At 47.5% G+C, this 70429-nt stretch overlaps 2 protein-coding genes across 5 annotated transcripts; one reads left to right on the top strand and one right to left on the bottom strand.

Annotated features, from left to right (window-relative positions):
• Positions 1 to 24824: 24824 nt before the first annotated feature.
• EDRF1 (erythroid differentiation regulatory factor 1) lies at positions 24825 to 59821 on the top strand. 4 transcript variants are annotated; one of them, XM_066239922.1, is made up of 25 exons: positions 24825 to 25044; positions 25965 to 26236; positions 27924 to 27990; positions 28642 to 28767; positions 29805 to 29929; positions 30189 to 30342; positions 33355 to 33456; positions 33707 to 33828; positions 34518 to 34629; positions 37070 to 37217; positions 37298 to 37406; positions 37703 to 37814; positions 39143 to 39403; positions 42100 to 42171; positions 42456 to 42606; positions 44561 to 44749; positions 45072 to 45272; positions 47368 to 47586; positions 48431 to 48654; positions 50816 to 50974; positions 51130 to 51279; positions 53821 to 53974; positions 56393 to 56508; positions 58187 to 58338; positions 59090 to 59821. In XM_066239922.1, exons 1-25 carry the CDS (start codon positions 24937 to 24939, stop codon positions 59244 to 59246), a joined length of 3762 nt encoding a protein of 1253 aa, XP_066096019.1. In that variant the 5' UTR covers positions 24825 to 24936; the 3' UTR covers positions 59247 to 59821. The 4 variants fall into 4 exon arrangements, with proteins under 4 accessions (XP_066096019.1, XP_066096020.1, XP_066096021.1 ...); XM_066239923.1 differs by having other exon boundaries at positions 26028 to 26236; XM_066239924.1 differs by lacking the exon at positions 33355 to 33456.
• Positions 59822 to 62110: 2289 nt separating this feature from the next.
• MMP21 (matrix metallopeptidase 21) lies at positions 62111 to 67606 on the bottom strand. The gene is made up of 7 exons (XM_066240396.1): positions 67445 to 67606; positions 66491 to 67049; positions 65365 to 65504; positions 65002 to 65143; positions 63803 to 64060; positions 62655 to 62827; positions 62111 to 62410 (listed from the first exon to the last, which is right to left on the bottom strand). Exons 1-7 carry the CDS (start codon positions 67604 to 67606, stop codon positions 62111 to 62113), a joined length of 1734 nt encoding a protein of 577 aa, XP_066096493.1.
• Between the last annotated feature and the right edge of the window lie 2823 nt (positions 67607 to 70429).

The following is a 70429-nucleotide window of genomic DNA, read 5'->3' on the forward strand; positions in this document are numbered from 1 at the left end:
GCAGTGGTCCAGGACGACCCACCCGTCAAGAGTGCCTGTGCAGGCACTACGGAGCGTACGGCAGGGTTTATTCACTCCCTTGACAAATATTTACTGAACACCCACTATGTGCCCGCACTGTTTCTACACAGGGCTAAAGCAATCCACCAAAACCAGTTCTTCATAAACCGCCCATCTTGAATTTACCAATACATCCAATGACCCACGTGCCAACTTACGGACTAACCAAAAAATTCTTTTCAGTGGACTATCTACAATGTGCACAGCTAATTGCTTTGCCTGGTGTGTTCTTAGACGTGACAGCTGCTGTGCACTTGGGCTTTTAGATCTCTTACTTGTGAAGTGTTAGGATTTTATAAAAGGTGGGTATGTCTCTTCCATGGGTTTTCAGCACAGGGTGCCATTCCTTGTTTTGATGAACAGTTAATTTGCTGCCTTTTGCAGGACAGAAGGTGGTGGAATTATGGGTATCGTGCAGGAATGTTCCCACACACGGCTCTGCACGTGCCCACCTGTGATGCCCCCCACGGAGCCCAGACTCTGCACCCACAGGCATACTTCTGTCAGCCATTCCACCAATTGAAAGCCTCCCCTTCCCATTCACATCCACACATCCTGGACAATTTAATTGCATATAGAGGGCAAGCCAACCAGCCTGCATGTAAAATGCTGGGCATCTGAGACATTCAGGCATCTGAATTATGAAATACATTTTTGTTTCACCCTGCAAGGTAAGCTATCTGGAGTCTTTTTGCAAATAGGGACCCAACCGAGGTGACTCAGTTGCACGTTTTTATTCTGATTCGCAGTGCCTCTAGTGCTGATGGAAATTGTCAGGGATGCACAAAGCAGGCCATCTTAAAAACTATTCAGGCATCTGTGAAGTGAAGCACATTTTTGGTTTTCCTGTTTGTTGCAAACTATCTGCAAAATCAACTGTATCTCTCTCCCTCCCATGCAAGGACACGATTCCTGGGTCAAGACAAGTGAGGCTAACTGAAACCCAAGAAATGTAACTTGACCAACTTGGAAGTTTATACAGTTGAAAGACAGAGGTCCACTGTAATATTTATAAGAACCCTGGACTTGGCTGACATGCACGACACCCGAAATTCAAATGACAAGAGACACTGTCATTGTAATGACTGAATTCGTGATAACCTCGCTGAGATGTAAATTGCTTTAAACATTTCAAACCATTTCCAGGGAAAGCTTTCGGTTCATTGGTCATTGGGAGAACCGGTCACTCAGAGAAGACCCGGGATCTGGCAAACTGTCCCCGGTCCAGTGAGAATGCGCTCCCTACTGTTGCCGCCCGCGCTCCCTACTGTTGCCGCCCCAGGGAAGTTGAGTCTCTTGTGGGAAGGCAGACATCGTCACACAAATAATTGGTTGTAATTGTGGGAGGCACATGCTGCCCTAAGAGTCCAGGACAGAGGCACCTAAATAAATCCAAGAGGTGACCAGGAAGGTGGTGGCAACATGCAGAATGACTTAGGAGCAAGGACGACAGGGAGTGCATATTCTGGGCAGACAGAGAGCCTGTCGGACACCCTGGTGTTGGGAGGAACTTGGCTCACTCAAGACACAGAAAGGAGGCCATCCTTTATGACGACGGATGGACGGATGGCCCTGGGTTGAAGCGGGGGCCGCGAGGAGGAGAGGAAGGCAGTCTGTGAACTCTGGACGGGCACCGTGCCCTCTGTGACCTTGACCACCTGGCCAGTGTCAATAGGCAGAGACATGGGGAACGTGTGGAAACAGCAACAAAAACCCAAGCGAGAGCTTTGGCTCTTTTCAAGAAAAGTGCCTTAGAACAAAGGCCTGCCCTGCAAGGCTGCCTGCACGCTGACTTGACCCTTTTTCTAAACTCTGAAAAGGATGGGTGGGGATATTCCATTCCGAGTCCCATCTCTTCATGTGTTGGGAGTTTCGTTCCTCCCTCCACCTCTGCGTTTCCGTGTTTGTGGAGGCTCACATGAAGACTTCACGCTATGGTTTCCACCCCCTGGAAGGACAGCTGCTTTTGTCCTCTCACAGTTGGAAGGAGGGCAGACCCCCAAAAACACAAGATAAAAGACAGCTGTCATTGCCAGCGTGGTTCAAACAGGAGAGCGCCAAAATGGGAAATGCCAGCCCCCAGAACTGGGGAGCAAAACGGTCAGACAAAGATGTATTTTCCAGCTGAAGAGAGAATGAACGGCGTCCTGGAACGTGCTGGAAAGTTCCCTGCTGCCCCACACAGGGAGAGGGGCGGAGGAAGGAGGGTCCCTGAACAGAGAAGAAAGCAGTAAGCCTTCTAGCGTCTCCCTGACCCTCCGGCTTGTACTTTGAAGCAGAATGGAGAGTTCATCAACTTGGCAGGAGACCGCACTAATAAAAGAGCCCTGTTATGGAGATAATAAGGAGACGAGTCATAAAAGGCAGACTTGGGCTGCGTTCTGGCTGCAGGCCCCACTTTCTCCAGCTCTGCGGGGATCCGAGGTTCATCAGCTCAGTTAATTGTGTGGACGGCCACCAATTTGTCCTTTCTTGCTCTCTCCACATTCCAAGGCACTTGTGCCCACGGGCGTGTCTTGAAAAAGCAAACAGGAAGCACACACAGCATCAAGGTTTACCATGTCGCTCTCGACACACGTGTCACCTGCTCACTGGCGCGGCAAACAACACCCTGATGGAGGAACCAGATAGGACATGGCATTGATGGCAGTCTAGACACATCCTTCGCTGAAGGGAGAACTGGCTTGTTTCCTGTGGCTTCCAGCCCTCCCACCCCCTACCCCTGGCTTCTAACTTACCTGTCTTTTTTACCTACGTCCCCCTACTGTTTGAGCTGGCTAAGAGGTAAGGAAACCAGGGCCTCACCACTCCAAGTGTTGTCCTTGGACCAGAACCCAGGTATCACTTGGGAGTTATTAGAAATGCAAAGTCTCAGGCCCCTGCCCAGACCTGCTGGATCAGAACCTGCACGTGAACAGGACTCCCAGGTGACTCACGTGCATGGGGAGAATCAGGAGGTGTGAGACCCACCTTGGCCATGTTGGTGTGCCATACTTCCTCAGTGCTTCTATGAAAGGACAGTGGATTCAGGGAGCCCTGTGGGCACACTTGACCTTGCACCTGCAGGTAACCACTGCAACCTAATCCTTGGACAATGACCACAGTCCTACTAGACTTTTAAAGATTCAAAGCCAAAGGAGGAGGCTAAGAGTTTAACACCATATTTGCCTGGAAGGTTTTCCCGTAGGAGAGCTCAGAGCAGCATGCCGACAGTCAGCGCTTCTCATGTGGAAGCAGGGATGTTTTCCCCAGAGGATCCAGGGGCTCACGCTGTTTCTCAGTGCTGGTTATGTAAACATGCTGCAGGGAGGGGCGGGGAAGTGTCTCAGTACTGAATTTAGATTGCTGTCCCATTGATTCAACGGTGGCTCCGGAGAGTCAGTGAGTAAGCCAAATTCACGGTCCTGACGGCCCACGGTCCGCCCGTCACTCTGCCAGGAAGAGGATGGCGCATCAGGGCTGTGCGCCTAATTAAAGCAGCATTTAGTCAATCACCCGCTCCCCTGGACAGAGCCATTTGCCTTATCCATTGTGGGAACGAGATCAGGCTGGGCGAGGAATGTGTGTACCAACGCAGGAAGAGCTCATGTGAGGTGAGGGTGCATTGACTGAATCGGTTATTTCAGAGTCGGCGTGAAAGGCGGTGGAGAGCGTGCTCTCCCACCTCGGGTGATCCCAATACCCTTCCCAGAGGCGAGGAGAGGACTGAGTCTTCGCGGACCGTTGAGAGCCAGGGTCCCAGTACAGAGGGCGTATCTCCCCGTGGTGAGGCTCAGCGGTTTGGGGAGAGACGCTGCCATTGGTATTCACACAGCTCACTGCCCTATGATGTCCCTAAATTGTCCCGCCGTGAGATAAGCACTCTCCGTCTGACCTGCAGTCTCAGAACGGCGGACTGACTGCCCTGTCTCAGTGCACAGCACATCACGGCTTTGTTAGGGGCAATGTCCGCGGAGGCACTGAAGGGTGGAAAAACATGAAATTAAATTTCTCCCGTGACAATGGCTTGAAAATGTGATGGGCTCTTGCTTCCCCCGAATGGGGCTGCGGTTCTCTCCAGGCTGACCAGATCAGCTCCTCTACAGCGTGGGCCCGGCCGACCTGCCCAGCAGGGAACATGCTTTAACACGTCCTCTGCTCTTCCTCCTCCCAGAAAGAGGTCCGGATGGGCTCTTCCCCAGGCTTTCCAGCCTCTTCCCCAAGAAATCATTTTCATAACCTCCCAAGCGTCCTTAGACTTCACATTGCATTCTTTCATCCGCCATCTGCCGGGGCGGATGAATCCATAAGACATTTCCCTTCGCTGGGCGTAATTAAAAGACAGAGTCTCTCTCCTTCCGAACATGGTGCTACATTGACATTCAAAGTTATTTTGCTCTCTCTTTGCCCTTGCCCTCAAGGAATTGTGGGAATTCAAGTTAATAGGCTTTTAATGGCTCTGTGATAACTGATTATAAACTGTGCCTCAGATCAGGGAGCGTTGAAGTTCAACTGCGTCTCAAGGCAAACACGCCCCTGTCGCTTTTGATCCTTGGTTGAAATTTGGTTTTCAGCGTTCAGATCACCATCTTTAAAAAAAATTTTTTAAATAAAATAAAAGCAACTCATTTGCTTTACAATTACTTTGATTAACAATTTTAAAGCCCTTAACTGTACATTTTCCTTTGATCTATTAGCACTATTTAAAAAACACACACATCCTGTTGCTAAAAATTAAATTTCAAAGTCTACAATTGTGTTTCCTGCTTCCTTTCGGAGGGGGACAACACTGGGTTTATTTGAAACACATGCAAGACATTGGACACGCACGCAAGCACACACACGCACTCGCACACGTGCACACGCTGCCTTCAACCTTTCCCTGCCAAATATTGAGAAATAACTTTTTGCCGTATTTTCTGAACATATAATTACTGCTTTGAGGCTAGTTAATGAAAATGCACTCTTCTTTGAAGCATGTTGGCTCCACTAAAATGAGCCTTTCCTTGCGAGTCGGTAGATGAATGGATAGCGAGCCTCCTTGGAAACACAGGCATTCTGATCATTGTTGCCAGATGTCTCCAGCAAGCCTGCCAAGCCGAGGCTAGAAACAGGCATATCATAGTGGGCACGGAATGGCACCATCAGCCAATGAGGACCCTCGGAGCAAATTAGTTCTCATTTCCCATTGGCCAGAGCAGCTGTGACTTGGGCGGGGACAGCCCAGGGGCATTCCAAGTGAAGAACCTCCTACTCTGGCCGATTGTTGCTGGCAGTGGAAAAGGCCACAAAGGATGGTCAGCCCACCATTTTAAAAGACTGCCTGGCTGACACACCTCAGCTCCCTTTGCAGGAAAATGACCATGGCCATCCCTGGAGACCAGGGCAAGCTTGAGGCAAATAATCCCTGTGGTTGGAACAGTTCCATGTGGCCAGCCCCTCACTAAAGTTGGCTTCTCAAGAGAAGGTCTTATTCTCGGGTAGGGGAGTCCTTATCCACGAGTCCTTCTTGGGGTGTTCAGTGTGAAGTCCAGGAGGATGGAAGCTCAGTAACGCAGCCACAGACGGCACAGCTCCACCTCCTTGAATAACCAACACCTCATTTTGAGATTGCATTCGCCATCAATTTTAAAAGAGACATTTGAACAAGAAGCTGTGGGGAGCCCTGACCGGATAGCTCAGTTGGTTAGAGCACTGTCCTGTAGCACAGAGGTTGCTGGTTTCCTGGCCAGAACGCATGCAGGAACAGGTTGATGTTTCTCTCTCTATCTCTCCCCCTCCCTCTCCCACTAAAATCAATTTTAAAAAAAGAGGCACTGGGGAGAGAGCATCACACTCTTGAAGACCAGTTCACCTGTAATGAACAAAGGATCATGGTAGTAGGAAGTCTCATCTACAAAGGTCAGCTCTTGGCAGCATATGGCCCACTGGACAGCCAGAAGCACTTTAAACACTATTCAACAGCGTTGCCCGGACTGGTTTCGAGACCAAGGATTACAAAATTACTATTGGCAGCAAAGAGTAATTTGGTAGCAATAGTTCCCAAAAAGCCTTAAAAAATCCATATTTTATGATCCAGTAATTCTACTTCTAAGAATATATCCCAAGAAACTACCCAGATATTTGTACAGAGATTTGTCTCTAAGTATGCTTATACTATTTGTTAGACAAAAAAAGAAAAAAGAAAACATAATATAAATGCAGTTGAACTCAATGCAGTCATGAAAAGCATAGAATGATGCAAAAAAATATTTACATTATATTGTTCAGTAGAAGAGGTAAATACATGTATAGAATAATCTCTATTTTGTAAAAATAAGGACACAGGTTCATGGTAAAATGGAAGGTTACACAAAAAATTTTGAATTTCTTGAGTTTCCTTTTTTTTTTTCATTGGAATTATCCAAATTTCCATGATGAGCATTACTGCTATTGTGGTCAGAAATTAAATTAGAGGTTTTTCTTTTTAAAAGAAGGCATAGCAAAACAAGTAATATATGATCGATATCTTATGACAATTCAGGACCCAGGCAAAGCAAAGAACATGTAAATTAAGGCTATAAAACAAACAGAATCAGCCTGACCAGGAGGTGGCACAGTGGATAGAGCATTGGACTGGGATGCAGAGGACTCAAGTTTGAGACCTCGAGGTTGCCAGCTTGAGCGCGGGCTTATCTGGTTTGAGCAAGGCTCATCAGCTTGGACCCAAGGTCTCTGGCTAGAGCAAGGGATTACTCAGTCTGCTGAAGGCCCACAGTCAAGGCACATATGAGAAAGCAATCAATGAACAACTAAGGTGTCGCAACAAAAAACTGATGATTGATGCTTCTAATGTCTCTCCGTTCCTGTCTGTATCCCTATCTATCCCTCTCTCTGACTCTCTGTCTCTGTAAAAAAAACAAACAAACCAGAATCAGGGCCAGTCTGCTAAGAGCACAGAGGGCTGAACTGGCTATGGTCAAATCATGAATTTCAGAAAAAGTGTTTACTGCCAGTCCTCCACCAGGCAGTAGGTGCTGAAGATAAAACAGTGCGTAATCTAGAGGGTTCACAGACTGACAGAAGAATGTGTCCACATTTCTGCAGAAACCTGACCTCTCCACCCCCGCCTGGGGCAGACAGAGAAGTCCCCTGTCACCTCCAGGAACCCGCTTCCATAAGCCTTGTGTTATACAAAGTGAAATCACACAATGCTCAAAGCCCAGGTAAGCGTGACACTTGGCCTTCACTCAGACTTTGACGACTGAGACCTGGAAGTTGAACAACGAGGAACAACGAAGTTCCGAGTTCTGGCGGGATCCCCGCTGAGATCTGTAGCAGAAAGGTTGGGACCTGCTCAGATGTCTCTGTGGGCTCCTCTGAACACAGTTTGTGAAGCTCAAAGCGGCCATCATCAGGAATTAGACTTCAAAAAAAAAAAGAAAAAAAGTAGATGTGTCAATTTAAGATATATATATATCCTCTGCATCATTGAAATGCTTTCGGCATGACTTCTTTAATATCCAGTGTTCATTTTCATAAAAAATAGACCAGCTGACAGATTCTTCCCTAAAGGGCTTAGAGCACTGGTCAAGTGCTCAAGGTCAGGATTCAGTCCTACCAGATCTTCATGTAAAGGGGTTGTTAGGGGGACTTGGGGACAGGAGGAACAGGGAGTATAGAGGTCACTGGGGCTGGCCTCTCCAGCATCCAGCATTCCTCTTCTTCCAGCAATAACCCGGTTTTCATCTCGACATATTTTGTCAAGATGCCCATGGGAACTCAGTGGAGGCTGAGGGCAGAAGTATGAGAGGCCAGGAAATCAGAGACGGACCGGACCAGAGCCGGGAGCTGCTCTGAGTCTCTGGAAGTCTGGCCTCAGAGCCAGGGCTTTGGAGTGTAAAGGGGTTCCCATGGGAAGATGTCCTAGGTCCCAAGGATGGCTCCTCCAGGACACCCACAGGCCGTGGCCTTGGATTCTGCCTCTTAGGCTCATTCTCTGCTCTTCTCATTCTCTTTTTCACTCAGACATGAGGTCACCCACAGCTGTATCGACATCTGTCCTTCCTATGTCTGCAGGTGGGGGGTGAAGCCGGGAGCATGTGGGAGAGATCAGGGTGGGGCTGAGTGCTGTGCTGGAGGGGACCCTCCAAGCACCAAGTCAGGAGCCTGGAAGGTTCAAAGGCAGCTACGGATTCTGTACAGCTTTGCTAAAGGAAAGCCCTGCTTTAGTTGGAATTCACGTCTGCCAGAGACATCACTGGCCATGACGGGCTCTCCAATATGGGTTCCAGCCACAGGCCAAAGAGTGAGCTTCACTGAACCGGAGTGAGGAAAGGAATGACAGTTAAACATCTTGTTCTGCACACAGACCATAATCTGCTTTCCACAAGGTCATTCCGGAACACCAAGGGCAGTCCGGACCCCTGCAGGCTCTCCTCAGTAACGGAAGGAGGCAATGGTGCAGATCAGCCAAATGGTAGGTAATCCAAAAGCCATTTTCATTTGGCCTTAGAAGAAGTGTCCATGTTCCTTCTGAATGGGGACCTCCATGCCAGATCTGGGGTGCACAGTGGGGTCCGGCTGCATCCTGGGCTCAGGCTGCACTCAGAGAGGGGTCTCCCAGCAGCACTGGCATGGGCTGTGGTGACAGCATAGCACAGACAGTGGTGTGGGCCATTAGGAAGGGATGGGTGCAGGACTTCTCCACGTGTTTGACCCTTTCCCTGGCCCATTCTCCATCCGTCTCAGCCGTGCCCAGGGTGACCCTGCCAGTGGCACCCCCTGAGCTCCTTTGCCCTCTGACCTCCTGGCAGGCTTGAGTGATAGGAGACGGGAGCACAGAAAGAAGAGAGAACCGGGTTACCCTTTCCCTGCTTCCTTCCTGCCCTGGTCTGTCACCGATCGCCTCTGCTTCTCTCCACTGCCTCCCTGGTCCAGCTCTCACTCCTTCATCCTTCCAGTCCCGTGATGGTAACAGCCTTGCTGTCCCATATGGGCCCTTAACCTGCCCACACCCCTAAGGGCAGTGCCTTCATTCAGGCTTCTCCATTACACCACCCTAGAGGATGGGACTGATGTTGGGGCTGGGGGCCTAGAAGGGTTCGACCAGAGACGCAGCTAGAAGCTGGCTCAGAGCACAGCCCCACACTAGACAAGACTAAGCCTGTCACCCTTATTGTGTTTTCCAGGCTGCTTGGCTCTACGGGGGCCAGCCCCTACCCCCATTCCACACAGGTGGCATCAGGTCCATGCCACCTGGGTCTCCATCCAGGGTTGGAGATCCATCTGTCTTCTCCTTGTGGTCACCTGGGATGCTGAGGCCCTCCAGGGATGGTCAGCTTCCCTCTGAAATGAAGATCTTAAGTTTTAAAGCAGCGGTTCTCAACCCGTGGGTCGCGACCCCGGCGGGGGTCCAACGAACAAAACACAGGGGTCGCCTAAAGCCATTGGAAATACATATTTTATTTTTAAATGTATTGTATAATAAATATGTATTTTCCGATGGCTTTAGGCGACCCCCGTGTTTTGGTCATTCAACCCCCGCCGGGGTCGCGACTCACAGGTTGAGAACCGCTGTTTTAAAGGAACCAGCTTACCCAACATCCTTGAATCTTCCTTCTCCCAAGCCCTCTTCTTCTATACTGTCTGCTTGAGACTGGGCTTGGGATTTCATCAGAAGGACCTTTCGTTGATCTTGACGCTGACCTTAATTTCTAGAATCCTCTTGCTCTGTTTGACTTTCTGTTGGCTGTAACCGTGGCGGCTCCAACTTTGCCTCCGTAGTGATATATGGCAGTGGTCCTCAACCTTTTTTGGGCCATGGACCAATTTAATGTCAGAAAATATTTTCACGGACCAGCCTTTAGGGTGGGACGGATAAATGTATCACGTGATCGAGACAAGAATCATGAGTGAGTCTGAAACAGATGTAACAGAGGGAATCTGGTCATTTTTTAAAAATAAAACATCGTTCAGACTTAAATATAAATAAAACTGAAATAATGTAAGTTATTTATTCTTTCTCTATGGACCGGTACGAAATGGCCCACAGACTGGTACCGGTCTGCAGCCCGGGGGTTGGGGACCACTGATATATGGGATTATTCCCCTATAGGTGGGCAATCCAATTGTTTCTGATAGTTCTTAAATTTAGTTATGTTCCAGAGTTTCCTGCCCGGGAATGATACCACCCATCCACCTAGTTCCACATGCCAAAGACGTAGGCGTCATTCTTGCACCTTTCCCTCCTCTTCTCCCCAATTCCAAAGCCATCCCCTCTGCCAGGGGATATGAGTAACATTTGACGTCATGGTGGTAAACTAACAGGAGAAAGAGCCAAGAGCTGGGAGTGCTTGCCCCAGGAAGTACGGGACGTGGGCGGATGTGGCCAGAGACGAAAGCTGCTTCTCATCACAACCCTTTTGGCACTATTTACTTTTAAAAACATAATTAACGTTTATACGATGCTTACCGTGTGCCAAGCATTCTTTAAATACTTTATATGGGTGGTCATTTATTCCTCGTATCACTATGAGGTAGTTGCCTACAATCCATATTTTGCAGCAAAAAAAAAAAAAAAAAAAAGTGGGGGTCGGGGGGTTAGGAGGAGAGAGGTGGGAAGGGCTGCAGCTCAGATGGTCCAGAGCGCCGACCCTCAACCACCCTATGCCGCTGCCTCTCGTGCCCATGCGCTGCTATGAATAAAGTAGAAATTCATTTTAAAAATAGGCTGCAGTGGCCTAACCTGTGGTGGCGCAGTGGATAAAGCGTCAACCTGGAAACTCTGAGGTCGCCAGTTCAAAACCCTGGGCTTGCCTGGTCAAGGCACATAATGGGAGTTGATGCTTCTTGCTCTTCCCCCTTCTCTCTCTCTCTCTCCCCTCTCTATAATGAATAAATAAAATCTTAAAAAAAAAATAGGCTGCAGTGAATATCCACATATATGTATACATACAGGGTGGGGCAAATGTAGGGTAACAGTTGTTTGTATGGGAAAGAATACAATACTAAATACGAATAGACTCCATGTTTTGCGTATTCACAACCGTAAACCTACTTCTTGCCCCGCCCGGTACACATTACGTGTTGCTGTGGCGTCGTCAGAGCCCCAGGAGTGAAACGCTCCCTATCTCCATAAAAGACGCACTGTGGCACTTACTTCATCACGTGAACGTAAAAACTGTTAAAAGAGCGCTGAAGCTGTCCTCACGCTCACTTTATTACGGAATTGAAGCACAGGAGCCAACGACTTTCCTTTGTTTTCGTAATTTTTAACAAGTCTGCCAGTTTTGGTAGAACCGCCCCCGCCCCCAATTTTCCCTCTCACCTCCCCTGTAGCAGCGGCCGCCGTGGTTTGCCGTAATGGTACCCATGGAATAAAATGTCAGGAAAATGAACACAGAGAAAAGAGAGCTTCCTTGAGAAACAGAAGAAAGTCATTTTGCTGTTGAGAAAATATGTTTGAAATACGACTCATACAGTGCAAACAGTGGCATCCCAATTTTAAATTACATCTCCATTTGAAATGGAGTCAATTTGCACCACCTACTGGAATATGCAGCCCTAGATAGTCAGAGGCTTCAAAATTATGAAACCATTTGAAAGAATTTAGAGTTACGTGTCTCATCATCTTCAAAAGAGCAGTCCCTTTGACATGTTGAAAATCCTGAATGCTAGTTTACTTTAGGGACCTGTTTCCTAAAACAGACTCTCTTTAGAAGCCACATTCAATCATCTAGCTAAATCAACAAATTGCACAAAAGTTTATAAAAAAATAAAATGATTAAGCCAAATACATCAACCAAAGAGATAAACATGTAAATTGGAAGCGAAACTGAAATCAATACACATTATCGGTTGCTAACTCACTATTAAAAGACGAAATTCAAGCAAACAACTGGAAAATGACAGGAAACATAAGCAAATAGGATAATAAACAAAACGTAACTCAACATTAATTAAACAGAAAAGAACTCACCCCATGAAAATTTGATCTTGTTTTATACCCAAAGTAATAACCATTGTCATGGTTTAATCACAGCTAACGTCAGCATACATAGTATTCATATTTAAGTTCTTTGACACTTGTAAAGAAATGACAACAAAATTTTTCACTTTTCATGACAAACTACTCCAAGCAATAAATTTCTGAATATATAGTAGCAACATTTATTATTGTGTAATTGACAGATTCAGAAAAAGAATTGCATCCACAATATCTACTATTCTAGATGAAATTGCTTTGGAAAAGATGCCTAAATATATTACATCTTAATTTCTTGAAACCTATTATAGCATTTCACTTATTTTATGGGTGTTTTGCCTGAAAATTGATTTTATTTTTATATGTCAACCAAATTAGATGTCAGCTAAATTAACTGAAGCATAAAATATGCTGGCAAGATATATTTACGAAGACGCACTGCAAAATGGTGTGCAAGTAACAAGAACCTAATTTAAACTCACAAGCACAAAAAGAGCCCGTGCGAGGGTGACCAAACCATCCATAATCCTCTTTGTGGTTGCAGGTGACTTGTGCATGACAAGCCTGTCTTTGCAGTGACAGATGTCGTAGGCCAGGTTGCCGCAAGGCTTTTCATTCTCATTTTGGTTCACTGCCCCTGTGATTTCACTCTTAAGGTTTCTGCCTGCATTGGAAAGCTGAGGTGGTCTCGTTTCTACCAGGTAAGTGAGCAGTCGTTCCCCAGGCATGACACCCATGACTTTTGTTTGGTTTGCCGCCTCTACGGAGGGGACTCTCACACACAGATCTGTAGTCCTGTTGTCTGTTTACAACTTGAGAGGTATCCTGCTGCCTGCAGGCCTCCCTTGTCCACGTCCCAGTGGCATCTCAGACCCAGATATTTCAGAGCCAACTCATGACCTACCCACTCCTCCAGAATCACCCTCTAACCTTTCCTATCTTGTCTGTCCCATTCCTTCAACCAAGAAGCCCTGAGGGTCCCCCTCACCCCTAATCCATCCCATCCCCAAGGCCATGGCCATTTTACTTTCTAAATCTCTCTGGAGCCTGTCTGCCTCTTTCCACCCTCATACTAACCCACTGGTTCGAAGGACCATCATGTCTAGCTTTGGACCAATTCAAAAGCGAAGCCAAGTGTAGCCTCGTGTGCTCTGATCATGTGACCCCTTGCTCACAGAAGTTCACTGAGGACACAAAGAAGTTTCTTAACAAGGCCATGAGGCCATTCCTGGTGGGGTGCCTGCCAGCCTCCCAGCCCTGACTCACTCCTCGAGCTCCAGAGGTTTCTAGAACCTCACTGGCGAATCCCAGCGCCTCACCCTGGCCGTGCTCTCCACGGCCACCAGGACTCTGCCCACCTTGAATTCCTTCCGTTTCCCAATTGGCATCTGGAATCTGGCATTCACGCACACCCTTCTAGACAGTCAGCTCTGTTTTTCCTTATGTAGAAATAAGAACTATCTAGTTATTGACCTAGCAAGAACTTGAGGGTTACTTTGAGAGCCTAACTATCCTTCCCCCGCCATCTCTCACAAGTCCCTTACACCACGTGTTTCAAAAACTGGGTGACTCTGCTGCCCTCTCCTCCCCCCCCATTCCAAGGCTACACCCACTTCCACACTTTGGCGAGTGCTTTTCCTTCACTGTCCCACCCCAGGCCTGACCCTCTACGTCCCTCCACACCCACCTCAGGCTCCACTGGCCCTTCCTGACCCTATGTGTTCATCAGCCCTGGAAAGCCCCACCACACCTGGAATGTTTCCTTTCTCAAGGATCGCCTTCTGCCTTTTACTACGGAGCACTGGTTACAGTTCATGCCTTCTCCCCAGAACCAGACCATAGTTCCTCGAGGTCTGAGTCCTGTTCTGCTGTATCGTTGGCCCAGTACTGTGTCTAGGACTCTCAGTAACTGCATGCTGGAGAAATTGAGTATGCTGCCTGGCCTGACCAGGCAGTAGTACAGTGGATAGAGCATTGGACTGGGACGTAGAGGACCCAGGTTCGAAACCTTGAGGTTACCAGCTTGAGTGTGGGCTCATCCAGCTTGAGCGTGGGCTCACCAGCTTGACTGCGGGGTTGCTGGCTTAAGCATGAGATCATACACATGACCCCATGGTCGCTGACTTGAGCCCAAAGGTCGCTGGCTTGAAGCCCAAAGGTCTCTGGCTTGAGCCCAAGGTCGCTAACTTGAGCAAGGGGTCACTAGCTCTGTTGTAGCGCCCCCCATCAAGACACATAGAAGAAAGAAATCAGTAAATAAGCAATCAACGAACAACTAAGATGCCACAACAGAGAGTTGATGCTTCTCATCTCTCTCCCTTCCTGTCCATCCCTCTCTCTGACTCTCTCTCTGTCTTTGTCAAAAAAAACAAAACAAAACAAAACAAAAAAAACACTGCCTGGTTCATCCTCACATTTCACATTTCTCACAGAATCACTTAGGGTATTCTTGAGAAATGTGTCTTTTTATAGCCAACCCAGCAGACTGACTTAAAACAGTGATTGACAGACAGAAGAAAGTGGCCAGAAAAAATGCAACAGGGGGGACTCAATGAAACATGATTAGGGATGAGCTAACTTTGATAATAACGTAGAAAAGAGGGTAGGTGAAAGCAAACTGGAAAGGGGACTTCATGACTGTTCTAGGTGGATGGTGATGGACAATGGGGTTTGTGTCACTGTTCTCTCTGTTCACCTACGTCTGTATTTGAAATTTACCTGCCGGAGAGATTTGAAGCAGGTGGAGGAGGAGGGGGAGCAGCTGTGGGTTGGCAGACTCAGGCAAGGCCCCAGGTAGAGGTACAAGGGAAGGGGTTGGGATGTGGGTCTCCCTCCTTCTGGGGACCATCCTCCTCTGTGGCAGCACTCCTGCCCTCCCAGAACCTCTCCTCCTGCCTCTATATGCCCCCTCATTCATTGCTATGCCCTCCCCCACCCATGCTCTAGCATCCCAGATGGGCACGGTAGCCCCTCAGAGCCAGGCTCTACTTCAACTAATCACCACACGTGTGATAATATCAACCCCTCACCTGCATGTGTGATAAGGAACAACAGTGATCTTTTGGAGCAGAAAGTCCTTGATGTTATTTTTTTCTTTAGCATTTAAAATTTTTTATTTTTAATTTATTGTGTTGACATGGTTAAATTGAGTGTCCCTCTCAATATAACACCCTCTACACATTGCATCGTGCCTTGATGTTTCTTTTTTCTTTTTTTTTTTTTTTTTTGCCTTGATGTTTCTTAAATCGCATCGAGCAGGGCTCCCTACAAGAAAGGCTATGTCACAGGTCATGGGAGCCATTCTGGTAGAAGTTTCTCCACTCTGGAGGTCTTCCTGAGGCAGCAGAGGCCAGTGCAGACCACCCTCTGCCAGGACGGTGAATGACTACTTGGACGGTCCTCCCCACAGCTGTGATTCTCCCATAAGTCACCGCACTCAGATAATAAACGTTCACGGTGGCCAATATGCACCAAGCGCGGTGTTGGTTCCATACTAAGATCCTTCCTAAACAATTGCGAATACCCACAGCGATTATGCCCAACCAGCTTCAGGGATCAACAAGCCTGAGACCCTCCAACGGGAGAGCTTCAGCTTCCCCAGCCGCGCTTGTGCGGTCTCTTCCTCCTTCTAGACCAGTACAAGCAGGATATTTGTAATGGAGATGAGGTCAGTCCTTCTGCACAATGTTGACAGGCAGGAGGAAGGTTCCAGAGAGAAATGCCACAGCAGCAAAAGCATACAAATGGCGCTTTTCCACGTTGTGCTTATAGAACGCCTTTTGTGCCAGGAGCGCAAAGCTCTCCGGGAAGTAAGGCTTTGGCGCGTTTGCTCTGGGCGCACGTAAATGGTCAGAGCATCTCAAGTTCATTTGCAGTAAGTAGGAACAAAAGTCCAGATGCTTTTAAAAATGCTAAATTCTTGCCTTCTGGGTAGGAAGCAAAAGCATGCAGACGGAGAATGACATCTGTGGATTCTGGCTCCATTTCTTAGATAGAAAAAAACCCAGTAAATAAATATGTAAAAAAAATTGTCATATGTGGATACTTACCCATTGTTCATCCAGGAATTACCAATTACCATACCGCCCACCATTCGCATGCAGTGAATTCTATTACCCGGAGCCTTGTGACTGCATTACGCTGAGAAGGTGAAGAATAGCTCTTCAAAGCCCACGAGGAAGACAAGTGTCACAGACACATTTAGGAAAGAGGTCCAGGCATCAGTGGCTGTGACACTTGATGCTTGTGCACTAAGCGATGCTTTCCTTTTGTTCTCTCCACTGGAAGTATCCTCATCAATGCTTAATAGCTAACTGATTCATCAGGGTCTGCAAAGGCCAAACCCTTCACTGGAGAGGCAGAGAGAGAACCCACAAAGCAGCGCCTACTTGTGGCACCGATTTGAAGGTTCATTTGAGAATTCTTTCCTTCTCACTGTAGCCTAAGGTGCAACAAGCACAGTTGGAGTTTGGGCTTGAGCCACCAATGAGGTGGCCAAAAAGCAGACGTTTGTGACTTTGAAACTGTTCCTAGGATTCATGCAGGGTAAAAATAACCAGCTTCGGAGGATAAAACTCACAAAGACCTTAAGAGGGCTTCTGTTTGGAAAGTACTGCTCAGCAGAGGGGACCTGCCCCTATCATGACTTGTATTCTGAAAGTCAATGCTAATAGCTTGAAAAAGAATTTGAGTTCACCCGGGGATCTTATACCTTAAAATTCTTCCACTCCTGTCAGATTAAAGTGCAAAAGGAAAATATAGATCATTAACTTGATAATTGATCTTGACTTAAAGGGTAGCAAGCATTTGGTTTTTGATAGTATGGTGTGTCTAACGTATTCTTTCTAAAAGCAGTGGTTTATAAGCTTTTTTATCATATGATTATTAGGTAAAAAATAATTTCTGAACACTCAGTCCCAATCTACGTTTGTTTGTTTATTTATTTATAAGTGATATACCAACAGTAGTAATACAGTAACATAAAAGTGGAAAAGTAGAAAATTTTAAAAGTCTAAACCCATGAACATTTGTAACATTTATATTTTATCTGAAAACTAGTTCTAGTCTCACTGATATTCTTCTAGAAGAGATTAAGGTGGTCGGATAGGCTCTTTTATTATTGAGACTCCTGGTTAAAAACTTGGTGATATAACAATTTGAAGTGTCCTTTTAAGTTGTTTATTTTAAAACTTGTTTTGGTTTTTTTTCTGCATAAGAAGAGTACATTTTATTAATTTTAATGGGGTGACACTGATAAATCAGGGTACATATGTTCAGAGAAAACATCTCCAGATTATTTTGACATTTGATTATGTTGCATACCCCTCACACAAAGTCAAATTGTCTTCTGTCACCTTCTACTGGTTTTCTTTGTGCCCCTCCCCTCCCCCCACCCCTCCCTCTCCTTCCTCACCCCCTCCCCACCCACCCACTCCCCTTATCATCACATTCTTGTCCATGTCTCTGAGTCTCATTTTTGTGTCCCATCTATGATTCATAGAGTTCTTAGTTTTTTCTGATTTACTTATTTCACTCCTAAAACTTGTTTTTAATGGCTATCATTGCTTAAAATATCTGAAAAGACAGTAAATTAGGAAGAATCACATGGTCTCAGAATCTTACCAAGTCACATGGGCTCATTTCAGTTGTAGCCACAAATTGTGCAAAAATTTTAACAGAAACAACTTGGCGAGTTGAATTTCCACCTTCTTTGAAGCCTATCAGTCTTTCTTCTAAACCAATGAACTCACGGAATTATTCAGATATTAAGCTAGTTGCTTTACATGCAATTTGTTTAATCCGTACATGAGAAAGAAAGGTCAGTTGATGGTTGTCGAGGGAGGAAATTAAAAACAGGACGTATAAGAGAGGAGAGGGGAAAACTCCTGCCCGCAGCCTGGGAACAGCGACTCTTTCGCAGACACATTTTTGGGGTAAACAAATCATTTGGCGTCCGGGCATTCTGAGTAGGCCGACCAGCGGATCAAAGAAAACAATTAAGACGTCGATAGATTTTTCCAATGCCCTGCAAGTGTGGCTGGGAGGTGCGGGCAGCCTGCAGTCAGGATGCGAGGTCCGCAGTCTCCCTTCCCTTAGCGCTCCCGCCTCAGCAAGCTGGACCCACACCACTGGCCTCCTTACCATTCCTGCGCATATTTAAAACGCAGACTCGCCATTTGGAAGATTTTTAAACGCAGTTAGGAATTTCAGTTTCTAAGTTAAGTGTGCAGGTATGAGTTGTTGTTGTTTAAATAAGTGATACACATTGTTTGCAGCCACAGAATCACATAATGTTGGAGAGAGATATCCAAACATCTATTTTCAAAAATGCTTTCTTCACAGGATAAGATTCTTTTGAAAACCAATGATTTTCTCACCCATGGCTAAAGCATCACCTTCATTCCGAAGGAAGAGATTAAATCTGTTTATTTTGGTAAAACTCTCTAAGCAGCATCCTCATGACCACTACTTACCACAGCAGAGATGAGAAGACACAGGACACTTTTTGTAAAAGAGAATGTAGCGACTCGTGTTTAAAGCTTGGCGACTCTTCAAAGTGCTCTGTCACACAAGGATCTCTGCCGTATGTGCGACTTTCCAGGTGAACTCTCATCTTATTACATGACTCTGAAAACATTCTCCTCAAGGCCTTGTGTTGTCACCCGCTGGGCCCAGGAGGATGGCAGCCAATAGCCCATCAGAGCCACCACCACATGGTGTGGCAGACTCCATGATTGGTCCAGACTCTCAGTGCCCCTCCTGGGGGAGCCTTCGTCTTCCCTGTCACATCTACGCTCAGCTTGTAACCACTTGTCTCATTTTGGACAGAAGTGTGTGTGTGTGTGTGTGTGTGTGTGTGTGGCTGTGGTGTTGGCCAGTTCTGATCTAGTTGGGATCTAGTCCGAAGTTCATCACTCCCTTTCTCGATCCACCGCTCCAACTCGCAATGCTCCAGACCAGGCTGCCTCATCAGCCTGGGTCCTGGGGCAAAGACGACAGAGACTAGTGGAAGTATGCCTCAAATGTGGCATGGGACATGCTTATACTTCATATTTGGGACATTCTTATCCTACAATTTTTTTCATAGTTTATCTGAAATTTCCATTTCACAGAGCATCTTGAGTCTTACCTGGCAACCCTAACAGTAAGACCATGACATTTGAGAATTGTTTGTTTCAGCCATATAACTCAGTCTTACTTGACCAACCCACCAGTTGACTCTGGCTCATGGAAAGGCACCTGTGTCAATGTATATATTAAGTATTAGCAAGGCTTAATTTTGCCCTTTTCAGATTAAAAAAAAAAAAATGAAGTTACAGTCCTTCCTGCACCCTAGAAGATTGTTTTTGGAGATCACTGTCCCAAGATGGTCAGATAAAAGTAATCTCACTAAAAAGGTACATTCCTTGGCACTACCCGGGAGATACTGATTTAGAATCTGGGGGTGGCTGGATGTCTCCTCACTTGTTTCTCAGGTGATTCTGAAAGAAATTGAAGTCCCACTGTTTCGTGTCTGCAATTTAACTCTTCAGAAGGCTACCTGGGAGGACTGCCTGTGAGACCTGGGTGTGAGTGCTGCCTGTGTACTAAGTGTACTAACTAGCTTCGTACAATGTTCAGGTCAATTCTGTTCTCCTCTCTGGACAACACAGCTCTCATCTTAAGAAGGATGGGATTGGCTCACGTACCTCAGATCTCTTCTCCAGCTCTCAAAGTCCTGGGCCAGGAGTCAGGAACTCAGGGCCATTTGAGGTCCAGCAAGCAGAGTAAACAAGTGAGGCTCGGTAGGTGGAAGACCCTAGGTCATGGAAGGGGACTGTGGCAAACTGAAAGGCACAAGCCCCAATCAAACAATGCCCTGATTGTCCCCCTCTCTGCAGGTAGGGCTGTTAGGAGCTTGGATGGCCCCTAAAGACAGGGGCACATCTGTCTCATACGCAATTGTTTTCCTCTATAGGTTTCTGAATGGATTTCTGATTTTGTTTTGGAAAATACTGTACGCTGTGAGTAACTAAATGTATAATGGACTGGGATTTCTCTGAAATCATCATGCATGCTGGGAGGGGTTTTGTAATCAAAGAATATCTAACCTACAAACTTTAGAATGGAACAGACTGTAATACGAACTGTAATAATTAAAAGACATCTGACACCAAAATGTTTGGGAGATAGTTTATTAAACATTTATGGCTTTGGTTTTTACAGATTAAAAATAACATTTCAGAGCCAACAGCATTGTTTTGATGTTTCAAACATTTTGATAAGCATCATAAAAGCCTGTAGGCACTACTCAATCTACTACCTCGCCCAAGGGCTAACACAGCCCCGTGCTGTGCTGGTGTGGGGAACACAGAAAGACAGGGCCCAAGCCCGGGAGGAGCTCCCAGTCAGCAAGGGAGGCAGATACTAACAGGTAGTTTTTCTGTTGAGTGACAAATGCAGAATATAGCTACACACAAGCTCTGGGAGCAAAGGTTCCCCTAAAACAGAAGGAGACAGCGTGTCAGGAGAGACCAGTAGGGATGATACCTGAGCTGTATCCAGAGGAATAAGCCAGGTGAGAAAAGGAAAGGTATCCTAGGCAGAGGAAAAGCACAAGCAAACACGGACTTATGGAACAACTTCCTCTGTGAGCAGAAAACTAACGGCAGTTTCTTTCTTCAACCAATATTCCTCAAGCGGAGAGCGCATCAGGCACTGGGGAGGCAGGGAAACAGGTGAGAGCACAGACTGGTGACAAGAACCAGGATAACAACACCTACAACGCAGAGGAGGTGACAGAGGATGAAATACATGGGGGGGGGGCTGTAAGTCGGGGGACAGGGAAGGAAGGCAAAGGCAGGCACTGGTACAATACAAAAGCTGAACAGAAGTGTCTTAACATGTTAAATTCTGAAAGTAATGATCCATGTTTTCCCATGTTATATTTCAATCACTTACATTAGAAACAATGATAACTTTAAGAAAAAAGCCACAGCATATAAAAGTTTTTCAATAGGGAAAAGAAAAATTAATAAGCACTCAGAGCTAGAACATACAAACTTTATATAACTCAGATGAGCCAAGTTTCTCCTGCCCTCGGGGATCTCTTGACTACTCAGATCTCTCCTGTCCCCATCCCGCGAGTGGCCCCAGGAAACCTGTCCCTCCACAGGTTTCCCTCAACCTGAGAGTCCCTGGGCCTCCCCGCCTGACACACCCCTCCGCTTCCAGGATCCTCTGTGCTGCTGAGTGTCTGTTTCCTGAGCCGACCTCCCGGCTCTCTCTTTTCCATTCTTCTCTACCTTTTTGCAGCACATTTGCCCACTAAGCATCCTCAGCCAGAGTTCAGGCACTTCTCAAGAAGCCTGCAATCTAGCTGAAAAAAAGAATTACTGCTGCCTCAGGAAACCCCATCTGACAAAGAACTATACAATAAAACAACAGAGAATTTAAAGGTTAGTAGGCGCTAAATTATATATACAATATATACATGTAGATGTATATAGATGTTTAAAAGCTTTGTAAAAATTACATTTTACCATAAAATACAGGCACACACTAGAGATACAGAGGGTTCGGTTCCAGACCACCATCATAAAGCAAGAATAGCAGTAAAGTGAGTCGTCACCTTTTTGCTGGTAGAGCGTTTTGCCTTGAGTTTGTAAAAAATGCAACATCTGTGGAATGCAATAAAGTTAAGCATAATAAAATGAGGGGTGCCTGCCTATAATGCATCATCATCAGAAAGAAAAAATAGGAAAATAAAGAAAGCTTTAAAGAATATATTTTTAAATCACTTCATTTTACCACTCATGTTTCTATGGACATAAATACAGCCATAGACATGTTTTAAAAAATTAGAATCATACTGCATATTTGCTTTTTAAAATATTATCATTTAATATCACATCATATACCATTTAAATGTTCTTGAAGAACAAGTTAAGTTAGTTACATAAGTTAATGGTAGTATGTACCAAAAATACTTAACCATCCCATTGTTCTATGGTTAAGCCTGTTCAACTTGTTACTATTCTTGCAAAAAAAATACAAAAGAATTGACTGCAAAATACAAACAGAAAATGATAAGTAGAAAAACCAATACATGTTGGTGCGTCTACAAAATGTACTTCCTATATCAAATTCCTTGTTAAATATAATTCACAAACATGTTTTGTTACATTCGGAAACAACTTGCCAGTTGAGTTCCTTCAGTCTGCAGGATTTCTGAATATGCACATAGTGAGTTATCAGAGCCTAATGGAAATCGACAAAGCCACATGACTGCAAGGCAAATGCCATATGATCTCACTTATATGCAGAATCTAAGGACCACAATAATCTGATGAATGAAATAGAATCAGAGGCCTGGACACATGGAACAGGCTGACAGTTGTCAGAAGAGTGAGAAGACTGAAGGAAAGGTGAAGGGATTGGCCAAAAAAAAAAAAAAAAAAGTAAACATGTAACACATAGACCAGTGATGGGCAATCTTTTGAGCTTGGTGTGTCAAAATTCGCCAAAAAACCGAGCATAACTCAGGTGTCACTTTGAGAAAACAACCATAATTTCGCGATATTTATAAATAACAAAAATGTATAATTGTCATATATAACTGTATTTAATAAACCAAAAACTAATTATTTAATTTACCTGTTTAGTGACTTCTTTGTTCATCTGTCAGTTGGTTTCTTTTGTTGGTCTTTTTTTTTTTTGGTCTTGATATTATTTAACTTGTGTGGGGTGCCGTGAACTAAGATAAGTGAGGGAGAGGGGGAATTCTTTAACTAACCTGCCTTTTAGTGACTTTTTTGTTGCTGAATTTCATTGGCTAAATCTTTAATTGAAGGTTGGTATTTTGTACACTTCAAGCCCAAGCAAGTGCTACTAACTTCATCTGTCAATCTGTTTCTTTTGTTGGTTTTGATATTATTTAACACTGAGAATAAGGTCTCACAAAAGTACATAGAGGGAAAAATTATGAGTAAAGCTATTGTTTTATTTTTCAGGGTGCTAAAAGTGTCTGGTAATCGGTTCCAGGCACTCCAAATTTCCTGTTCATAGTGGCAACTCCTCTTGATTCTCCAAGCGGCACCTTTCCAGATTCTCAAGCTTTGACCTCAAGTCGACAAATACCTGAGCCCAGCTGCTGTCTTGAAATTCTGCAAGTTGCATCTTATGTAAATTAAGATGGCTGCCACTATTTCTAATGGGAAATGGCACAGGCCCTCCATAGCACAGGCCCTCGCCTCTCCCAGCCTCCCCCTCACTTATCTCAGTAATGATGGTCAATTAGAAACCCATGACACCCCAGAACAGTAGATTGGATGATAGTTGCTATGGTTATGTGGTTGCTGGTAATGGTGATCACAGGGCCCCCAGAGATGCGTCCCCCACGGCATTCCACTGCTCCGCCAGCTGGAAGTGAGGTCAAAGATCCCCTAACAACCTAACGTCCTAACTGAAAGTCCCAGAACTAGATGCTCTGTGCTGGAGTTCTGTTTTTTTGGCCTACAGACCTCCAGCATAGAGTGTCTGCACTAAGCAAATGTTTTATCCTTGGCTACTGCACCTGGCTGTGCAGGAACCAAGGATGAAACGTCCTTCTCGGCATGCGGCCCCATACTTCTCTAGTATGCGGCCGCGTGTCATAGAAAATGGCTATGTGTCAGTGCTGACACGCGTGTCATAGGTTCGCCATCACAGACACAGACAACAGTGTGGCCATAGCCAGAGGGAGAGTGGAGTGGGGTCAAGGTGGAGGTGGGCAAAGGGCCGGAGGGGTGGGGGAAGGGACAGAAAGAGACTTTGGGGCCTGATTGGGGTGGAGGGTGCACAATGCAGTAGGCAGATGGTGTCTTATTAAACTGTACACTTGAAACCTGTGTGGTTTCGCGAACCGAGGTCATCCCAATAAATCCAATTAACTAATTTTAAAAAAACTTCCAATAAAGAAGCAAATTTTATAAAGGATGTGGTTGCATTTAATATTGGGTGCAGAGTCAGCCCATAAGAGAGCCCGGCATCTGCAAAGCTGTCAAACAGCCGGGCTCTGTGCCTGCCCCCCTCCAAGCACCTGCATCCTCTCCTCGGAGTCAGCCACGCAGACGCTCGGGCTCATCCCAGACCGACCGCATCAGAATCTGCCTGTCCACTAGACCCCGCCGCCCGCCAGTGTTCCCCGCGCACGACAGCGCTCCAGAAGCCCCTGCACCACAGGGGACGCCGTGGGCCAGCTCCCCGCAGATGCTCCACGAGTCACCACGCCGCGCACGCGGCACCCTGCAGACAGCTGCCGAGATGCCACCAACTCTGAAGTCCGTCCCTTCGCAGAGACGGGGGACCCTCTCGTCTCTGCGCATCTGGGCGCCGCTCCCACTCGGGGCTGCGGCCCACACGGGCATTGTGATGCGGAGACAGCACGCGCAGGCCCGGCGGGCTTGAGTGGGACTGCCCATCACCTGGGCGCACCTTCCCGAGTCCGTTTGGAAACCGAGTAGGCACCGAGGGCTGCTAACACTGCGTGACTTGATCTGGCGCGCGCCGCTGGCTGCACAGACAGCAGCTCTTCCCCTCCCACGCAGCGACGACCCAGGCGACGCCCGGCGTCCCGAGCCCAAGAGCGTGCAGAGAACTATTTGCCAACAAAGGAGAGCAGTTTGCAAGGGGTGGAGCCTGGAAGCCAGCTACCGCGAGAAGTGGTCTTCCGGATACCGCGGAGGCTCTGACAAACGCAGGCGCATTACAGCTTCCGCCCGCCGCGAAGGTGGCGACCACCGGGAGAGGCGGGGCCGGGCCTCTGGCTCAAAGCTCGCGAGACTTGGACGCAGCGCCGCCGCCACTTCTTCCTGCAAGAGGCCGGAAGTGCGGCGCGAGAGGCTTCGCTGTGTCCTGGTTCCCGTAGCGCGGCCTCGGGTCCTTCCTCGTCTCGCTGGCCGTGGGCCGAGGTGATGGGGGACTCCAACGAGGCTGGGGCCGAGGCTCCGCCGGCCGAGGCCGGCGCTCGCGGAGGACTCCGCCTCCTATCCCCGGGAGAGCCCGAGGAACCCTCCGCACAGGTGAGCCCGTCGCGGGGCGGGAGCGCAGGGCTGCGGGGCCGCAGGCCCGTTCCGCCGGGGAGACAGGGCTGTCACGGCCCCGGCAGCGCCCCAGAGCGGGGTGCTACCCTCTGTGCCTGTCGTCAGCCGTCGGGGGCCTCCTGGCAGGTCATTTGTACCGGCAGCAGCCCCGGCCTTCCCCGCACACCGGCGGTCAGTCCCCGGGAGGCGGGGTGGACACCGACTCTGCTGCCCGGGCCTGGAAGTCCGTGCTTCCGACATGTGGCCCAGCCGTGCGGGGCAGAGAGGAGGTGCCGGGGAGCGGCTCCCCGCGGGCGGGCGGGCGAGGACGGCCGTCGTGCCAGGAGGGGGCCCGGGCTGCGGGGCCGAAGGGGGACGCGTGAGCGCGGGCGCTGGGCTTGCACGGGGGCGTGCAGGCGATGGTCGCGGGGGGTCCTGTCTGGTCCGGTCCGGCCGGGCTTGGCTCGGCCGCAAAGCTGCAGGCTCGGGGAGTTCGTGCACGGACGCATCGATTTTGCTTAAAAAACAACTACAAAGGAAAAAGAAAGCCCTAGACGCCTTACCACGAGCTGCTTTCTAAACGATGTACGTACGTAATTGAGCTTAAGGAGCATTTCTGATTGCCCGCAGAGGTTTAGCAAACGCTGTCTTTAGTTACCGTCATAGTCTTGCCCATCCTTGGCCGCTGCACTCTCCAGGTCGATTGGTTCTTGTTTCCCCGCCGATCACCGTAGCCATGGTATTCCTCGCTATGTGTGTGTGTGTGTGTGCGCGCGCGCGTTTAATTATGTAAAAAAAAAAAAAAGCTAATTAAATGGGACATGGTACTCACGTTTCTATGTAGCATCCGTTCTGGGGAAGCCTGATGTAGCGGGGTTTTTCTCTTTTTCTTCTTCTTTTTCCCTTTCTCATATAAAAAGGCGGGGTGTTGGTGTTCCACTGGCAGCAGCGCTCACGCGGGCTCCCCCCTCTGTGCCCATCAGGAGTCGGCACTGCTGCTGGGGGGCAGCGAGGTGAAGAGCCGGGCGGTGGTGAAGTACTCCTCCGCCCCGCCACGGGCCGCCTTCGCCCGCCTGGAGGAGAAGACAGACCTGAAACTCCCACCTGCCAACTGGCTGCGAGAGAGTGCCAAGCTAGGGCCGGCGGGGACGACCATCCTTGGCAACAGCAAGAAAAGCAAGCCGTTTTCAAGGTAAACGTCAGTCAGTCGGGGGTGGGGGGGGGTGGGGTGGTATTTTTACCGGTGCCCCAAACCCCTGCTCTCCCAGCACTGGACGCGGATACTTACTTGCTTTCCAGTGTAATGCCCATCCACTGGGTGCAGTTCCTCTCTAGGAAAATGGGTCACCGTTGGCTTTCACAGTCCTATTTTGTCCCCTGAGATAGCATTGTAGTGTAATGTGAAGGTATTGGTTGCAGGTACTTCTTTCAGGTCTGCGTCATGTTTATTGACAAAGCTAAATCTTGACCCCTGAAATTCAATCAGGTGTTTTTGTTTTTTGGTTGTTTTTTTTTCTTTAAGCTGATTTACATACCTTTGAATGTGTGAATAAGAGAGTTAGGGTGACACTCAAGGGGGAAAACCCTTGTGGTTGCCTAATTCGTTCTGTGGAGTCCTGTGGAGTTCTTCATCAAATGGCGGTGTGGTGTCTGGTCTGGAAAAGCCTGATGCGGAAACCCAGCAGGTTGAGTGACTACAGGTTGACACTCGCTGGTGGTGACAGTGGGAAAGGAGGGTGGGATCTTACAGAGAATAATGTAGAAAACCTGTCCACATTCTTGTAGACCATTTAATGTGTGTGGGGTTCTTCTCTTTTTCTCCTCTCAGTGATTGAACCTAAAATAGTTCCACATAACATGTCGCAAGAGTCATAAATACATTAATAACTTATGAGCCAGTAGTTTGGAAATTACACTCAAGGAAAAGTTATATTTGCAGAATGTTGTTTGTAGCAATAGTTCTAATAGCAAAAAGTTGGTAATAGTCCGTATATCTTCTTTCAGAAGAACGGCTTGAAAAATTATATGTGGACACAAACGTTAAGGTGATTTAGATGGTGATTCTATTGACTACAGCTTGTTAAAAGTGCTCATATGCTACTGTTACTTAATTATCATAACAACTCCTTGAGTTAGGTACTATTATATAATTTTCACATAGGAAAACTGAAGCTTAGGAGGGTTAAGTCACTTGCCCAGACCATGTAGCAAATTATCAGAGCATGCTAGCTTTGAATTAGGTGGTCCTAGGTAATAGTTCTGGCCCTCTGCCACTTGCTAACTGAAAAATGCTCACACCAGATGCTTTTCAGTTTTGTAGAATATAAATATGCCTCATGTGGTATCTGGTACATTTTTTTTTTCTTTTCTCCTTTTGACTGAATTGGAGTCATGTGTATTTTTTTTTTCATATGTATCTTTAAAGAGTAGCATTGAATATCACTAGGAACACAGTTCCAGAGACTAAAAGCCTGATGAATGTTTCTGATTTTATTTCTCTTAACTTTCCACCTAAAAAGAATAACGTCTTGAATTAACTGTTTTCTCTTAATTAGAGATTTTTTTTGGGGGGAGGGGTTGTGATTACAAAAATGAAAATAATTGTTAATTGATTTTATTCTAGATGTTTCCTATTGTATCTAGTGATTATTACTATATTTTACCAAATGTAAGATGCCATTAATTGTAAGTAACACCATTGTTTTATATACCACTAAGAAGGGAAAACTAGCCAATGATGATGGTGATTGGCAAACTGATTTCAGAGGTGTCAGAATGTGGAAAGTGTTTCCTAGAAATGGTAAAAGACAGTGTTCTGTTATACACTCTGCCTGCATCATCTTGAGCATGACCTCTGTGGCCTGTGTCCCCTCCGTTAGCTTTGGCATGGCGTACGACTTCATTGACTCGGTCGGGAACGACGTGGACGTTGTCTCTGACTCTGAGGTACGTGTCCTTACTGAGGAATGTGATCGTGTGTGTGTGAGGCACGAGGCGCTTACAGCACACCCCTTTTTGTAGTCTTGAAAAACAGATGAAATAAAACAACTATCTGATTATTGAACACCTTTTTTATTATTACAGTAAAACTTGACTACATCTCCTTTCTTCAGAGAAGAAAGAACAAGCCCTCAAACACTGGCTGTGGTCATAATACTAATATTGATGGTTGTATTTTAAAAATAGGGATTCCAAGTGATGAGGATGTTTGGGATGATTCTGTATGTGACTAGTTGAGAATTAGAAATGATGCTTCTAGCAAAATCTATCATTGCTCCTCAATTGGTCAGTTTTATCTGAAGCTAAGAGCCAAGGTCAGTGCACAGTGTGATCTGTACATACTTAACTTTAGGAAATTCTACATGTAAAACTAAATCTGGGACCATCAGTCAGGTTAACATAGTCTGGCTTGTAAAGTGCAGGTGATTGAGGTTTTCAAGATCTGTCTTTCACGTATTTGTAAAATACAGTTTGTGTATGTAACCTTAGGGAAAAAAGGTTTATTATGCTTTAAAATTGAATGAAGTTTAATGGAAAGCTCCAGAATCACACTAAAAAGATTGTTCTAAACTTCTTTTTCCTCTTAATTTTTGTAAGAACATTAAAAAACTCCTGAAGATCCCGTACAGCAAGTCCCACGTGAGCATGGCCGTGCACCGCATTGGAAGGACCCTCCTGCTGGACGAGCTGGATATTCAGGAGCTCTTTATGAGATCATCACAGGTAATGGGTTTTTTTTGGTGAAAAACAACCTGAAAAGCGTTATTTTAGCAACTTATGTGAAGATAGGATTTTGTTTCAAAGAAAGGCCAAAGTGGGAACATAGTTGAATACTTCAGCAACCGAGAAATGAGAAGTTTCACTGATAATAAAAGAAGTTTTAATAAACTGAAAAGAGAGAAATGGGCAAGAAACTTATTGATACCAATAGCCAGGATTCTTGCAAGGAAAAGGGTAAAGCCAAAGAAGAAAGTTGTGAAAAGTCTGAAGTTTAAGGGACTAGTTTAAATTTTTGAAAAACCCTCTGAGAGCCTCCGTGAAGGAGATTCTCATGAAGCCCGGCTGCTGGGAAATGTGAAAGATGCTAATAACAGAACTATTAGAATTAACTGGTTCTCTTAAAGCAGTGCTCCTCAAACTGCTGGGCAATGGCCGTTTTCCTTCAATGTGTTGATGCGGATGCTGTTGTAGAGAAGGACTATATTGCCGCCTCCCAAGACTTATTCTTTGTTTCTATGCTTAACTTTTCTGGACTGTTTGCAAATAGTTCATTAGGCTGTTCTTTAAAGACTGTTCCTGCAGTGCTTTGGTAAAGGAAGCTACAGTGATTTAAATTGACATTTAAAATAAATGTTTTTCTATTTGAAAAGACCAGGTTCTATCCCAGTCTGTTACATATGTGCTAGCTACTGGCAAAGTCTTGGATGCGACAGTGAGTAACTCCCAGTCCTTGCTTCTTAGCAGCTTACAGTTTGGGGATGATAAGCACACACACAGATAACTTTAATTCAGTGTGCACAGTGGAGCTTATCCAGGCCCTGAAGAACATGGGGAAGGGTCACTCCCCCATCCTGGCGTAGGGAGAGGAGGAAGACAGGGAGGTTTTCTAAAAGGTGGTAGGAACTGAACCTGGAAAGGTAACTGAATATGTATTTATGAAACAGTGTTCAAAAAATAAAGATTATTTCCTATAAAAGGGTAATAAGTAACACGTTTTGACTATAGGTTTGTTGTACTGGTCAATTTCTTATGTTATTCAGACTGGTGATTGGACGTGGCTGAAAGAGTTTTATCAAAGACTTATTGATCAGAAATGGCAAAGGAAGAAAAAGAGCAAAGAGCATTGGTATCAGAAGGCTATTCTTTCCAAGTTTTTATATTACAGGTACTTGGCTACTTGTTTATTTTATCTTAAGAGGGAAAATCAAATTCTGATCTGAAATTTAATTTGAATCCAGTAAAAGCGATAATTTACGGTTTCCCACTATGGTGGCACACGCTGACAGTTCTGTGTGTTCTGTTTCTTTTTAAAAATAATAAGATTCATATTTGATGATAGATAGAGTCTAGTTTTAAAAAGTACTGGACTTCAAGGACCCTAACTTGAATAACAGTGTGCTGTTTTTCACTTCTGGTTTGGTCAGTATCAATGGCGATGGAGCCGCTCAGCCCGTCCCGTCGGCCGCAGAGCAGCAGGAGTCCAGGTCGGATCAGACAAGTGGCTCGGATGGGGCCGCCTGGCCCGCCCCCTTTGAAATGCCTTCTTCTGTCTCTGAAGACCCCATTGCTTCCAGTCAGGTTAGCCAGTACTTAGATGCTAATTCAGTAAACTCATTTAAGAAGACAACCAATTGCTTTGTTAGTAAAAATGGACGGACAGGAGTAAAAAATACTCTTATCAGTTCATGTCTCACCATTAGGAAAAGATACTTCTTTTAGTTTTTCAAGATATTAATAGAATGTACAAGGTATGTTATAAATGGCTAGGTCAGATTTACTAAATAAAATAATCAAAAATACTTTAAAATTTTCATCAGCATTTCAAATAGCTCACCAGCATGTTTGTCAGCACTGATTATTTTCTTAACGTCATAAGAGTATTATAATATACGTATACGGTATTATAATATATACATAAGAGTATTATAATATATAATGTTATATATAAAATATAGCGGTGTGTAGTATGTTTTAAACTTTAGATGTATAGTAAATGCCTATCAAATATTGACTCAGCAACTTGTTTGTAATTTAAGTACTGACCTTAACTTTTAGTCAGATTGTAAGGCCTAAAATTGCTCTTAAGATTTTCTGGATGAAGTTCCTGAGATTTAACCCACATTTTGTTACAAAGCTTTTAGAGAAGAAGAGAGTAGAGTACATTGTCTGTCTTGTCTCTTATATCCTGGTTTCTTCTTATTGCTTGTTTAGTTTTGTCATTGTTTCTGTCAAAGAAAAGAATAATATCGCAGATGTAAATTATACATGTCTGTCTTCAGGAAAATATATTGACAGGTTCGAAGAAGGTAGAAATATGATCTTTTGGTAAATTGTTTTTCCTCTTTCTGTGTGTTCTCATATAGGGGTGGACAAAAGTAGGTTTACAGTTGTTTGTATGGAAAGATATGTGATACGAGAATAAACTGTCTCACGTATCCACAACTGTGAATCTACTTTTGCCCACTCCTGTATTGAAAATTACTCGTCCAGACTGTTGCTGGCTTCACAAATTACAAGGTCACAAGGAAGCAAACACATTTCACTTATTTTAGTTTTAGTAGGTATTAAGATGGAGAAACCTCATTAAACTATTGTAATGAGTTTAAATTTTTCCCAAATTGAGGAAAACTAAGGAAAAGGAAGGAAGTGATCACTGTGCAGGTTGACACGTGGGAACGGCCAGGACGCTGGGCTGTGGTGTGAATGATGGGACGGAGGTGCTGGGAACTAGTGCAGCAAGGTCCCAGGTCCCGGCGTGGGGACTGGTGACACTGGCAGTTTGCTTTGTACTTAGTCATTATGCTGTATTATTTGTTTTACACACTTTCCTGCATGTGATTCTATTTCACCAAAGGAATTTTTAAAAATTCTTTTAGTATTCCTTGACTTCAAAGCCCCTGTGTTACAAAAAGACACATAGGAAAAATACCAATTTCCTAGCACTCTTGTTCCCTCCCCCGTCTGTCCTTACCTGGTTTGGGGATCAGGATGAGTGACTTGGGAGGCTTTTGAGACTCTGGACTTGCACATGGAGGAAGTGAGCTGGCATCTCATTCAGGCCGGGTGTGCCATGTGCTTTATACCATGTGTCTGTGTCCATGTACACTTCCTCCTGGGAGCTGCGTGTGTACTGAGTGTTGACAGTGTCATTTACTCATGATAAAGTAGAGCTCATAAAGCATGGATGTCTGTCCGTGGTCACACAGCTGGTGAGGTTCAGGCTAGGGTTCAAACCCTGGTCTTTGAGCTAGGCTCCCTTGTATCTGTGGTGCCCACACATGTAGAAGGGCCACGGAGCAGTCAGAGTGCCTTAGCCAAGGCGTGTTCCCCAGAAGAGCTGGCTTGCCATAGACATAATCTGTTTCAGAATATTTTTATAACATACAGTCTAAATTTCAGCATTTGGAGATTTATTTTTGTTTGTAAGCCATCACCTCATGAATTCTTGTTCTCCGAACCTAACTGCTAGTCTGGGGCTGGGTTATGCAGTAATAGAGTTGCTGTGTCTTCGATGTGGCCATAGGGCCCCATGTTTATTTAGAACATGATAACCTAGAGAGAGCTCCAGCTCCCACTAAAGCAGCTTCCTGGGAAGTATTATTTGGGAGTTGGTCCACAGGTTAATAACTGTCTGTGTAAATAAGTAATAAAAAAGTTTGAAGTTCTATTCTTTAAGGAGAAGTCAGGACACTGTAAAAGCACTGGAGATGCACATACACACGCACACACACCGTGTTCACAGTCACAATACTTCCTTCGCAGACGGGTGCTAAGCCTAGCACACACGTGGGATGAGAAGTGACAGTTCATGGAATAAGCTGTGTACATGCACATATGCACGCCCCTCTTGGGGACTGTTGTGGCATTGGCATTAAGGCTTAAAGTAATACAGTATTTCTTAATGGCATCTCTCTTACTGATTGGAAAATTGAGTGATTTACTGAGTTTACTCATTGTCAAAAGTTCCCCTTTCTAAAAACGTTTTCCAAAGTATATTCCACAGAAAGTAAAAAGTGTTCTGAGACTGAAAATGTTGGATTCCACAGAGGTGAAGTAGACGTTTCTACTGCGGAACCTCTTAGAGGCTCTTTTAGTGTTAACGGGCTTACTCTTCAAAAGCAAGTCTGCAGTAAGCAGCATCTGTCCCAGTTTGTCCAGAAATGTTCACCACGTACCCCAGGGACCAGTGTTCTGTGACACACATGAAGAAGTGCAAACCAGAGGCTGTTATCATGGCGGGTATCTCAAAAATATGGTCGGGTTTCTTTTAACTTTGTGATGGTGAGGTAGGCTAAAGAGCAGTGGTATCGAAATTCACCCGGAAAAGAGAACAATTAGAAACTTTGAAAGCTAAACTAATCTTTAATCTCTTTTGAATAAGATCTGAATGTGATTAGCTTGTTATAGCAGCCGTGGTAGCTGAGAGCTGCTGTGAGCCCCCAGGGATGCGAGTTGATATGTCTCAGCCCGGGTTCACAGCGGTCGCAGTGCGGTGTCTGCTTTGAATGCGTGGGTGGTCCTCTTGAACGGTAGACCGTTAATAGGAAATTCTGGCAGCAGCATCATTCCTTATCCTTGCGCTTTTCACAGGGAAGGGAGCCTCTTGAACCCTCTTACATAGTGGGGCATGTGGCCTCAGCCGCCAGAGAACAAAACCTGATTCCTTTATTCAATGACGGGGAGAGCAGTCAGGTATGCTTCTCGTGGGGCCCACATCGAGGCGCCAGGGCCTGTCTACTCCGTGGTGATAGATTCGCCTCAATTGGAGTTCGTAAGGGGAACTCCACTTGGTCCTGAAAGTCGCTCTGAACGTCTCTGCTCTCAGCTCTGTCCCTTCCATTTACATTCTCCTTTGTCCTTTCCTAGTCTCTGGATCAGGGGGGCAAGCTGTGGGTTTCCTGTTACGATTTCATAACCTTTCCTATTTTATTTTAAATCAAAGGGTCTTAAAAATGATTTTGTTCGGAATATTTTGTGGACATTTGAAGACATACATATGTTGGTTGGCTCCAACATGCCTATATTTGGAGGAGGCAGATACCCTGCCGTCAGCTTACGTCTCAGGTAAACCAAAGTTGTGCCCTTTAGAATGTGTCCCTCCTGCTTTCCCTTCTCTGTTGGGGCGGTACCCATCACCTTTTTCTAGTTTTTTCTTTTTATCATCCCCCTTCTGTCACCAGTTGAAATGGCGCAGGAAGGAAGGAGCTGTTTCAGCGAGTGCTGAAAGCCCTAAACCTGGTTTTTGTCTCCGTCCTTGATGAATGGAGTTAAATCTGCCGTACCCGCCTAGTCCGTGTCACCTGCAGTTTATGAAAAGAATACAGATTTATTCGGTTAGTGAGGGAGGTGGTTCCAGCGGCCTGTTAGTGCCTTGGGAGCATTTCCCTTAATGGTGCAGGCGTATGTGTCACGTCAACCAGCGTGGATTCTGACCTGGATGTGTCATGTGTGGTGGTCAGTCTCTCCCCTCAGGCTAAGGAGCGTGCTGCTGGCCCACAGTCACCTGCTGTCTTTTCCACTGTCCCTCCTGAGAACTTCCAGGTATCAGACAGGCAAGCAGAGCTGATGGAAGGTGTTCAGTATGACACGCCACGTGCGCTGTGTGTGCATAGCTCATCAGCTGAGAAAGTTACTTGGCGGTTTCCATCTAGGGAGCATAGCTTAAAATAGTTAAATGAGAAAAATAAGTGTCAGATGATTCATTATGAAACATCTCAATTAAACCAAATAACTCTAGAAATGTATATTTTTAGGGATAACAACAAACCAATTAATGTGCTAACTGGAATTGACTGTTGGTTGGACAACTTGATATGCAATGTACCAGAGCTTGTGATGTGTTTCCATGTAAATGGAATTGTACAGGTAAGACACAGTGTGAGTTTTCTAATAATCCGTCAAGAACAAATTGGTGCAGAGAGTAGCTGATCAAAATTTTTAAGGCCCTTAAAATCTAAGGTGGATTTTTGGCAGGGAAGGTAGCTATAAATAAACTGAAATTTGAGTATTTTCATATTTGAGTTCATAGAATTCTAGATATTACAGGAGTATAATGCTACAGGTGGTTTGGGAGGGGGTCATACATATACTAGACCTATATTTGTAGCCATAGAACTCTAATTTTAATGCCAGGCACCTGAAGTAGTTATTTGACAGTGTCTATAAACAGCGGTCAGTCAGTACACTAATATGTACTCGGTTTATGAAAAGGTTGGGAAAGGCCGCAGTACCTGCAGAAAGTAGATAGCGTACACAGCAAATGGCTGTTGAGCGTGTTCCATTTATGAGGCACTTTGCCCCCATTATAAGTGTTGGGGGACATGAAGAATAAAGTGTGGTCTTTACTCAGAAGGATGCACTCTGGTAGGAACTACAGTGAGCAAAGAGAAAATCGGAGATGATAGATGAAGTATTGGAAGTGTAATACACACATGGGAGTCTGGATGTTTGTAGAAGGGTGAGATCACTTCTGTTATGATCTGAAAGACAGACTCCCTGGAAGAAGTGACATTTGAACTGGGTCTTGAATGATAGGTAGCATCCCAAGAATAAGAGGTGGCTTTTAAGATGAGTGTTAGTAAATGAGGGATTGGTAATAAGTCCAGCTAGGGAATACAGGAATCCTGTAGCAGAATAGCAGAAAGATTGGGAAAGTCATAGCCAAGTAGTAGAGAGCCTTGGAGGCTGAGCTGAGGAGTTTCGACTCGGTTTGGTTGGTTATCTGGAACCAGTGGCAGCTTTGCATCAGGGATGTGAAATGACTGTTGGAATATTAATTTGGAGCTGTCATGGAGTACAGGCTGGGAGGCATGCAATGTAATTAATGTACTCATACTATATGATGTTCTCACACTCAGTCAATTCTAAGAGTCGATAGCAGCCGGGCTAGTGGTTTATTGAGTGCATTTTTGTCCCAAGCACTGTGCTAAGTGCTTTTCAGGTGTTCCCTTATTGGTTGCTTGTATTGGCTCTTAGCTGTCTGTGTGCTGTTACTCCTTTATGATGGAGAGGGAAACGTGAGGATCAGGGAGCTCAAGTGAGTCACACAGAGCCACCTTGCTAGTAAATGGTGGTGTCAGTGTGACTGAGATCATGCATTTAACATTGTACTGCAGCCCAGCAATGCTTAAACTGCAGTGTGCATAGATTCCCCTGTGAACTCTTTAAAAATCCACTTGCTTGGACCCATTGTATTTCAGAATGGATGAGAGCTTTAAGGTTCTGATTTGCACCCTTGGTTGGAAACCACTGTTACACTGTCACCCTAAAAGGCAGCATTTAATGTGAGATTGTGAGTGAGGAGAAGGAAGGGCCAAAGGAAATTCCAGGGTTCAGGGGTTCAGAGACTAGATTCATGGTGGTTTCATTGCCTGAGATGGGGATGTCCAATTGGTTTAGGCGAGAAAGGTGTTATGTCTGTTTTATCATGTGCTCAGTTTGAGGAAAGCGTTAGAATGCCCAGTGAGCCTTTTGGAGTTGCAGGCAGTAGAGAGGGTGGGCTAGATCCTGCTGGAGTTCATCACTGACGGACGCTGTTGGACTCACACGTTGAGCCTTGCCCCGTGCCGGTGAAAAGGAGAGGGACTTCGGACAGAGGGAGGGGGACCAGAATAATGCTGAGAGGCCAAGATGAACCAGAGAAGGAAAACCAACCTTGGGAGACTGTTTGGTCTTACTTCCCAGTTTATATGAAGTTGCTAGCCTTAGAGTACTTCAGAAAATGTGGTAAGAGGGGTTAGGAAGTGTGAACAGAAGACAGGCTAGAAAACAAATGAGTGTTTTAAAAATAGGGGTAGTAATGTCCATGCAGAGTTACTCTTGTTGCTGCCTCCCCACCTCAGCTCCATTTCTGTGAAGGGATAGGGTCCGTAACTCCAGGGGAGGAGTCGTGTCTCCTGGAGAAACCACCGGGGCACTCCAGTGTTTCAGGGCACACCTGCTGGGTGTGTCTGCCCGGTGTGCTGTCTTCTCCCCGTGAGAGCCACTGGGGTGGACTCGGCGAAGCAGTACCGGGAGGCTTGGCCTGCAGGAGGGCAGAGATGAAACCACGTCTGCATTTGTGGCTCCACATCTGGTGACGACTCTCCCTCGAGAGTTGCTCCTGTTGCGAATCAGCAGCGTTGCCGATGGCTGTGCCAGACCCCATTGGGGTGCTGGAGCTCTAACAAGATGGAAAAGCCCTGGTTCCGTCTCATTCGTGGGCGTGCATCCCTGCTTGCAGGCTTGGCGTGCTTTGCTTGCTCTGTAATAAGAGGGGTTGGTGCCCGGGTGTTCTCTGAAGCTGTCTTCCATCTGTGTTTTACAGAAGTACGAAATGATCAAGACAGAAGAGATCCCCAATCTGGAAAACTCTAATTTTTCTACAAAAGTCATAAAAGACATTGCACAGAATATTTTATCGTTTCTGAAATCTAATTGTACCAAAGAAGGACATACCTATTGGCTATTTAAAGGTGAGCTAATTCTCAAATGAATAACAGTTGATTTGAGTGACTGCTAGAAAATGAGGTTGCTTGGTCGGTCTGTTTTTCAGCAAGCGGCAGCGACATAGTGAAGCTCTACGACCTCACCACTCTCTGCGAAGAAACTGAAGACAAGTACCAAAACCCGTTCACGATGCCGGTGGCTGTTCTCTTGTATAAGTGAGTGCTGGCAGGAGTGGAAATGGGAAGTGGCCTTTTCTAAAACTTCCACGTGGACAGCCACACCATCGAAGCTGATTAAATACATTAGGTTTTCATAGCCTGACAAAGTGTATATGTGTATACGCAATACAGAGTATACCAAAATACACTTGGGGTGGGGGGTAAAATACAGTACTTCGTTGTGGCTACGGCCCTCAGTTATGTTGGGAGGAAAGGGGAGCACGCGTAGACTTGAGGCTTTCAGAGAGAGATGGATGTATGGGGAATAAAGTTGACATGTACTTTTCTTTTAGAGTTGCTTGCAACATGATGATGAAGAAAAATCAAAATAAGAAACACTATGGGACCATCAGAACATTGCTTCTTAACTGTGTTAAATTGTTGGACAAAAGCAGACATCCTCAAGTAAGATGAACATTTCTATGCTCTGAAAAACACGCTAGCGTCTGATGGAGAACTGTTACCTACCAGACCTCAAAGCCCCTCACCCCGTCTGTGGCTTTCCTCCCTGTGGTGGCCAGGAACCACACGTGCCTATTGAGTACTGAAAATGTGCTCACCTCTGGATTGAGATGTGCTTTAACTGTAAAATAACACTGAATTGGAAGATTGTGTGTTTCTACATATTACTTATTTGTTGAATGATGTTAAAATTAAGTTAACCAGATTTTTAATGTGGTCATTAGAAAATTTAAAATTTTCTCTGTGGCTCCTGTCATGTTCCTCTTGAGTGATGCTGTCCTGTTATGTGGAGCTCGTGTGTGGTGCTTTTTCCTGTTTTCTCATGACTTGGAGATGGGAATCTGTTTTGTAGGATCTTCAGATCTGTTTGCATAAATAGGTCTTCTTAATCACTGTTAGCTTAAATAAGGTTCACGTCCCATTCCTCAGTATATGATAAGATCATCTTCTAAAATACCCTCTCAGTCACGGGCTCCCCAACTCTACACCACGTGTACCCACAGTTGTCCAAGTTAGACAACTGAGTGTTTTGATGAGAGGACAATTGTAGCCTTTTTAAATCAGAAAAGGTCTGTAGTGTGCACAATTTCTTCTTTAAAGATCCAAGTTAATATTTATTGTAGCCATGTCCAGTTTAGAGATAGTTTATCCTAGAGACCAAAACAAGAGAAAACTGTTTTTGCAGCGGCTTTTAGTGGATATTGAATAGTTAGAAAGTGGTGTGTTAGAAATATATGTTACGTGTCTGTGATTAAGAATCACTTTAGTAACAAGTAGTAGAGTGGAGTAAATAGTATATAAACCTGCCCATCCTAAGAGATGCCATGATGGACTCGCCCCTCGTTTAGCATGTGGGAGGTGTTCCCCTGGAACCATAGATCGCATGGTAGATCTCAGTTCCCTGTTAAACTTGGTGATTTATAGCTATGGAGTGAAATACTGGTTTCTCAGTAGATAGGATACTTGATAATATAGTTAAGACACTCTGTGCCTGAGAACTTTGTCTCCAGTGAAATATAGTTGTCACCTTTTTTTAGAGTGAGAGCTGGGGATGGAATAATTTTGGAAAATAAACATATCCACCCTGAGACTTTGACAGAGGACATTCAGAGTATGGTAACCTTGAATCACTGGGGACACTTCTGTGCATATTACAGTCTGTGGTAGAAACAGCCTGTTTGAGAGTCTCCTAAAACTTGTTAGTGCAGTAGTAAAAGTCCACTTTAGAATGCTCAAGTCTGATGACACACATATTTTTTTCTTTTTATAAGATTATTGCTTCAGCCAATTACATGCTTTCAGAACTTTTTCAATTGGATGAACCTAAAAAGGAAGAAAGTTCAGAATCTCCCTTCAACGAGAATTCTGATGAAAGTTACAGTGAAGAGGAGGAGGAAATGGGGGACAGCGATGAGAACGGGTCCCACAGCACCGGTTCCGACCCTCCGGACGACAGCAAGGCGGTGGCTATCATTAAGTCTGTTGGCGAGCTGTCGGTTCCAGAAAAATACAAATCCATTCATCAGATCAGAGTGAGTGAGCATGAGTAAATCTGTACTGAAGTGGTACCAGTGGAGAAATGGACAGCTGTTCATTAAGTAGTTAGCCTCTCAGATGGCATTGCTGCAGTCAGTCCTTCGTGGTCCAGGGTCTCGTGGTCATTAGCTTTATGAATTCTAAAACTTGGTTTTATAATTGTCCCAGGGTAACTGACCCAGGGTAAAAGATCGCATGTGAACTTTTGGTGGACAGCTATGTAAAGCACACATCAGTGTATCAATGTGTATGTGGGAGATTTTCCTTTCCAGTCACCAGTCGTAGTGGGGGGGGGGGTGATCCGTATGTGCTACAGGAGAGTCCTTTCTCAGTGACTCGGCCACGTCATTCAGGTGGAACGTGTCTCTGGCCGGCTCAAGGCCCGGTAGACCCAAACAGCTTCCTGCTCTCCAGGTTTCCGTTGCTGTGGAATGTGTTGCCTGTCCTCCCACCAGTCTTTTTCAGGCAGTTCGCTGCTGTTCCAGCCACCTAAACTGTAATTACGTGTAGTCCCGCCTCCCTGGGATCAGATCCGAGTCAGCCTTAAAAGAGTGCTGGCTGTTCCTTGAACTGAAATATAGTCAATTGTAGATACTTTTAATCTAAGCTCTGAGTTTAACTTTCAGATGGAAACTTGATATTGCAATAGGTTTATAGGGGACTCCTCTGTCCCCCTAAAGCAGGGGCCCCAAACTTTTTACACAGGGGGCCAGTTCACTGTTCCTCAGACCGTTGGAGGGCCGGACTATAAAAAAAACTATGAACAAATCGCTATGCACACTGCACATATCTTATTTTAAAGTAAAAAAACAAAACGGGAACAAATACAATATTTAAAATAAAGAACAAGTAGATTTTTTTTTAATTTTTATTTTTACAGGAACAGAGAGAGAGTCAGAGAGAGGGATAGATAGGGACAGACAGGAACAGAGAGAGATGAGAAGCATCAATCATCAGTTTCTCGTTGCAACACCTTAGTTGTTCATTGATTGCTTTCTCATATGTGCCTTGACCGTGGGCCTTCAGCAGACCGAGTAACCCCTTGCTCGAGCCATCGACCCTGGGATCAAGCTGGCGAGTTTTTTGCTCAAGCCAGATAAGCCTGTGCTCAAGCTGGAGACCTCGGGGTCTCGAACCTAGGTCCTTCCACATCCCAGTCCGATGCTCTATCCACTGCGCCACCTCCTGGTCAGGCAGAACAAGTAAATTTAAATCAACAAACTGACCAGTATTTCAATGGGAACTATGCTCCTCTCACTGCCACCAGTGAAAGAGGTGCCCCTTCCGGAAGTGCGGTGGGGACAGGATAAATGGCCTCAGGAGGCTGCAGTTTGGGGACCCCTGCTCTAAAGCATCGTCTATCTTTCTCACCCTCTCTCCTTTCACTTCCCCACATGTACTCGCACCATGCACCTCCTCTTCTGTCTCTCAAACTCATCGACCTCATGCCCGTCACAGGGCATTGGCATTCGCAGTTCCTTGTGCCGGAACTTGGCCTACCCCAGATCTTCTCATGACTGCCTTTTTCTACGCCTCCCGTCTTGACTGGCGTGTCCTCTCCTCCAGGAGACCTCCCCTGGCCACTCCAGCCAGAGCATGCTCTGTCCGCTCCTCTGCAGAGGAGTCTGTACCTGAAGTTCTTGTATCTGCCCTTCTCCCCTCACTGGAGTGCAGGCTCCCTGCAGGCGTGCACACATCTTACCACACCTCAGACACATCACGGGAGCTTGTTGGGTGCTTGGCTGAGTGACTGCAGGAGGGGTTGCTTCCTGCCCATCTGAATGTCAGTACACCTCCATCATGAACCCCTTGGGAGCATAAAAAACAGTTTTTCTCATTAGAAACAGAATTATTGGTTGTGGAAGTGACATGTATTTGGGAAACGGCATTGTCACACAAGACCCTGGGTGTTTATGAAGCAATTAGATGATAAAGATGTAGTGATATATGAGTTTACAGGTCTTTACAGAGACAACACTTTCTGTCACTCTGAAGCACTCAGAAATGCAGTTGTCATGTCATACAAAAGTGTCTTAGTCGGCTTTGCCTTCTCGGTGTCCTTTCTGAAACATGGAGTCAGTGTGGCTGCAGAGCCCCGGCCCAGCCCTGACTCCTGTGTCCTTGGATGGACTGCTCGTCTGTGCTCTCTTCTCTTCTGCAGTGGGCGGGACCCAGGGTGGGGCTCTCTGACAGACAGCGCCTGGCAGGGCCCTTGCACACAGTACGTTTAGTAGAAGGAGGTTGTCAGCTGGCTTTGCCCCTAATTAAGCATATAAAGTATACAGTGAGACCATTGGTGGTTCTTGTTAACTTATTGCTAAATTGATGATATTGTGAACTATGTTACCAGGTATCAGTACTAATTAGAAGTTGAGCTGACCTACTAGACTAGGTGTACATTTATCTAAAATGTTACTGCTCACACTCACTATTTTGTAATAGAATCATTTAAAAAATTTTAAGCGCTTAAAACAGCCAGAAGATCTTTTTGTCAAGCAGGATTTGTGTTGAAGATGCTTATTATATCAGTTTTGTCAGCAGTCACAGTACATTAACCTTACTACCTCACTGAGCTGACTGCACAAGCCCATTTTGAAGTTATGGCGTGTGGAGGTTGAGGAACGCCCAGGCGCTAAGAGCTGTGGACTGGTCACATGGGGAGTGTAATGACTGTACCTGTCTGTTTCTGCAGCCCAGCTGTGCGTTTCCTGTCTGCCATGACACAGAAGAACGCTGTCGACTTGTGCTTAGCTATGTTCTGGAGGTACATTTGGGGTTTAGTCTTCGCTATTAGGTAAAATTGGTGCTTGATATGCAAATAGCATTTGTTTGTTGGTGTCTGAATGATACTCGGCCATGATTTTTTTCCCCTTAAGCATAAAGTGAAAATTAGTTTCTCCCAACTCTTTCGGGTCAAATGTAGTTTTTAAAGTCTGTTTCAAAATAGAAACTCTCCTAACTGTATGCAGTAGTGTCGATGCTGCCTTATATTTAGTTTGTAGTTGACCTCAGTTACATGTACAGTTAATGTTTCTCCTTTTCTTAAAGGGTTTAAAGTCTGTGGATAGCAGCATGAAGAAGGAAAGCGACCTCCCTGCAGCTGACCCCAGCACCCCGATCCCATTAAAATATGAAGATGAATCTGCAAGAGGGGGCCCCGAGGGTCTGGAGAAGCAGATGGCCTTGTTCTTGGACAAAAGTACGTGGAATTGATGTGCAGATCAGGCCTTTTCAATAGAATAGTGTACACACCACTCCTTTAACAATGTAGGCTGATGGCAGTTACGGCATTCACTGGCAGGGATTCATGAAAAGGGTAGTGTGGGAATGGGAAGTAGGGGAAGGACCCTTTCACTGAAAACATCAAACAGAGCAGGAGCACTTGGATCCTTCCTGGGTGACTCTAGTAGGAGCACACGGAACCTGCCTCTTCCTGGCGCCCACTGTGGACTAGTGCGTCCAGCGGCTGGGTCCTCCGGCGCTTGTACTGCCTCAGGAAGAGCAGGCGAGCGTCAAGAGCACCCGAGGAACCGGACTTCTAGCTCCAGACCCTGCTGGGCTGGGCCGGGGGATCCCTTTGGTGAGCCTTGTTTTTCTCTCAAAGTGGAGACAGTATCATGCCTACTTTAAAGGGCTGTTAGTGGATTAATTGATTATGTGGACTGCTTGGATCAGTACACATCATAAGCACCCCCAAAGCCTTAGCCATGGTTACCTCGTGATGCTTGAATAAGCTAGCAACGTCACAGTTAATCCCTTCTGTTCCTCGGGAATGTCACTCCATGAGGAGCACACAGACTTGGCAGTAAAAGTTCGGGCTTATTTTCTTCTGAGTTATGTTTTTTTTCCAGCTTATCCCTTCTTCCTTTTAAAATCAGTTTTAGTTGTTTAGAAAAATGCTTTGAAAGCCTGTATATTTGGAAGAATGCCAAGTGCTTTGAGATTTTTCCTTCATGAACATAACTGGGGGGGGGGGTCCCCAGCATCTGTGTAGCTCTTCTGTGCCAGCCCTGGCCCTGACTGCAAGGAGGAGAACCACCCAGGACGTTAGACATTTCTGTGCTGTGCTCTGTCTCTCCCTCCGTCCCTGCCTGCCCCCCCCCCCCCCAGCTGTTGAAAATCCTGCTCGTGTTCAAGGTCTCCACGCTCACCTTTCCCCATCACAGTCACTTGTCACTTCCCACTGAAGCCTGCCACAGTGAGCTTTGTTGAACGGGCTTGTACACAGACACAGTTGTGAGCCAGAACTTCACCGTACTCACCTCTGGTTTTCTCCCCGTGCCTCACACACAGGATGTGTGCAGTGGTGGGGAGAGGAAACACTTGCACAGATGCAAGCACAGTAGCGGCTGTTCTGTTCATTGCTTTGAAGGACTTACGTGTTGTAACTGATCAAAGAAATAGAGCTCTGGAGGCTGGGAGCTGGGGGAGAGTGGTTCCCACAACATTTTGTTCTTACCTCTGAGACTGCACTTCTGTTTTGTTGTGGTTTATGTCATCAGCCTGTCTCCACCTTGAGTCTTTGACTCCTCAAGGGTGGGAGCCGAGTGACTTCCTGTCATTGTTTCTGGAGCTTAGCATAGTACTTGGCAGAGAGTGATGTTGGATGAAGGAGGTGGTGGCCAGACTTTAAGTAAGGAACATCTCTGATAGAGGGAACAGTCCATTAAGACAGGAGATGGGAGGAGCAGGCCTCTGTAGGCAACGAGCAATAACGTGACCTTGGCTAATGGACAGTCGGGTGGGTGCTGGGAGGTAAGGCTGAAAGATGCAGCGTAGGAGGTGGGCTGAGGCGCTTAGACACAACTTCATAAGTGGTGAGAGGCCACTTGCACGTTTTAGAAGGGGTTCCGCCGTGATCAAAGCTGTGCTCTGAGAAGGGAAACTTGCTGGCAGGTTGATGTGTAGACTGGACAGAGGAGGCAGGTGTCAGTCGTGAGCTCAGTCACAAAGTGACCCTGAAAGGAATCTCAAGTGAGCCTCTGTTGAAACATTGTGGTTTTACTCCATTGTGGTGAGTAGTAAGGCGTGTTGTTTACCTGTCATGTGACAGTAGTGCCTGCGCCTAGAGTGTTTCTAATAAGAAACAAATTATTTTTTATGGTGAGACTTACAATCAAATAAAATGTGCTGCTTTTCCCCCCGTGTCATAGTGGGCTCCCTTCAGAAGGGTAATTATTCCAGCCAATCTGGAATGATCCCTGGTTCTTGGCAACATAAAATGAAACTGCAGCTGATTCTCAAGTCATCAAAGGCCTATTATGTTTTGTCTGACGCTGCCATGAGCCTTCAGAAGTACGGAAGAGCCTTACGATACATTAAGTTGGCTTTGCAGAGCCACGGTGAGTCGCTGTGAGTGGACATGTCTAACAGGCACTGGGAGGGAGAGCGGGGAGACATCTGAATCATTGTAAAACTTGGCTCCTGCTTCTGTCATAAAATTTAATTTTATAACAACTCTTTTTGTGTTACCTAGGCTTTATATTTTCTGCTCTAAGTGGCTTAATATGTCTTCATTTTGAAATACATGAAGCCATGTTTGTGTAATATTTGACAAAAAGTAAACAAAGTAGAAACAGTGGTACAAAGCGTTCAGCTGGTAGCAGATTGTCTTAATACTTCCTGTGTGCATTCATTTCCCCTCTGCTCACCCTTTCCACCTAGATACTTACTGCTGCCTCTGCACCAACATGCTGTCGGAGGTGCTGCTCTTCCTCTCTCAGTATCTGACCCTCTGTGGCGACATCCAGCTGATGCTGGCCCAGAACGCAAACAATAGGGCGGCGTACCTTGAGGAGTTTCATTACCAGACCAAAGAGGACCAGGAGATCCTGCACAGCCTCCATAGAGAGTCCAGCTGTCAAGGTAGGCAGTGGGGCCCTGGCCGGTTGGCTCAGTGGTAGAGTGTTGGCCTGGCGTGCAGAAGTCCCGGGTTCGATTCCCGGCCAGGGCACACAGGAGAAGCGCCCATCTGCTTCTTCACCCCTCCCCCTCTCCTTCCTCTCTGTCTCTCTCTTCCCCTCCCGCAGCCGAGGCTCCATTGGAGCAAAGATGGCCCGGGCACTGGGGATGGCTCCTTGGCCTCTGCCCCAGGCACTAGAGTGGCTCTGGTCGCGGCAGAGCGACACCCCGGATGGGCAGAGCATCGCCCCCTGGTGGGCAGAGCGTCGCCCCCTGGTGGGCGTGCCGGGTGGATCCCGGTCGGGCGCATGCGGGAGTCTGTCTGTCTCTCCTCGTTTCTGGCTTCAGAAAAATACAAAAAAAAAAAAAAAAAAGTTAGACAGTGGGACACCCAGCCTGTCCGGGCCTGGTGGGGAGTGTCCAGGAAAGGGGCCGCCGTGCTCGTGTTTTGGTATTGCTCTGCTTTGTTTCCTTTATTTCTTAATTTTAATGTTGAGCATGATCCTGTGTATTTGTATATGAAATGCTTTTGAAGTATTTTATAATTACTGATTATACAGCTAGGACTAACTGTAAAACGAGCTCTAATCCTGCCCTAGCCAGATAGCTGAGTTGGTTTAGATCAGGGGTAGTCAATCTTTTCATACCTACTGTCCACTTTTGTATCTCTTGTTAGTAGTAAAATTTTCTAACTGCCCACCAGTTTCACAGTAATGGTGATTTATAAAGTAGGGAAGTAACTTTACTTTATAAAATTTATAAAGCAAGTTACAGCAAGTTAAAGCATGTAATAATAATTACTTACCAAGTACTTTATGTCAGCTTTTCGCTAAGTCTGGCAGAATAAGTATTTATAAAACAACTTACTATAGTTAAATCTATCTTTTTATTTATACTTTGGTTGCTCCACTACTGCCCACCATGAAAGCTGGAACACCCACTAGGGGGCGGTAGGGACCAGGCTGACTACCACTGGTTTAGAGCGTCTGCCCGGAGCCTGGAGGTTAACTGGTTCGATCCCTATTCGGGGCACACACAGGCAGCAACAGATCAGTGTTCCCCTTTCTCTCTCTCTCTCTTTCTCTCTCTCTCTCTCTTTCTCTCTTTCTCTCCCCCCCCTTACTCTCTAAAACAGCGGTTCTCAACCTGTGGGTCGCGACCCCAGCGGGGGTCGAACGACCAAAACACAGGGGTCGCCTAGACCCACAGGTTGAGAACCGCTGCTCTAAAATCAATAAATTAAAAACAAAACAAGCTCTAAGACAATTGTGTCGGTCATCTTCGATACTGTGTCATGAAGTGCTGTGTTATACTCGCACGTATGTGGTCTGAGTCATTGCTCTCTGCCTCCTACCTCCACCCAGAGAAGTCCTTGGGGAGGAGATGGAGTATTTCCTCTCCCTAACTGCTCATTGTATCTTAATAGGCATGATGAGAGATTCTCATGTGTTTTCACTACTCTTGTTATATTAATTTGATTTAAAGTTCTTTGTGAAAGTGAGGCTCTCTCTTGTACATATTTGAGGGTCTCTAGCAGGAGTGCTACCCTTTCCCCCCTGGAATTTGGGCTCTGAGTTTACTCCATTCCCACTAGGTGGCGGGTCTGAGTCTTTGAGAGCTCATCTAGCAACTTCAGTGAGTCAAAGGGACATTGGCGAACTGGAATGCACGCAACTGCCTCTGGGGGCAGTGAGAGCTTTATTTCAAGAACTACTTCCACTTATTAAAAGGAAAACTGTGGTTTACCCTCTGTCCGTAGACAACCTGAGGCCTGTACCAGTAAGCAAGTGTACCTCTAAAATCCAGGTCATGGGGATTGTTTGATATTTTTAGGCAGGAAAATAATTCTTAATCAAACATTAAGGTCCCAAGAAAATACAGTTTTCTGAATAAAGAGATCTTTACTTCGAAACTAACATTTTTAGTTTTAGTAATTGAATCTTAGTATATTTGTACTGTATTATGTTTGTTTGTTATATTAGAAGTATCCAGTTACTCAGATGCTAAGGAAGTAGGATTTACATGACTCAGTGATGTTTCCTTTTTTTTTTCTTTCAAGGATTTGCATGGGCAACTGATTTGTCTACAGACTTAGAAAGTCAACTCTCAGTTAGTTGTAAATGTTATGAGGCTGCTTATGAAATCTTGCAATTTAGTGACTTAAAAAGCCAGAACACAGAACACTATGTACAAGTATTGAAGAGAATGGGTAACGTTAGAAATGAAATCGGCGTGTTTTATATGAATCAGGCCGCTGCGCTGCAGAGTGAGAGACTGGGTGAGTATCTCTGGAGTCCTCTCTTGCCTGTTCTGTTAGCAAATCACAGTAACTTTATGTGGTTCAGCAGGGAGCTGTGGCACTTGATTTTACATTGTGGGTGCTCTGTTAAAAAATCTTTTCTCAAATTCTCAAGAAATCAAATTAGGAAAAAACATTACTTTTCCCTGGAATTCATCATCTCAGTGCCCTCCACACCCCATCTGCTCAGTCAGAAGGGAGCTGGACAGCCACCCCGGGCCAGGCCCGATGCTGGCAGTGTGGTGGCTGCACCCGGCCGCCTCTGGGCAGGAGGACATGAGTGCCCAGTGCCACACAGGGCCACCAGCACAGATGCTGCATGCTGGGAGAGGGGGCGCCTGTGCAAGTTGGGGGTTCTTGGAAGGCTTTTGGGAAGAAGGCGTAGTTTGGGCCAGTCGGTACATGTCCCGTCAGGTAGGGTGTCAGCAGGCAGGCCAGGGAAAGGGAGGGCTGTGGGCTGTCCCGGCGGAGTGGCGGCATCAGGAAGGAACCAGAGCCGTAGTGCCCAGTGGGTGTTTTCAGTGGCGGCGAGCTGGCGCGGTTCTTAGACACGGACAGGGCTGCGATGGAGAGCTGAATGAGTTGTTATGTGCTTGTTGATCTGTGAACTGTGCTTGACATTAGGGAGAGAAGGAGTTCATTACTAGTGGGAGAACCTGTGCTTTTTTCAAAAATTTGTCTCATAAACACATACATACATGCATATATACCGGTACATGCATGTGTGTGTGTGTGTGTGTGTTTGTGTATAAAACATTGGGAGCCTGGTGGCCTGGGTTTCCACAGGTCTGCTAACACAGTTGTGTTTCTTTGTTTTATGCAGTGAGCAAAAACGTGTCTGCTGCAGAGCAGCAGTTGTGGAAAAAAAGCTTTGCTTGTTTTGAAAAAGGAATTCACAACTTTGAGTCAATTGGTGATGCTACAAATGCTGCCCTTTTGCTGTGTAACACGGGAAGACTCATGCGAATTTGTGCCCAGGCGCACTGTGGCGCAGGGGACGAATTTAAACGTGAATTTTCACCAGAAGAAGGCTTGTATTATAATAAGGTAACACACTGGCTTAAATGTTGGACTTCATCCATTTATCCCTAATTGTCATTAACATTTTTCATTGTTCCTCTCAAAGACTATAAAACTAAAATATGGAAAACTGTGGTGACGGCACAGGACTAGACAGACCATGAAAGAACCCTCAGCAGCAGGCCTGGGAGCCCTGAGGGTTTGGTGTTGAAGATGACAGTGAACTAGTAGGAGAAAGATAAGGATTCAGGGAAAAATGAACGTCCGACGGGTTAAAGCTCACCTGGGGAGAGGGCTATAGAGGTGCCAGGGGAAGTGATGAGAAGAAGACCCTTTCATGGGACGGGCAAGGACTTCGCCAGCATCACACAAGCAGAAATCTTGGACTAAAAGATGGATAAATTTAAGTGTGCAAAAATAAAGTTTTTACATGCACAGCAGCAGACAAAATTGAAAAGCAAGCCACAATCTAGGGAAATATTTGTAGTACACAGGATAGGTCAGAGCTTAATAAGCCCTTGCTATATAGCAACTACGAATCACTGAAAGTGAACTGTCCCAATAGAAGAAAGGGCCAACAATGAACAAAAAAATCTGTATGTTTAAAAAAGTAAACGGTTAATATGTAAGAAAAACTTCCAAATTTAAACTTTTTTGAAATTTAAAAATTGAGTTTCTTTTACTTATCAAATATTTTTTGGCAATATATATATAGTTGTTTTTTTTGTTTTTACAGAGACAGTCAGAGAGAGGGATAGACAGGGACAGATAGGAACGGAGAGATGAGAAGCATCAATCATCAGTTTTTCGCTGCAACACCTTAGTTCTTCATTGATTACTTTCTCATGTGCCTTGACTGCGGGCCTTCAGCAGACCGAATAAACCCGTTGCTCGAGCCAGTGACCTTGGGTCCAAGCTGGTGAGCTTTGCTCAAACCAGATGAGCCCACACTCAAGCTGGCAACCTCGGGGTCTTGACCCTGGGTCCTCTGTATCCTAGTCTGACACACTATCCACTGCGCCACTGCCTGGTCAGGAAGCAAGATATTTTTATCAAAATATTTTTTGGAGAGGGTACTTGAAAACGAGCACGCATTTAAATCAAGACTCCCTCACTTTTTATAAGTTGGATTTTATAAAAGACCGTTAGTCCTTGTTTTCAGTAACCGAAAAATCTGAAGAGGTTTTTTGCTTTTAGCAAGAAAGGCAAAAAGCAGTAACGGCATTTAGCCTCTGCTCGTGGTGAGCCATTGCTGAGGCCGTGCGTGCAGGAGCAGCGATGTCCCATGTCCGGTCCCTGTCCCAGCCCCGCTGGCTCCTCCCAGGAAACAACTCGGTGTGTTGGCATCCAGCCCCAGACGGACAGCTGTGTCTGAGAGCCAGGCTTTATCTGGCTGTCTGTACATCTGTAAGAGAGACGTGTCCTGAAATACCAGAACATTCAGAGAGCTCCTAAGAGTGTTGCACTTAATGTAAAATAGACGTGACTAAGTGTTTCAGTCGTGGTGAACAAAGTAAGACTGCACTCAATTTTGGGATGGGAACACTGAATTTTCCACGCTATTGGTCATTGCTTCTGCTTTCTGCTACCTCTGCTCACGTAAGCTTTCGTGGGGACACTCTGGTCTGAGCAGGGACCTGTTCTCATACCTGTGTCGACTGCTCTGGGGATGAACATTCACGGCCTGGTGAAGTTTAGAATAAAAGGCCGAGTGTTTTTAAGTGTATGTATACACAAGAGAGGAGGTCGATGCACAAGAGATGTAGAAGTTGCTGCTTAGTGACTGTGATTTGTTGCTTGAACATATGACCACCTGTTTCAGGAGGAGGAGCAATGGGGGGGAGCTTCCTTTTTTTTTCTTTATGGCCATTATTTATCCTTAGAGTCATCTTATTTTTTTATTTCTTGTTTTATTTGTTCTATAAGCGGTAATGCTTCAGTGGAGAGAACACAGACAAAGGAAGCGCCCGAGGGGGCAGCAGGAGGCAGGGAGCACTGGCTGCGGGTGGAATAGAAGTAGGCTGGAAACGTGGGGCGAAGGCGGTGCCCTTACGTAGCCCCGCCCCCAGCCAGCGCAGTTCCCAGGACTTGGAAGGACATGCACTGGGACACTGTGCCCTGGATGCGGTGCGGGCTTGTGCGGGCATGCGCGTGCATGCGCGGAGTTCTGACTACCCCCTCCCCTCAGGCTGTGGATTACTACCTGAAAGCTCTGCGGTCCCTGGGAACGCGGGACAGGCACCCGGCTGTCTGGGACTCAGTGAACTGGGAGCTGTCCACCACGTACTTCACAATGGCCACGCTTCAGCAGGACTACGCTCCGCTCTCCAGAAAGGCCCAGGAGCAGGTGCGTGTGCCTAGGGGGACAGAGCAGTCCTCACCTGTGGTTCTCCCGACAGGGCGTTTCCTCTGACAGTCAGGATGTCAGTGTTTCTGAACTTCCTACTTAAAATTGTGGGCTTATCTCTTTTCTTTGCCTCCCCCTTAAAAATAAATGACCAGATAGAGAAAGAGGTCAGTGAGGCGATGATGAAGTCCCTGAAGCACTGTGACGTGGATTCGGCGTCTGCGCGGCAGCCCCTGTGCCAGTACCGGGCGGCCACCGTCCACCACAGGCTGGCATCCATGTACCACAGCTGCCTCAGGAACCAGGTACCTGCCGCCTCGCCAGCTCATGGTCCGGGCCAAGTCCATTCCGAAGTGTTTGGGGTGCTTTTCTTACATTGCAACATGTATTTGAAATGCCTTCTGTTCCATTAGCTACTTAGAGAAACGTGGAGTGTAGGCATTCCCCCGTTCGCCTGATGCCGTGTAATTCTCTCCACCATAATTGGGTCTTGGTCTGCAAAGTTGTATATTTGCCTGGGTGTATTACTATTTTGACTTTTTAAAATATACTTAGAAATTATAAGAATAGTTTTTTGTAAATCTTGAAGTACCCATCTCCCATGTTTTAGAATTTTTATTGTGAAATATAGCACACATGTAAAAGTAGGAAATGTATGGGAAGCATGCGTATAGATGAATACCAGGAAGCAAGGCCTGCGTCCCTCGCTGTGAGGTTAGGGAGGGGAGAATGGGGTCCCCTGCGGCCTCCCTGTCAAGTTCCTCTGCACCCACCCGAGTAAGCACTGGCCTGGATTTTCTGCTGTGCTCAGACCTTTCGGTTTTTACCACGGAAGCAATACATTCCCACTTGACTTGCTTGTGAGCCTTGGAGGCAAATCATCTCACCAGACTCTTCTGCGGCTGCATTGCTGCACTCGGCGTCCTGTTCCTGAGATTCTTTGGGCTGGTACCCATGGCTGCTCACTTTCTCAGTCCTGTCGTGTTTGTGAAGTGATCGTGTCACAGTTTATCCACTCACTGATTACTGGACTTGTGGTTGTTTCCCTTTGAGCCTCTTAGAAGTAATCTACCCTGATGAGTCTGTGCTCAGATCCATGTATTTCTAGGAATAATTTGAGACCTAGGCTGAAGGTGCCTTTGTTCAGAAAGGTTGTCTTGCGTCTGCTGGGCGTCCTGGGCTTCCAGTTTCTGAGGGATGGTTTGGTTTTGATTTTCCTCTTAGCTTAGAACCGGGACAACTTATCTTGCACTCCTTTGGGCAAGAGTTTACTTTCAAGTTGCATTAATCCAGAGGTTACTGTCCTTTGAGGTCCAGCTTAATCAGAGAGGATCTCCCTCCTCCTTGCGCAAGCCCTTGACTCTCTCCGTTTGCCCAGCCCAGATTCAGGTTTGCCTAGAACAGGGGTCCCCAAACTACGGCCCGCGGGCCGCATGCGGCCCCCTGAGGCCATTTATCCAGCCCCCGCCGCACTTCCGGAAGGGGCACCTCTTTCATTGGTGGTTAGTGAGAGGAGCATAGTTCCCATTGAAATACTGGTCTGTTTGTTGATTTAAATTTACTTGTTCTTTATTTTAAATATTGTATTTGTTCCCGTTTTGTTTTTTTACTTTAAAATAAGATATGTGCAGTGTGCATAGGGATTTGTTCATAGTTTTTTTTATAGTCCGGCCCTCCAACGGTCTGAGGGACAGTGAACTGCCCCCTGTGTAAAAAGTTTGGGGACCCCTGGCCTAGAACCTCGATGGCCTAATATATGGTCTACTGGAAAGTTTTGTCCGTTTATATCACAACAAGTTTTGACACGTAAGCACATGTTTATTTGGCGCATATGTGCCTCTATTTTTATCACTTAATATGTACATACTGACGTAGCAAATTAACTAAAACAAAGTTGATTCACGTTAGTCTTATGTGTGAAACGATAGTATACCCATGGCTACTGTTAAAGTTCATTTACGCCACTGTAATTTTTACGAATTTCAACAAGGAAGAAATGCTACAGAAGCATGTCTGTCTCATCTACCATATTTCCCGGACTTAGCACCCTCCGACTATCACTTCTTTTTGTCCTTACAAAACTTTTTGAAGGGCAAAAAATTCAAAAATGAAGAAGATATCAAACAAGCACTGGTTCAATTTTTCGCATCAAAAGATAAAAACAGCCTTACCTGTGGTGGCGCAGTGGATAAAGCGTTGACCTGGAACGCTGAGGTCGCCGGTTCAAAACCCTGGGCTTGCACGGTCAAGGCACATATGGGAGTTGAAGCTTCCTGCTCCTCCCCCCTTCTGTCTGTCTGTCTCTCTCTCAATCTCTCTCTCTCTCCTCTAAAATGAATAAATAAATAAAAAAAATAAATAAAAAAGATAAAAACATTTTTCAAAAATGGGATATACAAATTGCCCTCATGCTGGCAAGAAATCATTAATAATGCAATTATATTATTTAATAAAGTTTCCCATAAAGTTTATTGACGGTAAGAAAAATTTGTATTTTGTTTTATTCCAAAAATGGACAGAACTTTTCGGTAGACCTTATACTAACGCCTCAAGGCATAAGCCAGCTTCGGAGCTCCAGGGCACTTCAGTGGGGGAAGACCTGTCTTTTCAGCAAATAGCCTGAGACATGGCTGCCCACAGGCAGAATGGAGTGGGACTCCCACCTCACATCACATACTGAATTACCTGAAACTGGATTGCAGGCCGAAGTGTAAACGCTAATACTAAGACTTCTAGAGCAACAACAACACTAGAAAGCTCAGCGTGCAGTGATGTGGACAGGGGCCTGATTAGGTGGTCACTGTGGAACCCAGGCCTTTGGTGCTTTTACCCCGCCCTGGCTCTAGGTCGGCGACGAGCACCTGCGGAAGCAGCACCGGGCGCTGGCCGACCTCCACTACAGCAAGGCCGTGAAGCTCTTCCAGGTCCTGAAGGACACACCCTGCGAGCTCCTGCGTGTGCAGCTGGAGCGTGTAGCCTTCGCGGAGTTTCAGATGACCGGTGAGGGTCGCTGCCAGGCCCTGGGCCCCTGCCGGGCGGGGGAAAGCCGGCCTCTGGGCCCCTGCTGGGTGGACGGAACACTGTTCTCCCTCTTTCTGCCCAGTCATTGGCTTAGGGTAGAGACCAGAAGTCTCCGCACTCTTGAGTGCTCTTTAAACTTAGAGAAATAGATTAGATTATGTTCGATGACTAGGAAAGTTGAAAGACAGCTCGTGAGGTATCATCTGAAAAAAAAAGTGTGACAAATCAGTGTAGACAGCGATTGAAATCATTGTGGACAAGCTAGGAACAGAAGAGCAGTGGTGAAAAAGGGGGTCCCCTGGAATCCTGTGACCCATGTGGCCGGTGCTGCCGCCGTGGGCTGTGGTTCTGGACCAGGCGGGTCCTGGACAAGGTCAGGCAGCGGGCAGGAGAGGGGACCGGCTGGAGAGGGGCTTCTATAAGTTAAAGTAAGTGGAAAGCTTGACACACACGTGAGAGCGTAGCAGCCCAGGTGTGAGGCTCAGGAAACCAGTGACATGACAGTGTTGCGTGGGATGGGGGAGGGGGGTTCTTTCACCCGTGTGCCGATTTGGGCTTCATACATCTTGAGAACATACTACCTGTTCAGAACAGTTAAACACACAATTTACTAAAAGCATTTTTGTTAACTTTTGTCCAGTGTATAATGCCTAGCGGGTGTGTGGGTCGCTCTTTCCGGGGGAGGTTTGGGGTGTCTTCTGTCTGCATTTCCATCGTTGAATTTTCTGCATGTTTGAATTTCTTAGTGAGTAGGCATCAGTTTTATAAAAAAGAATAGATACCAGAAACAAATTTGCTAGGATGATAAATACAGTTAATTCCCTTTTTAAAAATTGTTTAATACTAACTGACTGTGGTGGTGCAGTGGATAGAACGTTGACCTGAGATGCTGAGGATCCCAGGTTCGAAACCCAAGGTCGCTGGCTTGAGCACAGATTCATCCAGTTTGAGTGTGGGGTCGCTGCCTTGAGCAAGGGGACACTGGCTCAGCTGGAGCCCCCTGGTCAGGGCATGTATGAGAAGCAATCAGTGAACAACTAAAGTGACGCAACTATGAGTTGATACTTCTCATCTCTTTTTTTTCCATTCTGTTTCTTGCTCAAAAAAAAGTTTACTACTATGAATACTCGAGAAAAGTAATGCAAATATTTGGGGTGTTTCGTTAGCCAGATTAACAAATGCTATAGTTTACAATGCCTTTTATTTTTTTTCTCTAGTACATAAGATTCAAATTTAGCTTCCTAATATACTTAATATCTGCCCTCTGCCCCTTTAAGATAATATGTGGTTCATGATGTAAAGGAAGAGGTGATAGTTATTCCATTTACAGAATTGGAGCTCCCCAAGACCACTTCACACCAGCTGCAAATTGAGGGGTCTCAGAAGTCACTAGACCTTTCACTGGAAAGATGCACAGAGTGCACTGAAGGCTGTTCCCCTCGTGGTCACTGTGTGGGATAGAGGGAGAGGAGTACCGGCCAGGGGAAGGGGGTGTGCGGGGCAGGTCCGGGAGAGCTCTGAGCACGGAGCCTGTTGAGAACTCTGGCTGTCCCCTTGCCGGGGAGTCATAGTGCTAAGTGATGAATAACCGTGTGCACAGGGTGTTTCCCACAGGGAAGTCATCCAAGCCTTGGTGTCCAGAGTTTTTATTGGGACACCAACAGGCATGGTCAGATGCCACACAGATGACCTTTACTTCTGTCCCTCTTGGAGTCGTGAGGACCAAAGCCCCCACAGTACAGCAATTATTAGGCTATCCGGTGTGACCCAGGGTACCCCAGGTCAGCAGAGACCCCTGTCAGAGTATTCCCAGGGCTTATAAATCACCCCTGGGGGCAGGGACAGAGGTCAGTTCTGTGTGAACAAGGGTAGATCCCTACTACAGGTCACTGCACACAACTGAATGCAAGTGCCCAAGGGCGGGAGAGGCGCTTTGCAGTGTCAGCTGAAGGAAGGTTTATTTACTCATGTCCTAAAGTAAATCGAATCCTGGCTCAGCCTGCTTTGAACAGAAAGTTGATATGCCTTTTGACAGGACAACTGGTACTAAGTGCTTCAGAGACTTAGTGGCTGGTAAATGGTGGGGTGGCCTTTATACCACAGACTCCTGGCTGTCCCCTTTAACCTGAGACCCAGGTACCGGCTCTCAGCACAGATAGCTGTGTACCCACCCCAGCAGAACCAGGTGGTGAGGCAGGGAAAGGAGGACTCTGCTGCTTTATCTGGGCTTCGCATTTTTTGTAGGGACAGTTACTAGAACTTTGGACTTGGAAGATTTGTTGAGCTCCTCTTACGTTCCTGTTTCATCATCTGAATGGCAGAATTTTTATTAACACATTGACATTGGGTTTCTCGATTTGTATTTACAAGAATGATCGCTTTGTGTTTAATCTCTAGGTCAGAATAGCAACGTTGGGAAATTGAAAACACTGTCTGGGGCTCTTGACATAATGGTGAGAACCAAGCACGCCTTCCAGCTCATCAGAAAGGAGCTTGTAGAGGAGCTAGACCAGGTAAACGGAGAAAAGAAAGTGGTTGTGTCTGTCCGCGTGTCTTATGCTAAGTGGTGAATGTGTATAGTACGTGTGCATGGGGTACATGTGTATTATACACATGTAGTGTGTATGTACAGTAGGTTACAGTGTTCATATGGACAGCAATACGATAACTAATAAATAATAATATAAGAATTGTTTCACCTCCTCACAGCTGTAAACCTCCTTTTGCCCCTCCCTGTATATACAAACATATATGTGTCAGCTTTGCATAAAAACATTAAGATTTATTATATTTTCTTGGTGGAATTATTACTAATTGTTTTAACTTGCAAGTTTATCTTTTACATTTTAAAATAACCACATAGACCTTGGTTAGTAAGGCCCTGGGAGTATAGTCTCTGTTAGGTTTTGCTTTCCTGTGTGGGCTTTTGTTTTGTTTTGTTGTTGTTGTTTTAAGTGAGAGGAGGGGAGATAGACTCCCACATGTGCCCCAACTGGGATCCACCCAGCAACCACTGTCTAGGGCCAATGCTAGAATCAACTGAGCTATTTTTAGTGCCTTAGACAGCGCTAGGACCAACAGAGCTGTCCTCAATGCCTGGGTAGACACTTGAACCAATCGAGCCACTGGCTGCAAGAGGGGAAAGGGGAGAGAAGGGGATGGGGAAAGAAGCAGATGGCCACTTCTCTTGTATACCCTATGGGGAATTGAATCTTGAACATCCATATGCCAGGCTGATGCTCTGTCCACTGAGCCAACTGGCCAGGGCAGAGTTTTTATTTTATTTTTTATTTTTATTTTTTAATTTTTCCGAAGCTGGAAACGGGGAGAGACAGTCAGACAGACTCCCGCATACGCCCGACCGGGATCCACCCGGCCCGCCCACCAGGGGGCGATGCTCTGCCCCTCCGGGGCGTCACTCTGTTGCGACCAGAGCCACTCTAGCGCCTGGGGCAGAGACCAAGGAGCCATCCCCAGCGCCCGGGCTATCTTTGCTCCAATGGAGCCTCGGCTGCGGGAGGGGAAGAGAGAGGCAGAGAGGAAGGAGAGGGGGAGGGGTGGAGAAGCAGATGGGCGCTTCTCCTGTGTGCCCTGGCCGGGAATCAAACCCGGGACTTCTGCAGGCCAGGCTGACGCTGGAGTTTTGTTTTTTAAGAGAAAGAAAAGGCCTACGCTCTCTAGTACTTTCTACTAAACTGCCGGGAGCAGTTGCATGTTGAGTGAGCTAAGCAGGCTTCTAAGGGAGCCTTTTTAGTTTACTGGGCATCCTAGCATTCATGCTGCTGCTGCACTTGCTAGAAACTTCCCCGAGTCCCCACGGGACAGCAGGCTGTGACTTCCAGCTCTGGTTTGCAGACCCTGGGAGGATCCCATTTCTATCTTGTTCCTTTTGCATCTGATGTTGGAAAGTTAGATCTTTGTTAAGAATTAATTTCATTTTCCTAAGCGCCGATTAGGTCTGAGGCATAGTTATGTTGTGTTTAGTTTATAACGTGGTCTCGGGAGAGGAGGTGGCCTGGCACAGCCTCTGCCACCACCGCCAACAGCACTGTCCCTGGAATGAGAGCTCTTGAGTTGGCAGGCTGTGTGCTTTTGGTTGGAAGCTTACTGGATTAATGAAGCTCCGTTCCATCGCTTTGCTGTGAACTGCAGTTGGCGGGAACCGTGGGTAAGAAACTGCGCTGTTTGCAGGCTAAGAGTGCCGAGAGCAGCCCCGCCACGGAGGCAGCCCCGAGCCTGAGCCGGGAGGAGGTGCTTCGGCTGCTCAGCATATTCGAGTCCCGGCTGTCCTTCCTGCTGCTGCAGTCCATCAAGCTGCTGTCTCCAGGCAGGCGGAGAGCCAGGTGAGGGGCACGCTGTCTTGTTCGCGGGGGGCTGTGCACGGGCGGGCTGTGGCTTCCCTGCGCAGAGTCCCTGCGCGGCGTCCGGGACCTCAGCTGCTGTGCCGCTCAGTGGACAGCTGCCCAGCACCCAGCAGCTGCAGAGCATTCTTCACACGCAAGTGGCGCCGACGTGTTAGATACGTGAGGGGCGGTCGTCCCGTGAGTCAGGCTCGGGGCATCAAGGCCGAGGTCATTCTTGCCCCAGGGGAAGGAGCTTGCCTGTAGTTGCTTCTGGTGTGTTTCCATTGGCCCTTTGGAGTGTCCTCGGCCGGGCGAGGGGAGGGGCTGCCCCGGCCATCTGCCCTGTGTCTTCATGGTTTGTTTCCATTGGCTCTTTGGAGTATCCTCAGCCGGGCGAGGGGAGGGGCTGCCCCAGCCATCTGCACTGTGACTTCACGGTGTGTCCCCTTCCTGCCTGACAGAACGCAGACGCCATGAAGGCAGGGAGCGCTTCCCGTACCTAGTGGGCACTCAGATATTGCTAACAAAAGAATGAACATTGGTTTTAATCAGTGTATTGAAATGAATGTCTGAAAACAGGCTCACAAGCAGACGAACAAGGAGGTGCAGATTGGCCTCCTAGAGCACTGCTCCCTGGACGTGGCTGCCTCCCACCCCCATCACGTGGAGGCTGGGCTGTGGCATCCCCTTTTTGAGCAGTGGGTGCTGTCACTGTCACATCACTCCTGTGTTGTGTTTTGTCTCACCCCAGCAATAACGTGGAAGAAGACCTAGCCCTCAGAGCCAACAAGCAGATTTACTCCCAGCTCCTGAGAGCTACCGCGGACAGGAACACGAGTCTCGTGGAAAGAATCGACGTGCTCGTCTACTTGCTGGACCAGCTTGCGCAGGGCAGCGCCGTTCAGTGACGCACGCCGGGGCGTGTCCGCGCAGGTGCCGTCGTGCGCTCTGCACTCAGGCCTGGGTGCACTCGGTGCTCATTTAATTAAACGCACGGGAAACACCACTTCCGGCAGGCACCGCAGCGGAAGCGTGAGTCCTCATTTCCTGTGACGGCACAGGTCGTGGCCGAGGCCTTGGGCTTCTTCACTGGCAGTGCAGAAGCCAGCACCAGACCTGCATCCCGGCACTCCTCGCAGAGACGTGTGCCCGGCAGCAGCATGCGGGGACGCGGGCACGCTCTGAAGTGTTTGCAGTATGTTAAGCTACATGGGGTTAAGACACAATTATTTTGGGCAGATGTTCCCTGAGGTTAAGGGAACTCTATCCAGGTGACTTCAGTGGTTCAAGTGGATTAAGTCTACAGTAGTTCCCTCTGCAGGGTCCAGGGAGAAGTGTGTGCCCTGTAAGCCTCCGGCAGGGCTCTGCGGAGCTCCGTGTTAGTGCATGCTGGGGTCTGCCTTCTCTGGCTTTGTACGGCAGTTGATCACGACCGGCACTACCCTCCTTTTTTATTTTAAACTTGAAACTGTGAATAAGGTAAGAAAACTATTTTGAATAAATAAGTTATTTATTTAAAATGTGTTTTGTCTTTATTTCACGTTCTTCACATTGAATTTTGATTTGAACTGATTTGGTTAATAAATTTTACAAAATGAAATTAAAACATTAAAAGTAAAATTCTGCCACCCACTGACTTCTCACTAGTATTCTGCTCGACTTGGCACAGCCCATAGCTCCTGTCTGGCACATAGCACACTCCGTCCCTGCCCATCCCTGCCTGTCCCTGTGGTCAGTGCAGCTGCCCTCGTCCTGAGGGGGTGGGGTACAGCCCAGCTTCGTGCAGGACACCAGGGGAGACCAAAGCTCGCCCTGCCTATGGTCACTGGCCTGGTCCCCAGTCAGGAGAGACGCTGCTGGTGGCCTTCACTGTCAGCTGCGGGTCACTTGCTGTGCACGGATGCTACATGGTGCCTGGCAGCCGCTCCCACGAACCCTCTTTGAAGAAGGCTGCCCTGGGCTGGTCAGGTGTCTGGGAGAGACGTTGTTTGAAGCTGAATTTTTACGGTCTGTTTCTCATCCACTGAGGTTCCCAGGTGTTTTCCTTGGCAGTGAGCTGACATCTGTCACCGCTTGACAGAACAGCCTCTTGCCATTTGTCCACTTCCTTGTTGTTATTTGCATTGTCCTTGGGACATATTTGTACCAGTATTCAAAAATTAATCATGGGAGCATTTCAAGTTTTGACTTAAGTCGTAAAGCAGTTGTACAAAAATCGGCCACGTCCCTATTAGGACATCTGTCACTGTGTCCCCTGCGTCAAGCACACAGAGTCACAGTCTTTGCTGGTTAAACTGGACACCTCCGTAGATCACATCTAATTTGGATTAATGAAATCAGAAAGGGTCTTCTACTTCTGTAGGAAGAAGGGGGAGGCGGGCATGAACATTGCCTGTCCTAGCCAGCAGCCCCAGCCCCTAGCTGAACAGCCTTTCGGTCAAGGGGACAATGTGTATTTAAGCGAGAAGATCCAAATCTTAGCTGTCTTCCTTTGTCAGAGCAATAGTACAAGGTTCCCACGGAGGGGGAAAGAGATGCTTTTAAAACATTTTGTAATTTTGCCGACTTGAGTTTAAAGCTTCTTAAAAGTGCTCGTGTTTTAGATGTTCCTTTAAAAGAATTGTTGGTGGGCTGGTCACTGGGATGACTGAATCTTTTTCCATTAATCTCAGTGCCTACATTTTGTCCCCATTGCCACATAGGACATTGGGGGGTTGGTTTGTGTTAAGAAGCTGCGGTTTTCGCCTAACCAGGCGGTGGCGCAGTGGATAGAGTGTCGAACTGGGATGCGGAAGATCCAGGTTCGAGACCCCGAGGTTGCCAGCTTAAGCGTGGGCTCATCTGGTTTGAGCAAAAGCTCACCGGCTTGAGCCCAAGGTTGCTGGCTCGAGCAAGGGGTTACTTGGTCTGCTGAAGGCCCGTGGTCAAGGCACATATGAGAAAACAATCAATGAACAACTAAGGTGTTGCAACGCGCAACCAAAAACTAATGATTGATGCTTCTCATCTCTCTGTTCCTGTCTGTCCCTGTCTATCCCTCTCTCTGACTCTCTTTCTCTGTCTCTATAAAATAAAAAAAATAAAAAATAAAAAACTGCGTTTTGTGAATGTTCAGGAACCCAGTGCCTATCCTGGAGGTAACCGATACAGAAAAGGTACCCTTATGCAAGTGGGCTCAGTTGTCTGACCTGGATAGTCTGGCCTTTGGAACATAAACTGCCATGTAACGTGTTTCCTGTTTTGAAGGGTGCGAGCCAGGAAGCTGTCTGGTCAGGGCTATTCGGGATACAGGACCGGATTCAAACCAGAATGCCCTGTGTGGACAGAGAGCCAGGGCACCAGCTGCAGCCAGGAGGTAAGGGTCCAGGGCAACCGCTGCATCTGACCTTAGGCAAGACAGCTGGTGTCCTAGGGGAGTGGCGGCATCTGAGGTTGGACCCTGGGGCAGTGGCTGTCTTCTGGCCACCCAGGAGATCGGTGGGAACAGTGGGCAGTGTGGGGACCCAGACTGCAGACTGACTCTCAACGTCTTTGTGGAAAACAAAGGCGGATTCCTCAGCATTTGTTTTTTTGGGGGTTTTTTTTGCCTGAGAAGTTGATTTTTAAATCCAATATTTAAAAAAGTTCAATGAGACTTTTTTCCATTGGTTTTAACTTGGGGAGCCCTGTTCATTTGGTTCCTGAAAATCTAGCTGGTTTTGGTTTTCTCTGAAAGAAGCCGGGCTTTTTCTCTCGGGAGAGAACCCTCTGGCTCTCCGTTGTCCCGTCGTCCTCACGGCATGTGCAGAGTGGAGGGATGGACATCGCACACGTCGAACCACTTCTGGGAGACAGGCCGCTTGGGCAGGAGGCCGTTCGGAGGAAGCCCAGCACGCTGCTGCATGTCCCCGTCGGCCACCTGCCAGTACGCACTGCCTTTGAACAAGAAGACGGCCCTGTGTGCGTACGAGTAATAGGCCGAGTCTAGGTTTCTGAGCGGGTGGTTCCGCGGCTCCACCGCTGGGAAGACCTCGGTCATCCTCTTCGGGTAGGAACCCAGGACCTGATTCCTGTTGACGTCGAACGCGAACACCTGCAAAGCAAACAGAGCAAGACTGCTTTTTCCGAAAGTCACGGATTTCCAGCTGTGAAGTAAATCTGTGTCTTTGCACCGAATTCTCGGGCTTAACGTTCTCACTAACTGTCCGTAGGATGGCATGGCCTACCATCACTGCACAGGTCTGCGGTGACATCACAGCTCGGACCCGAGACCCTGCTCACCTGACACAGTTCATCTAGGGGTGACCAGCAGTGCTGGCTGCCCAGCCTCCACTTACAAAGGGCCCTTTGAAGAAGTAAATTAACTGCTTCCTTCTGTCATAAAACGCAGTGTCCAGGGGGCTTGGGATGCCAGGAAATCCTTCCGAGATCAATCTGGGGTAGCTTTTTCCGTGTTCATCTTCCATCTGGGCCTGGTCCCTGTCACTGTCGTATCTCCAGTATAGATTTCCTGAGAGCCAAACAGAAAACCGTCACCACAGATCAGTGCTGTTAAATCTCAGGGAACGAACGGTGGAGCGGACGGTTGCTTAGGGCAGAATTTGCATGTAAGGTTCTTTTAGTCAGGCTGTTGCCTGGTTAACTTCCTGAGCCAGTTAAAGCACTGCGGTTATATTACTAGGATTCTGGCGGCGGAAGAAGAAGAAACAGTCGTCACCGCCACGTCCTGTTTGTGATGAGACTGAGTTTGGTGCACAGAGGCAGCCTGTGGGCCTGGCTGCTCCGGCCCCCCACCTCAGTTCCTGCCTCCCCCAGCTCGCTGATCCTCCCCAGAAACCGCCATCGAGTCCTCGCTGCTGGCTGGCTGGAGCCCCACCTCCGGGCCTGGTGTTTGAGGCTCTCTGTGCTGGGCTGACCATCTTTCTAACCTAGTCCCGTCACCTGAGCACCCTGCCTCCTCCAGGGCTTAGCTGTCACTGACGGTCTTGTTCATGCCAGGTCCAGGGCTGTGAGTCTGATGCCTCCCACCCCGCACGACCGCTACCACTCCAGGGACCCTCTTCTGGGCACAGGTCCCACCCCTCCTTCCAGTCTGGGCTAAGCCCTAATTCTCAGGTGGCTCCACTCTCTGGTTCTGGGTGACAGCGACCTTCTTCTTGGCCCATTCTGCCCCTTCAAACACACTTCTCCTATAGTTAGGCTTCTAAGGGGTCCTCTCCCTTATAGTTCTTTGGCAACTGCCTCAGAGCCTCTCCCAGTGCCTTCACTCACTCATTCATTCATTCATTCACTCACGTACAATGCCTTGTTTAAAAGATCAGAGCTACAACACGGTCCCTGTGCTCACAGAGCTGGCAGTGTGATGCACCAGACAGAACTGAAGTCATTTCAAGAGTGTTACGGAAGATTCCACAGAAAGGGCTGCAAACATCTGCCCTGAAAGCATTTAAGAAGAGAAATGGATCCGTCCATGAGGGACCTCTACCTTTGAAAAAATAACGTTCGTCTCTTCTCCAAGTCCAGATGTGGACGAAAGCGTCTATGTTTTGTGCTGGGACTCCGTGCCAGCCAGTGAGGATGAGGATGGGGTCCCCATACCGTGTCCGGTTGTTTCGGTTTTCATAAAGCCAGTACCAGCTGTTGCGGAAGAAATACGTGCTAAATCTCACTGTCACTTCTCCCTGTCGGTTTCTCTCTCTGCGGATCCAGTCGAATGCAGTGTCAAATGAGCCCTCACAGGAACCTTTAAAAAAGAAAAAGGTCCCACCCCTGTCACCTGGTGCGAGAACCGAGGGTGCCTACTTTCATGTGTGACTTGCATGGAGACCGCCACTAAGCTGGAGCTTTCTGTGAAGACATCTTAGAACAAGACTCCACGTGAGATTGGAAGTAGGCTGAGCGGCGGGAGCAGGAGGGACCTGGGCGTCCTGTAGCGGTCCTGGGCACAGGAGTTATTTTGGCTTCATTATTAGTAGTGCTCCCAGCCACTCTCTAAAGTGTCTGTATTTGGATGCTAGTTAGTTATATGATCACTGTCAGGATAGCTGATGCCTCTTTTGATGGCTGATCTGACCTCATTGGAGGCAGACGTTTGGTTCTGGGCACACATGAGGAGCTTTCCATGGAAAGAAGTAAACGTGTCCTGGCACATGCTACTCTCCAAAGATGGCTGTGTGCTGAGAACAGGACGGTTAGGTAGCACCGGAAGGGGGAGGGTCCCTGCTTCTGATGGAAGAGGGGAGGGCAGCTCTCCTTCCCTGCAGCCTCGGTGCTAAATCAGTCATCACGTCCATTCAGTAAGTAACCCCTGGCACTTTGGCCAGACACTAAAACTTGTCCTGGCAAAGCTAGCTACGCTGCTCTCAGCCTGGAAATGACAGTTTCTTCCAGTGGGCCCCAGCTCCTGTCACTCTCATTGGGGGCCACCGCCCGGGTGACCCCCTTGTGTTTAGAAAACCTCCGTGTCCCCCTGCTTCCTCCCAGGAATATAATGGATCATGTGAAAGGGAGGACACAGGAGGGACAAAACCCAATGGAGTGAGCTTTGCCTGTCACTAAGAACTGACATCCCAGAGCCCCAGGGCAGGGCTGCCCTCAGACTGAGGACTGAGCTCGCTCCTCGCGCCCCCAAACACCGGTGCCCTCTGTCCGCTCCGGGGACAGGCTCTCCCAAGACAGTCTTACCATACAGCCTTTGAATTGCTTTCCTGTCGGACCAGTCCAACTCGAACGCAGGCCCCTGAGGAATATAATTTGGCTGCATTATGGATCCTGTCCTGTAGGTGTGAGGTAAGCCGAGGACATGGCCAATTTCATGGACGGCCACCTAGAAGGGAACACCAGCCATGGGTGCAGTGCCAGCCCTGGGCATCAGGGACCCACCCCACCATAGAGGGGAGGCTCTGCTGGAGAGGACCTGTGCTCAGGAAGGAGAAGGGGACTGTCACAGAAGTGGACACTTTCCTGGAGAGGCTCTGGCCCTCTGGACTCCCGCCCCTGCCACACTGCCCTTGGCCTCGTCGTTGCAATCAGCTCGAGACCACTTACCTTGAGAAGGCTGATGCCCATGTCACTGGTGGGAGGCGTGAAGTGCTCGTCGTCATCAAAGTGAATGTCACCTAGGCGCCAGGCATGTGCAAACTCCTGCCCACTCCCATCGAAGACGCGAGGACAGCCCAGGTGCCGGCCTGGCCAGGGGAGAGGGAGGTGGTCCCGGTGAGTGAGGAGGGTCCACTGCACAGACTGCTCACCTGCTGGGACCTGGGCGCATCGACACGGGGGGTTCCCGGGCTAGGGGGCTTGCAGTGCAGCAGCAGTTCCTGGACCAACTCCTCACCATGAGGAGACAAGAGATGTGGTTGTTGACAACCTGTTCCCAAGTCTGAAGACATAAACAGAGCTGCATGCTGAGTGCTTCCGGAACCAGAATGGAGGGACTGAGGGGTGGGAGGCCGTCCCACTCTGCCCGTGAGCTGGGCAGGCACGGTGGGTGTGGACTGCTGGAGGCTGGTGGAGGAGACAGGGTCTGCACTGGACCCTGACAGTGAGTGCTCAGAAGTGAAGCAGGTGCTGCCCAGTGGTCACTTCCTTACATTTGTGTTGCTTTTGCACCAACTGTGCGTTCTGTGCTGCTCGCATTAGGAAGTGACTGCAGTGAGGCCAGCGGGCAGCCATTAGCAGCCCTAGCTCCCCAACGGGGCTGCAGGGAAGTGATAAGGTCCAAACCCACACAGCTAGGGGGTGGTCAGGCCTGGGGGAGAACACCCTGTCTGCCTTGCGCCCTGAGGGGTACACTGGGCCCCGTGAGCAGTGCTCACTGGCTGACCTGAACTGATGTCCCCATGAGACTCTCTGGGCTCTGCAGGGTGACACGCCCCAGCCCTTTCCTGTGATTTGTCCAGTGAGTTATAATAAAGCAACATCTGCAGAGGGCTTGTGATGCCTAGTTCCTGACAAGTGCCATCTGGGAACAGCCCAGGCGGCAGGGCTGGAGCCACTGCTCTGCTGGTGACTGAGGCAGGCAGGGTGGGGGGGTGGGGGCTCCTCAAATTGGCCTCTTTGACCAGAAGCTCCCATTATGCTAGCTGGTCCCTACTTCCGGCTAAGGGTGAGCGCAGAGAGGGGCCCCCCTTCCTATGGAGGGGAGAGGGTGGCGCAGTCTCGCCCTTCTTACCACGTCCAAAACCCAGCTTGATGTCAATAGTGGCTGCAGGCGCAGCGAGGTCTTCCCGGAAGTTCAGGGGCGTCACCTCGCTCCACATTCTGAATGCCAGTCGGAAGATGTACCTCTGCTCCTCCACGGACAGCTGGCTGCTGTAGCCCTCCCCCACCAGCCTCCAGGTCAGGGTCTTCTTGGCGAAGGCCTGGGTGCCCCCGCCCTGCCGGCCTGGCTCTGGGAGCAGCGTCTGCAGGAAGCGCTTCTGACGGGCGGGCCGGGGGCGTGGGCGGCTCAGTGGGGTTAGCCGGGTCTGGGGAGCAGTGCTAGCGGCCCGCAGCTGAGGCTGCGAGTCGGGAACGCCGCAGCGAGGTCGGTTCATGGCTGCCAGCGTAGCCGCATCCAGCTTCCCGCTGGCTGGCAGCGCATTGACCTTCTGGAAGCTGCGCAGGGCCTCCTCCAGGGCGGCGCCCGGGGGGCCTTTAGGCAGCCGGTGGCGGTGGGGACCTCGGGGCACGGGGGCTGCGAACCCTGCTCTTTGAGGCCCCTCTGCCCAGCCATATTTGGACAGGAACCGCTGCGGGAGAGAAATGAGCCCATCAGTGTGGCAGGGCCCGGCCAACGGCATATTACACACCTGGGTTCCTGCTTGTTTGCCACGCGGACCAGTGCAGATTTATGTCATGTTACCCGTATTCTTTACGTTGTGTATTTGCCTGTGGCGGCAGCATTTCTACTCCGTGTTTTCAGTGGTTTGTGCGAGGTCCAGCACCCGAGAGGCATGTGCACACGTGTGCGTGTGTGCACATGTGAGTGCGCACACGACTCTGTGTGCGTGCGCATCTATCTGTGCCTGTGTGCATAAAAGGTCACACGTGTGTTTGTGTGCTTGCGTGCATGAGAGAGGACACACCTGTGCGTGCATATGTGCGTGTGTGTATGTGCGTGGCCCTGGTCTCCCACCTCTCCTACCTGCGCAGTGAGCAGGTCAGCAATGGGCGTGGCCTGGCGCAGCGGGGATGGTGCCAGGTCCGAGCGGTCCCGGCTGTGGAACAGGCGCTCCGGCTGGCTGGGCCCGGGGGCAGCCAGCCAGCAGAGCAGCAGGGTCGGACGGAGGATGGAAGCCAAGAGCATGGCCCGGTCTGAGGCCGTGTCCCGCCTCTGTCTCTGCGCCTTCCCTGTCCCCCTCCTCGGGGAGCCAGCAGGAAGCTCTTATAAGCAGGGGCACGGGTGCCGATGGCCCAGCCCTTCTCACCTGAGTCCGAAGTCTGCCCACAGGGCTGCCTGCAAGCCCCTCCCGGGCCGCCCTTTGAAGACCCCAGGCCCACCCTTCGTGCTGGGGCGAGAACACATCCCCTCACAGCCAGCTCCGTTTGCCCAGTCCTTGGGTAATTGCATCGTGAACTTGCAGCTGCCTGTGACTGCGTTTCCATGGTGATGGGCTGCGCGGGGGCGGGAGGGGGGGCAAGTTTGCTGTCCAGTGAGCGGTTGGGGGATGCCAGTGTCCACTCGGCCTGGGAGTGCGGGTGCAAAACCCGCCCCAAAAACCAGTGTCTCAGAACCGCACTTGCAGTCCAACCACCAGGACCATTTAATTTGCTTGTAGTTTGGGTCTATTTTTTTTAGTAGGAGAGGAAATTACTTAAAAATATTTTTTTTTACTTTTTATTTTTTACTTGCCAATTACAGTTGACATCTAATATTATTTTATATGAGTTTTGGGTGTACGGCCTAGTGGTTAGACGTTTATATTGTTACAATGTAATTGCCCTGACCCGTCTCGTACCCACCTTGCACCATACATATTCTGTGCCGTACTTTACTTATACATATTCTGTAGTTGGGCCTTTTTTGGAGGGGGTATTGAATTTAAGGGCTTTTTAGTTTCTTTTATGACATTTTTTTTTATCACTTGTTTCTCTTAAAATTTTTTTAAATTATTTATTTATTTGAGAGAGACAGACAGACAGGAACATCAATCTGTTCCTGTATGTGCCCTGACCAGGGTTCACACCCACAACCTCTGTGTATCAATACGATGCTCTAACCAACTGAACTATCCCAGTCAGTGTGTATTTTTCAATTATGCATGTCAGTTACATGTTATGTGGATAAATATGTAACAGTATACATAACTATGATATATATATCCAACATGTGTCAGTTACATGTTATATAGAGCTAGTAAAAAGCATGTATAAGTTATAGGTGTCAATTACACATACATTAGTATATTTATTAATTTACTTAACCTTATTGATAAGTTGTCAAGGAACATCTATCTGACTTGTGACATGTGGCTACATGACCGTTTCACCACACAGGGTGGCTAAAACAACGTAATTCTTGGGTGTAAAGGCAGTGTTCACTTTCCCACGTCACCGAGTTTTTTTTTTTTAATTGAAATCTCAAAATGATGTGTTTGATTAGAAGACAAACCCTCAATGTTTTTTCTGGGGACGTAAGAATCTGGAAAAGTGCAAGACGTAGGACCAAGTGATTCAAAACACCAGCTAGGTATTCTCTCTTTCCCAGGAGGCGAGAATTCTGAGCATGGAACGGAATTGAGAACTCTGGTCTCGCCAGCCAGTGTCCCAAGGGCTGATGTCACACAGCCTGTGTCCTGGGGGGGCCCTGACACCAGCGGGACAGCTACGCCTGGTGATGACCGTCAGATCCCCCGTCCCCCCTGCTCCCACCCCCCCCAGGGGTCAGAGGGGTGAGGTGTTTATCACTGTGTTCTCTTTTTGTACTGTCTTGGGCAGGTGGCCTCGTGCAGGCCCGGACGACAGGACTCAGGGAAGTGCACCTGCCGCTGAGGTTGTCTGCTGGTCTCTGGGAGGTCTCTTCTCCCCTGATGTCACTCGGCCTCCGAGAGGACTGACTGGCTTCTCCAGGCGCAGAGTGTTCAATTAACCAGGGTGCCTACTCCAGGTAAAGCGGAGTTTGAGGACACCAGATGGTTGGGTTGAGGAGGGAAAAATGGCAGAGGAAGCTGTGTGTCCTGCAGGACAGAGGACAGTGGCTCCTTGAGAAACCGGTTCCTAGTTTGTGCAGGATGACACTCCCGGTCTCCGAGCTTGGGGGAAAGGGGTTGGCTGGAAGCTTCTAGAATCTCTTTGAACACTGAGGTGGCATAACACTGAGGTGTTAGTAGGAAAATTGAAAACTTTTTTTTCCTGTAATATGTATTATTGACAAAATAGCTTTGCATATGCTCAGCGGTGCACAACATAACATTTTGGGAATAGCTGTTTCCTCAGTTGTTCCCACGGAAGATGTTCGAGCCCGACATGCAGTGCGGGTGAGCTCTGCTCAGAGCGTGAGCATGGTTGAGGTGACTGGGAGCAGGACAGTGGCACACGTGCAGGCCTGTCTGTCACCCAGAGCTGCACGGGACTGCCTGAGGGAGGGAGAGAAGGGCTCTTCCCACCGACTTCGCGTTTCAGTCCCTTCCATCCACAGATAAACCGTTTTACCTGTGCACGGTCCCAGGCCTCCCTGGGAGACTCACCCGTGTTTTACACGCATTGGCTCTGTGGTCTGGGGCTCGTTCTGCCTCCAAGAAGAAAGCATGTTGAAGTTGCTGCGTGGCTGGGCGTGGGGGAGCCCCTGTGACTATGTCCTTGCTCTTTCTTCTCTGCCCAGGTGCGTGCTTGACCTTGAGACCATGTTCGACAAGGTCAACATCGAGGCCATGCTGGAGAAGGTTGACGTGAATATCATGATCACCATGGGCGCCGCCTTACTGGTCTGTGCGTGTTTGCTCATGTGCTGCTTCCTCGGCGTTTATTGCAAGTTAGCCAGTGTCCTGAGGTGAGTGACGTGGGTGACGGCAACTAACGCCCTTCACGTGGGGCTGTCTGCTTGAGCAGTGTTATTCCTTGCTCTAGGGACACACCCTAGGTGAGGTCAGGACAGCGGGCAGGTTTGCAAAGGCCAAGGCAGGTGAGTCTA

Source organism: Saccopteryx bilineata, chromosome 7 (genome assembly GCF_036850765.1).
Source record: "Saccopteryx bilineata isolate mSacBil1 chromosome 7, mSacBil1_pri_phased_curated, whole genome shotgun sequence".
Lineage (NCBI taxonomy): Eukaryota > Metazoa > Chordata > Mammalia > Chiroptera > Emballonuridae > Saccopteryx > Saccopteryx bilineata.

Coding starts and splice junctions, on each gene's coding strand:
- MMP21 (XM_066240396.1), bottom strand. CDS start 67,606: ATGCTCTTGGCTTCCATCCTCCGTCCGACCCTGCTGCTCTGCTGGCTG. Junction 67,050..67,444: donor CTGACCTGCTCACTGCGCAG/GTAGGAGAGGTG, acceptor TCTCTCCCGCAG/CGGTTCCTGTCCAAATATGG. Junction 64,061..65,001: donor AGCAATTCAAAGGCTGTATG/GTAAGACTGTCT, acceptor TCTTTTTTAAAG/GTTCCTGTGAGGGCTCATTT.
- EDRF1 (XM_066239922.1), top strand. CDS start 24,937: ATGGGGGACTCCAACGAGGCTGGGGCCGAGGCTCCGCCGGCCGAGGCC. Junction 27,991..28,641: donor ACGTTGTCTCTGACTCTGAG/GTACGTGTCCTT, acceptor AATTTTTGTAAG/AACATTAAAAAACTCCTGAA. Junction 51,280..53,820: donor ACAGCTGCCTCAGGAACCAG/GTACCTGCCGCC, acceptor CCCTGGCTCTAG/GTCGGCGACGAGCACCTGCG.